The 72,089-nt window shown below is 45.1% G+C and overlaps 1 protein-coding gene and 1 long non-coding RNA gene across 7 annotated transcripts; both read right to left on the reverse strand.

Annotated features, from left to right (window-relative positions):
- Positions 1-5,505: 5,505 nt before the first annotated feature.
- On the reverse strand, positions 5,506-51,452 carry si:dkey-230p4.1 (trichohyalin). Of its 6 annotated transcripts, none has more exons than XM_060074653.1 (29): positions 51,218-51,452; positions 49,512-49,608; positions 48,706-48,849; positions 47,241-47,372; positions 47,028-47,105; positions 46,359-46,429; positions 46,038-46,203; positions 43,546-43,652; positions 43,039-43,236; positions 32,468-32,630; positions 31,860-31,967; positions 31,633-31,781; positions 31,381-31,530; positions 29,851-29,929; positions 26,540-26,617; positions 26,227-26,373; positions 26,022-26,131; positions 25,258-25,399; positions 24,022-24,227; positions 21,022-21,149; positions 16,244-18,396; positions 16,047-16,145; positions 15,203-15,613; positions 15,045-15,119; positions 11,998-12,117; positions 10,778-10,936; positions 9,850-9,909; positions 8,294-8,359; positions 5,506-6,311 (listed from the first exon to the last, which is right to left on the reverse strand). In XM_060074653.1, exons 3-29 carry the CDS (start codon positions 48,844-48,846, stop codon positions 6,084-6,086), a joined length of 5,724 nt encoding a protein of 1,907 aa, XP_059930636.1. In that variant the 5' UTR covers positions 48,847-48,849; positions 49,512-49,608; positions 51,218-51,452; the 3' UTR covers positions 5,506-6,083. The 6 variants fall into 6 exon arrangements, 5 of the variants coding, with proteins under 5 accessions (XP_059930636.1, XP_059930637.1, XP_059930635.1 ...); XM_060074654.1 differs by lacking the exon at positions 51,218-51,452 and adding an exon at positions 50,546-50,656; XM_060074652.1 differs by lacking the exon at positions 49,512-49,608.
- On the reverse strand, positions 12,226-14,273 carry LOC132474163 (uncharacterized). Its single transcript, XR_009529601.1, has 2 exons — positions 13,396-14,273; positions 12,226-13,336 (listed from the first exon to the last, which is right to left on the reverse strand). It is a non-coding gene; the product is annotated as an uncharacterized LOC132474163 (long non-coding RNA).
- Positions 51,453-72,089: the final 20,637 nt, after the last annotated feature.

Below are 72,089 nucleotides of genomic sequence, written 5' to 3' on the forward strand. Positions count from 1 at the left end.
ATAAACAAGAATTACTGTTATTAATTGAAATTCACGGGGAAGATAGTGGGGACGAAATGACACAGACAAGATTTCGTAGTGTCGTGAGCAGTGCATCTCACGAACTGTGAAGTTCGTTGCCCATCTGTCATTTACAACCATGCAAAGACCACCTCCGACTGATTTCCCCGTTACTTCTTTGTCCCGGTCAAAGCGTATGAATGTAAAGCCATCCAAGCACACTGTAATGTCCTCAGTTAACCACGTTTCAGTGAAACAGAATAAACTTGTACTCCGATAATCTGAATCAAGCTTAACAAGTGCCGCAAGTTCATCCATCTTATTACGTAGCGATCGCACATTTGCCAGAGTGAAAGCAGGTAGTGGTAGTTTACTTCCCCGTGTCCTGATCCTGTTCCTGATCCCTCCTCTCGATCCTCTTTTCCTCCTTCTCTTCTTTATAAGCCGGTGTGTTGGTATGAGATCCAGCTGTTCTGGTGACAAATCAACTGTTTTGCAAGCATATCGCAGCTCCAGAAGGTCCGCTCTGGTGTAGGTGCGTCTCGATGCCATTTGATGCGTGGTGACCCCAGCAGAGAAACTATCTTCATATTCCGTCGTGGATTGATGTTTTAAATCAAACGATGCAGAACTCTCACTATCCATACTTCACAAACGTATTGCACCAGTCTAACTGGACAAAACTTGAAAAAAAATTCGCTATATAATGTTTAAAAAAGCCTTCAATCACGAGTCGCTCAACAGAGGAGCGCCCCGCGTCGTTGCCACAACAACATGGCACTGTGTCTTTCTCATAGATCGCACCATCTTTCCTGGTCTTTTTTAAATGCGCCTGCATAACCTTCTCTCACATGTTTAGCAGCTCATGGATTTCACTGTCTCTCCAAAGAGAACTACTCATGTTGATATTGCTGCATTGTCTCTGTTGTAGAGACAACGCAGCAACACCTTTACTCAAGATCCGCCCCTGGAACCGTGGAGCCGTCTAATCGCATTTACATCAGAATGAAACCGCCAATGTGTGTAGGGTCCGGGAGGGTAAATTTGGGTGCTAGCTCAAGCCAGCAATTTACTCCGGGCATTGTGAACGCGCGGAACATGCCGGGAAAAAGGAGTGCATAAGCCGGGCATATTTGGCAGTGTAAAAATGTTTACAGTCTGCACAGAGAAGGACAAGGTCACAGAGCTGCACATTACTATTACAACTGCACAGACAATAGGATTCCTCTGTCCAACAGACTGAAGCCAGCGTGTGATGGAGGCCCTGTACATAGACTGTAGATACATACTGTATATTCAAACAGAACATACTGTGTACCGTTAAACACATACACACAACATTTCTTGCAGTGTATAAATAGTTCTCACTTATTTTTAACTATTTTTTACAGGATAAGCACAATTTATCATTGTATTTTTAAGATCATTCTACACAAATATATCTGATTGAAGAGTTAAAATGTTACCCAATTCTGTTCAGACCTTCTTGACCGACATTTTGTCATTATTTCACAGTTGCTCTGGTGATATAAACATAAGTTTCTGATGCCAATAAAGCCCTTTAAATGGAATTAATTAGAGAGCAAGATACCCACACACAAGCAGAAGAAAACAAATGGCTAATATTAATATTTAGATATGATATATTTCTAGTTAATAGATAGTTATATATTTGGCAACTGTTTTATCAGTTTATATGTTTATATATCAGTTTATATTCCTCTTGACAAGAACTTAACTCTCAGACCGAAATCAAACTCCATGACTGCTGGATTCAAACATTAAACAAACAGAACAAATGTACCACAGAGGTCAGACTGCAGCCATGTTAGAGGAAACATGTTAAGATGCTGAGGTTAGACTGCTGCCACGTTAGAGGAAACTTGTTAAATTGCTGAGGTTAGACGGCAGCCATATTAGAGGAAACATGTTGCTGGGGCGACTGCGGCCACATAAGAGGAAACATGTTTAGATGCTGAGGTTAGGTTAGACTGCTGCCACGTTAGAAGAAACATGTTAAGATAGGAGGTTAGGTTAGACTACTGCCACGTTAGAAGAAACATGTTAAGATGCTGAGGTTAGGTTACACTACTGCCACGTTAGAGGAAACATGTTAAATTGCTGAGTTTAGATTAGACTGCTGCCACGTTAAAAGAAACATGTTAAGATGCCGAGGTTAGACTGCGGCCACGTTAGAGGAAATATGTTAAGATGCCGTAGTTAGACTGCGGCTACGTTAGAGGAAACATGTTAAGATGATGAGGTTAGACTGGGGCCACGTTAAACATGTAAAGATAGTGAGGTTAGACTGGGGCCACGTAAAACATATTAAGATGCAGAGGTTAGACACTCTGCGGCGGGAGGGAGGCTGCAGCCGGCACAGAAACACAATACTCTACATTTAAAACACACACACACACACACACACACACACACACACACACGCACACACGCACACACACACACACACGCGTAGCTTTTGGGGCCTGCTGGTACTTGCCTTTATCAAATGTAGAAGATCCGCAACATTACTGTCGAGATTTATCCAGACCTACTCCTCCTTTCTCCTCGTCTCCTCCTTTCTACGGCAGCCCAACTCCGCCTCGGTCCTAGACTCTCGATGTTGTGCAGACTCGAGAATCAACACCAGGTTCTCCTAAGCAGTGAAACGCAACGATATGTGAGGCGGAGAACCGAGAAGCAGCGCTGAGACCAAGTGTTGCCAGATTGTGATATATTTCCCGCCCATTCTGGCAACCCTGGCTCCAGCGCGCCCAAGACAGGGTTGCCAGATAGGTTGGAAAATCTGTTCCAATCTGGCAACACTGCCGAGGAGAAGCGCTGCGTCCGGGGCGGTTCCGTTGGAGCCTCGCCTCTCACCGCGTCACACCCATGGGGCGTTCAGGAACCTCGGGATCTTTTCGATGTTTGTTAAATAAAGTGATGTATTAATAAATTATGCTAAGATTTTAATATTCATTGATTATTATTAGGGGTCCAAGCCAACAGGTTGGATCCCTATTGTTTTTGTAAGGATTGTTATTTTACTTACCCCCCTAAAAGTGGTACCACAGCCCAAACCGTAAATGGTGCACACACGCCAATTGCATGACTAGATCCAGGTCCGCGCGGACTACGCAGACGACAAAATCCAGACATGCCGGTCACTAGGTGGCGCTATACATAGGAAAACTTGTTTGGGGCTATAACTCCCACACCGAACCTCCCACAGTCAAAAACGTTATACCAACAGATGCACTGGAGTCTGCTGCATCTTTTGGCATAGGCCAGGCGTCGATGAAATTTTTTCGCAAAATCGCGAAAACCGCAAAACTGCCTTTTCCCTACTCCTCCCACATTTTTTGACCAATCGCCACCAAACTTTGCACACGACATCTTCAGAAACACACGAAAATAAGTCGTTAAAAACTATTTTGACTCGACCGTCGATGACGAAACGGTAGCGTTTTGAATATTTGTTAATTAGCTACGTTAAACATGGAAAATCATTAAGTCCCAAAAATCCAAAATTACACATCGGATCGAGTTCAAATTTTACACACATGTCGGCGTTACCCTAAATGGCGTTCACTAAAAAAATTCTGAATATTTCGCCGCTAGGAATTCTCTTTGGAAAATTACGCCATTCGGGGGCGCAATAAACGAGGAAATTGTATATCTCCTAATCGGCCAAAGGAATGTTCTGAAAACGCGTTTGGGGATATATCTCCCACACCGAACCTCCCACAGTCAAAACCTTTATATCCACAGGTTCACGGTAGCATTTTGAACACTTGCTTCGCGTTATATCCACAGGTTCACGGTAGGTTCACGGTAGCGTTTTGAACACTTGCTTCGCGTTGTGCCGGCGAAATGCACATTTCTTGGACCCCTGCATAACTGCTTGCAGTTCTAGTTCTAATTGGAATGTTATTTTCTTCAGCACCTTAAGCATGGAAATATTAATTTTAGGGCTGGGCAACGATTAAAAGCTTTAAGCGTGATTAATCGCATAGTATTGGTGAGTTAACTTGCGATTAATCACACTTTTAAAATTATATTTTAAATCCACTCCAATTGAAGTTAAATGAGATTCTCCAATGGAATGAGACATTATCATTCATTCCAAATGTAGTTAATAAGCAAAACAAAGTGATCTTGAGAGTTTTATTGACTCACTCAGTGTGGGTTGAATATGAAATTTATGGAACAACACAGATTTGGGAATTGTAAACGGGCAATTAGTTAGTACAATTGTAAACCAACAGTTACTGCAAGTATAGTTAAATTCAAATTCAAAAGTAGGCTCACAGATTTGGGAATTGTAAACAGGCTGTCACTTACTGCAATTGTAATCAGGCAGTCACTTCCTGCAAGTGTAATTTAATGTAAAGTAAGTGAACAACAAAAATGATTTCTGATATGAATGTTGACATTCTGTGGGTAAAACCGTTCAAAAAGTAAAAACAAAAAAAGAAAACATGCGACAATTTGTATTAATTGCGTTAAGGTGTAATTAACGTAACTGTAAAAAACACGCAGTAGTATATTGAACTAATACATCTCAATACAATGTATACATCCATTATACATATATTAAATGTGATCTAGATCCTAATGGAGCAAGGGGGTGGAGGTCTCACCGGCCGGCCGGGGGGCCAGCAGCAGGGCGGCCAGCAGCAGCGCCAGGCCGGCGGGGATCATGGGGCTGTCGGGTCTTCGCTCTGTTCGGAGCTCCGTCGGATCTAGAGCCGCTGGGCCTCGACTCACAGTCTCCCGCAGCCCGAGGCGGGGACTGGTAGGTAGTGATCCGGTCTGGAACTAAAGACGAAACATCATCCCAATGTCCGCCTGAATCCTCAGTCCCGCTGTACAGACGGACCGCACTGAACCCCGGCCCTCGACGCTAGGCGGTCTGGTCTGGGGGGGGGGGGGGGTGGAAGAGAGAGGAGGTCCGGAAGGGCGTGGAACGGTTCCCCCCCGGCTGCTCTGATCACTATCAGTCCGACTGGTTCCGCTGCCCCTGGGCCTTTGCACGGAGATCCGCTTCTTTACCTCGAGATATAGTGTCCCTAATAAAGCATAATCTATATCTACCTATCTGTCAATATAATATGTGCGACCTTCTAAATTGAAAACCTGAAACACAGTGACATCAACGCATCACCTTCCACCTGCAGCTCCAGGAGTGAAGAGTGTCAGCCAATCAGAGGGCGGCTCCCTAGGAGGCTCACATGGATCCTCTAAGGACCAGGCTGGCATCTCCACTAGGAGGGTACACCAGGAAATACACACTCACATAGTAGAGGAAATAAGCTAACTGGAGACAGAGACAGAGGCATGCAAGGACTTCAAAGACACTCCAGATGCTCACAAACTGCCATACCTGTTGGGAGAAATACAACATAGTGCGAAAGCAGCAGCAAGATTCGTCATCTGTTGTGATGAGAAGGACCTCACCCCCCCCCCCCCCCCCCCCCCCACCCCCCCACCCTATAGACTCATCCCCCTGGAATCACTCTGCACACAATAATTGCACTAATCCTCCGCAATGTATTGTGTATTTAGAGTTTATCTTTAACTTATGTTTATACGAGATAATGTAATTTATATAATATCGCACATTTTACTTTTTAAAGTAACAATTGATATGTATAGATATTTTGTATTTAAAGGTTCATACTTATTATATTATATACCTTTTTATTTTATAACGCAGTTTATTTTATTGTTCACCTGCTTTGGCAATGCAAATGTATGTTTCTCATTCCAATAAAGCTTTTTGAATTGAATTGAATTGACATAGACAGAGAGAGGAAGTGTCGATGGTATCTTGGGTCCTCTTATGCATTGGCGCTTGTGGATGCTCAATGACATTTTATTGAAGTAAGCATATTTTACAGTGATCCGTTCAAACATAAAACGAGGCAAGAAACACAACCTTGTGGTGAAGCTTCTAGACACTGACCCACCCTGATAAAACATATACACACACACACACACACACACACACATATATATATATATCATATAACTATCAGTACCACACACTCTTCAACCTGGACCAACCAGGGCTGTATGAGTCATAAGTGGCTTAGAGACATTCTAAACTCCTCCTCCCTGAGGCTACGGTCCAATCGCTGGGTTTCAGTCTGCAGAACCGATTGGAGGGGCTTCCTGGAGACGGCATCCAGGGACAGGCTGAGGTCCCGCCGCAGGGAGAGAACCGATTGGTTGTTCTTAGAGGAGCTTTCGATGAAGTCCCACATCTCCTGACTGTCAAGAGAAAGAGTAAGACGCAAACGGTGGACCTAAAGGAGGAGCAGGGAGAGAGGAGAAGAGGAGGAGGAGGGGAGGAGAGTAGGGAGGAGGAGAGGAGAGAGGCAGAGGGGAGGAGAGAGGAGAGGAGAGGAATCATGCATGTTAAACAACCACTTCACCCCATAGTGTGGTGCCGACTACAGTAACAACTTCCCCATCGGTGCAGGCAGTACTGTAGGACCAGAACTAAATGAGGATCTATTGCACCTGTGTATGGGTTATTCTCGGTTACTGAGGAGACATGAACAGACTAGGGGTTTTGGATGAGATGCTCCCCAGTCTGACATGCTAATGCCTGTCAATCAGGAAGCTGATGATCCACTGACAGGTGGTGACAGGCACTGCAAACTGGGTGAGCTTCTGATGAAGGATTTCAGGGATGATGGTGTTGAACGCCGAGCTGAAGTCCACAAATGTCAATAGATTATTTGCCGATACATAATTGATGGCAGGGGCGTTTCTAGGTTTTTGAAATATCCGGGGCTTAGCCCAGAGGGAAAGGGAAAATCCAATTTTCTTTGTATGTTTTATTGCGCATGCAACATTTTTCGTAATGCTTTACATAAATACACAATACGCAGTTTATTATTGCTTTAAATAGCTTCCTGACTGCTGTGCTGCTTATCCCCAGACATCTTAAGTTCCATTCAAGTTATTTCAGAGTAAAATTGATACAAATGAGACAGACCTTACATATATATATATATATATACTAGTGGTGGGCCGTTATCGGCGTTAACAGCTGCGTTAACGCAAAACTTTTATCGCGCGATAAAAAAAATATCGCCGTTAATCTATTTTCAAACACTTCCTTGTTCGGACCCATCACGTGACTGAACTAACCAATCAGAAGCTAGAATTTAGACTGAGGTAAACGTGAGGGAATCAGTGAGGCAGATTCAACAGAATATTCTGACTGTGTTAAATATGTAAACATGTAAATATGTAATAATTGTGTAACATAAATATGTAAATGATTAACTGACAAAAAAATTTAAGTACATTTCTAGCAAATTAACTTCCACCAACCTCCAACCTCCATCCTGTAGACAGTACTGACCTCCACCCTGGGTGTAGACAGTACTGACCTCCACCCTGTAGACAGTATTGACCTCCACCTAGACAGTACTGACCTCCACCCTGTAGACAGTACTGACCTCCACCCTGGGTGGAGACAGTACTGACCTCCACCCTGTAGACAGTATTGACCTCCACCTAGACAGTACTGACCTCCACCCTGTAGACAGTACTGACCTCCACCCTGGGTGTAGACAGTACTGACCTCCACCCTGGGTGTAGACAGTACTAACCTCCACCCTGTAGACAGTACTGACCTCCACCCTGTACAGTACTGACCTCCACCCTGGGTGTAGACAGTACTGACCTCCACCCTGGGTGTAGACAGTACTGACCTCCACCCTGTAGACAGTACTGACCTCCACCCTGTACAGTACTGACCTCCACCCTGGGTGTAGACAGTACTGACCTCCACCCTGGGTGTAGACAGTACTGACCTCCACCCTGTAGACAGTACTGACCTCCACCCTGGGTGTAGACAGTACTGACCTCCACCCTGTAGACAGTACTGACCTCCACCCTGGGTGTAGACAGTACCAACCTCCACCCTGTAGACAGTACTGACCTCCACCCTGTAGACAGTACTGACCTCCACCCTGTAGACAGTACTGACCTCCACCCTGGGTGTACAGTACTGACCTCCATCCTGTACAGTACTGACCTCCACCCTGGGTGTAGACTGTACTGACCTCCACCCTGGGTGTAGACAGTACTGACCTCCACCCTGTAGACAGTACTGACCTCAATCCTGTACAGTACTGACCTCCACCCTGGGTGTAGACTGTACTGACCTCCACCCTGTAGACAGTACTGACCTCCACCCTGGGTGTAGACTGTACTGACCTCCACCCTGGGTGTAGACAGTACTGACCTCCACCCTGTAGAAAGTGCTCACCTGTTCTTCCAGTTCTCTGATTCTGTTCTTCAGTCGTGGCGTTTCTCCGTCAGTTTCTATGATCTGCTAGAAAAACCCACATTATATAATAGTTTAGTATGATCTTATACCATATCATATTTTATCCTAGGATCTAATGTACTTTCACCAAATCTAACCTAGAATTTGGTGGAACCAAATACAATCTACTACAACCAAATATATAATATTATAATGTACTTTAGACATGCATAATAATATAATATATTATACAACGGGGGGCCTGAATCCAGCGATCTGATTGGTTCCTAACTGTTGTATAATGAGCGTATACATAACTGCTATGACGCCCAATCATTTTGTGAAAGTATCACTCCGCGCCTTGAAGTGGAAAGTGTCAAAGAATACAACCGTATTTTTACTAGTGTGTGTGTGTGTGAAGTCATTTTGCCATAATTTTAACAGTTGTATAAAAGCAATAGCACAGTTCACTGAAGTCTAAAATCAGCGAGTGAACTGCTCCATAGGATAAATTGCCGGCGAACCGCTCTATCGGAGCCTTCTCTCGGAGGGACGCTAAAGTGTGTTGCATAGCGACCATCGATGCATAGCGGCAGCCAGGAGGGACTACTTTTTGGTAGTCTTTAATAAAACGGCTACTTTGACTTTCTTGGTTTCTTTTTAAATGTAGTGTGTCTATGACTTTCGTTTCGCCATAACAGTAACCGTTGTATAAAAGCAATAGATCACTTCAGTCAGTGGCATGTGCTCATTATACCACTGTGAAGGGGGTCGCCGGCCCTCCGCTGCGCGTCGGGGCCGGACAACGCCCCTTAACAGTGGTATAATGAGCACATACCTATATACCTAGCCTGGCGTGATCTATTGCTTAAATATACTATTCTAATCTACTATAACAGTGGTTCTCAAACTGTGGTACGCGATTCATGTTTTATCCGCCCCCAACAAAACAATATAAGGTAGCTTGCCTTGCAACCTATTAAAAATAATGTAAATAAAAATAAAAGCTCTGACTTCTTTCACATTAAACTCCTTTGGCAGGGCTTCAGAAAACATCTTAAATCTTGTAGAGGCGCAACCAATACATAAAAAGTAAAAAAGTGGATGCACAAAGGCCCTGGCACATGAACTGAACTTTAATATACAAAACATGAACTAAATAGTGCTTACGTAAATGCAAAATATAAACATTGTAAAATCATATATTATGCTACATAAAATAATGTGTTTAAAACTGAAAGATCTGTGAGTGACTATCAAATCAGACTCCTTTGGAAGGGAAGGCAACAATCTCAACTGTTTGTAGAGGCTTATTTCTGCTGTGTGATTTGCTATTAGGTAAATCCATATCAGAACTTTTTCTTTTATTTTTTATATTGATTATTTATGTCTAATGCTTATCGTCGTAATCAACGTGAGTTTCATCGCGATTAATAATCATAATCAAATTATTTCCCAGCCCTACTATAACCGAATGCATTCTTTAATCTACTATGACATTAACTGCTATAACCTAGTCATTGCATCACAAACTGTACACAGAACCAGAAACAGACCTGAGATCTGCTGTCTGACTGGGTGAGCGGAGCCGAGAGGATTCCTCTTTCCTCTTCTACCTGCAACAGACAACATCAGACACTACAACTCCGCGATAAACTATAGACAATAAGGTGCAGTGAACAAAGTACAGACAATGAAAGTCTATACTTTCATTGTGCATTGTATATGATCTACAACAAAATACAGATGTTATAGCATTTAGAAATAGGTAGCATAGTGTCACAGTGTGTAGCAGTAGGTAGCATTGTGTCACAGTGTGTAGCAGTAGTTAGCAGTGTGCCATAGCGTGTAGCCATAGGTAGCAGTGTGTTATAGCGTGTAGCCATTGGTAGTAGTGTGTTCTAGCGTGTAATGGTAGGTAGAATTGTGTCATACCGTGTAGCAGTAGCTAAAAGTGTGTCGTTGCGTGTAGCAGTAGTTAGCAGTGTGTTGTAGCGTGTAGCAGTAGCTAGCGGTGTGTCGTAGCAATTAGCTGTAGCTAGCTGTGTCGAAGCGTGTAGCAGTAGCTAGCAGTGTCTCGTAGCGTGTAGCCACAGCTAGCATTGTCTGATAGCATGTAGCAGTAGCTAGCAGTGTGTTGTAGTGTGTAGCCGTAGGTAGCAGTGTTTTATAGCGTGTAGCAGTAGCTAGTGGTGTGTCGTAGCATGTAGCAGTAGCTAGCCGTGTGTAGAAGCATGTAGCAGTAGCTAGCAGTGTGTTGTAGCGTGTAGCAGTAGCTAGCAGTGTGTCGTAGAGTGTAGCAGTAGCTAGCAGTGTGTCGTAGCGTTTAGCCAAAGCTAGCATTGTGTCGTAGCGTGTAGCCGTAGGCACCAGTGTGTCATAGCATGTAGCAGTACCTAGCAGTGTGTCAGAAGCGTGTAGCAGTAGCTAGCAATGTTTCGTAGAGTGTAGCAGTAGCTAGCAGTGTGTCATAGTGTGTAGTACCATTCTCAGCCTGCGGCGGAGCACCTTCCGGTGGCTCCTGAGTCGATGGTTCTGATGTTTCAGCTGAGAGCTTCTTGTTGTCAGACGTCGCTGGTCCACTTCCAGCTCTGCTACAGTTCTCTGGAGCAAGGCAACCCTTGGTACGAGGTCAATATCCTGCTTGCATAAATATAGATATTAGGGCTGTCAAGGCATTGCTTTATCAGATCAAACACCTGATATGCTGTGATTAATCAATGATTAATCGAAATATAAAAGTTTGCCGGTAAGAGCCCCCAAATGAAGATAGTTCAATCAAAGTCAGTGATTGTGCAGATGAGTGTGTTGAGTATTGCGTCCCGTGGTAGAATATGCTGAAATACCCCTCTCCCTCCCTGCTGAGGCCAAGGGTCTCAGCCTTTCTACTGCTCTAGTTACCAGTAGTTGCGAGCATTGTGTTTTAGCGTGTAGCAGTAGCTAGCAGTGTGCCGTAGTGTGTAGCAGAAGCTAGCAGTTTGAAACATGATATAACCGTAGAAGTAGAGCTGTGTTGAACATTTTTCCGATTTTTAATCGATTCGCATATTAATGACCGATTATCGATTCGTACGTCCAAAGATCTATATTTTTTTCATTACATTTTTTTTTTTTTTTTTTTTTTTTTAAGTTTCAGTACTTCTCCGTTTATTAAGTGTGAGCAGTTTTAAAATAAAAATGCTTTTGGTAGCAACCGCTTTTGGGTGAATTCTTAATTATTTTCAAGCATAATAATAATGCACTGGTTAGTGTCCCAGTAGGAATCCACTGTTGCAGATATAGTCACCTCAATGATGTCCTCCATTTATTGTCCTGAATTATCTTTCTTGAAGGTAGATTGACCCTTAACCTTTTCATCAGTCTTCCAGCCATCAGTAACTACCAATACTTGTAAGATTTGCTGTTTAATATTGATATAATACTAGTTTTAATATGTTGCTTCTCTACACAGTCATGAAGTGAAGGAAACGGTTCAAATACATTTTTCATTTTCAATAACATTAAACCCCGGATCGAATCAGAAATCAGATCAAAATCGGATCGAATCGGATGGAATCTGAGAAAATCGAAAAAAAACGATTCTGAAACTTAAAAATCGGAATCGAATCGATTCTTGAAATTTGAATCGAAACCCAGCTCTACGTAGAAGGGGTAGATATGTGTTCTTTCTTAGTTGCAGAATCCTATGTGTGATAAGGTCTCACCTCATTGGAAAGGCCCCTCTCCTTGTAGCTAATCAGAGCAGCCTCCGTCTGCTCCAGAGCCGATAAGATTCTGTCTCTGTCCTCAGCCAGCTCCCCTGTCCTCTTGGTCAGCAGGTACACCTGGTCACCATGACAACAGCAAATCACTACTGTACACCTGGTCACCATGACAACAGCACATCACGGCTGTGTACCTGGTCACCATGACAACAGCACATCACTACTTAGCACCTGGTCACCATGACAAACAGCACATCACTACTTTGCACCTGATCACCTTGACAACAGCACATCACCACTGTGCACCTGGTCACCATGACAACAGCAAATCCCTACTATACACCTGGTCACCACGACAACACCACATCACTACTATACAGCTGGTATAGTAGTGATGTGGCAAAGAATACATCACTACTTTATACCTCATCACTATGACAACAGCACATAACTACTGTACACCTGGTCACGATGATAACAACCACCCATAACAAAGAATACATCACTACTTTATACATCACTACTTCATCACTACTTTATACCTCATCACTATGACTACAGCACATAACTACTGTACACCTGGTCACCATGACGAAAACATATACTGTATACCTGGTCACGATGATAACAACCACCCATAACTACTGTACACCTGGTCACCACGACAGCACATAACTACTGTACACCTGGTCACCATGACAACAGCAAATAACTACTGTACACCTGGTTACAATGACAACAGATATCTCCTGTGAACCTAGTCCCAATCATATGATAACAAAATATATCCAACAATACATCAACATCAATATTAAAATACTACATTTAATAAGTATAATTAGTATTTTTATAGAAATGTTGATATGTCGCCACACATGTTTTTTGGGACATACCAAGCGATACAGTATCAATGTGACATGAGTGGATACGAATATCTAACAAGTGAGAATCAGGTTTGGATATTTGGTTTCTCATCATTTGACGTGCAGCGCTGTCCTTCATCAGTCTCCCTCCAGCTTGGGTTCAGAAGAGCTGATGCATCACCAGCTTCCAACGTTGGTGCAAGCACCCTGTCTCCACCACTGAAAGCCCCAGAGACAGCTACAGGGGACAGCTTCCGGACAGCTTCAGGGGACAGCTTCAGAGAACAGCTTCAGGACAGCTTCAAGGGACAGCTTCAGGACAGCTTCAGGAAAACTTCAGGGGAAAACTTCAGCACATATTCAGGACAGCCTCAGGGGAAAGCTTCAGGACAGCTTTGGGGGACAACTTCAGCACAGCTTCAGGGGAAAGCTTCAGGACAGCTTCAGGGGACAGCTTCAGCACAGCTTCAGGACAGCTTCAGAGCACAGCTTCAGGGGACAGCTTCAGCACAGCTTCAGGACAGCTTCAGGGGACAGCTTCAGGGCACAGCTTAAGCATAGCTTCAGAACAGCTTCAGAACAGCTTCAGAACAGCTTCAGGGGACAGCTTCAGGGGACAGCTTCAGGGCAGCTTTTGGTGACAACTTCAGGGCAGCTTTTGGGGACAACTTCAGGGGACAGCTCCAGGTGACAGCTTCAGGACAACTTCAGGGGACAACTTCAGGGCAGCTTCAGGCTGCTGTTCATTGCAGCGATGTGGACAGCCCAGTTACACAACCATATTTTGGGATTATTATGCAAGCAGTCGCCCATTGAAGCGTTCTTGTGGCACATCTTGATGATGTGAATGATCTTAAGGCTACGTTTACACGATGACGGTCTGAACAGAAGACGCAAAAGTGGCGTCGCGTCTTCACTTTTTATTCCGCGTTTAGACAAGCGTTTTCGGGAAGAAATCTGCGTGCACACGCTAAAGTGTGTGGAATTCAATTGGGTATGCATGCCAGGCGGCTAGGTGGTGCTGTGATACACTATCACAACACCGTCATGTCTCAGCGCATGCGTAGAATCTTCCTTCTTCTCTTATCCTTGCCGCAAAAAACAAAAAGATCCTTCTCTGTTCAGTAACACTATCTGTACATATCCTGTACATTTCGTGGAAAGACTCCTGTATGCTTGTTAGAGCTGCCAGAGCAGCTTGAAGGTCCGACGCATGGAAATAATCTGACATGTTTGATTATTTCCTTGTACTGGCACATGTATGTGACGTAAACGCGCACGCGACGTGAGCAGATCTGAGCAGAGTTTTGCGTCTTGGCAGTGTAGACGGAAACGCTACGGCGGAGCGTATTCAGCTTTTACACTCTGGAGGGTGGTTTCAGATTTATGCGTTTTCATGCCCCAAAAACGCCGTCACCGTCTAAACCAGGGGTCGGCGACCCTAGGCACGCGTGCCCCCACTGGCACGGGGCAGCATAATCATTGGCACACTTAAAAAAATAAATAATCTATGTATATGTATAAACACTTTTTTTTTTTTATCATTATTATAAAAATTCACAGCACAAATGGCAGCATAATCATTACTACTGATTTATTTATTTTTGCACTTTATTATACTGTTTTGGGTATTTTCTCCCAGTGCAAATATGTTTAAATTAGTAACAGAAACCAGTGTTCTGAAATGGGATCAATTAATAGTTTTTAAACCAATGTGGTGAGTAATATAGAAGAAAATATTTAAAATATTGTTGCATTTCTCACAGTGCATGTTTTTGAATGAGTTTCTGAAAACTGAGTTTTAAGATGGGACATATGCAATTATAATTTGTAAGCCCATGTTGCAAATATAACAACCAAAAAAACATTTAAAATGTTGATGCATGATTGTGGACTATATGGAAATAGTACCATTCCAGGTCTTCTGGAAATGTTTTTGGTCGCTGTATCATAATTCAGCTTAATTTTTAAGATATTGTAGCATAAGGCACACTCATTAACGAGAAAATGTTAAACTGGCACTGCATGCTGCAGGTTGCTGACCCCTGGTCTAAACGAAAGGCACTTCCGATAAAATATTTTGTCGTTTTTACCCGCAAGCGTCCTCGTGTAAACGGGGCCTAATTGAGCATTCATTTGTTATTTTTTGTGTTTTGTCGAGAGGTCTAGGAAGTCAAGTCTCACCTCCTCCTCTTTGTCCTCCAAGAGTATCTCCTCCGTCTCCTGGAAAAGAGAGGAAAGACCTCCACATCTGTCCTCCTGGGCAGGTAGAGAGGAGGTGTGTTACAAACATCTTAACACACCCGGCTGCTATAGGGGTGAGAAGAACAAACATTACCCACCTCCGTTCCTCCACTCATCCTGCTCCTCCTGTCCGCCATTGGCTTCTCTCCCTCCTTCGGTTGCTTAACGTTTTTTAGGTCCCTCTCTCGCTTCTCCTCTGGCATGCTCACCTCTTCACTCAGACCCTTCTTCTGCTCCTCCAGAACCTCCATCCTCGTCCTCCACTCCCTCTCCACCATCTCCCTCTCCAGTTCCTCCTTCACCTCCCCTCTTCTCTGTATCAGAGCATTTGTTCTGGCCCTCAACCCCTGTAGCTCTCCTCTCTCCTCCTCTCTTTCTTTATCCATCTCCTCCCTCTGGCGGAGGACCTCCTCCCTGGCAGCCTGGAGGGTCTCCTCCTTGACCCGCTCCACCTCCTGCTTCCCCTCCAGCAGGGCGCTGTGAAGGTGCTGTGCCTCCTCTGTTCTCTCCTGGGGAGCAGAGCATCATGAGACCTCTGCTGATATAATACACTAAGTACATACTGATAGACCAAGCTTATTCAGAAGACATTCAAGTATTGTTGAACGCTATGGTTTCTAGATTATACCCAACAGTTAATATGGTAACAGCCCTAATATACATATACTGCATGTACAGTATATCTATATAAATATATCTACATCTACATATATATGTACAGAACTATTGATATGGATCGGTTGCCAATAGCCATACAGTTTACATCACTTTTACATTAAATATTAAACAAATCCTCATGATATGGGTTACAATCCATATAATTATGGATTGTTAAATGGATTACAATACTTAATCAGATTACATATATACATATTATATTGTACATTTATGATCAAATATCATCAGAAATATATGACATCAAATAAAGATCTAATATCCTACTGATAGAAGGTGCTTGAGGGAGTCCACCTCCTCCAGGGAAGTCTTTATCCCCCTCCTCATCCTCTCCTCCTCCACCTTCCACACTTCCAGACCTGACACCTTAACACATAAACAAACACACACACAAAATTACACACAGTAAGAACCCCAGCTCCACAAGGCATGTGCAATGGAGGCGCATGTGGGTTTGTGTCTACCATGTTGTGTCTTGCTCCTCTCAGCTCTTCCCTGGTCCTCTTCAGCTCCTCCTCCAGCTCTTCCTGCAGCAGTCGCTGCCTACTCTCGACCTCCTCCAGCCTCCTCCCCAGGCCCTCCCGCTCCCCTTTCAGCTTCCTCACTTTCTCCTGCAGCCTCCTGTTCTCCTCCTCAGCTTGCCTCATCTCCTCCTTGATTCTCTCTCTCTCCTCTCTCTCCCTCTCTCCCCTCTCCCTCCCCCGGGACTGCTTGTCCTCCAGCTCCGCCAGCCTGCTCCTCAGCTCTGCGTCTCTCTCTTCTCGCTTTCTCTGTTGCTCCTCCCTCTCTCTCCTCTCCTCCCCCACCTCCTCCTGCAGGAGCTGGGCTTGCTCCTGCAGGGTATTCACCTCCTTCTCTTTCACCCTCAATATACTCCTCTGGTGCTCCAGATTGCGGTCTTTCTCCTCCAACTGTTTCTTCATTTCATCCCTCTCTTCCTCCACCACACTCATCCTCACCTTATTCAGCTCGTACTCCCTCCCTCTCTCCTCCTCTCTCCTCCTCAGGAGGTCTGTCTCACTCTTCTTCTCCTCCTCTCTGCTCCTCAGGAGGTTAATCTCTTTCTCCCTCTCCTCCTCTCTGTTCCTCAGGAGGTCTATTTCCCTCCCTCTCTCTTCCTCTCCGCTCCTCAGGAGGTCTATCTCTCTCTCCCTCTCCCCCTCTCTCCTCTTCAGGTCTATCTCTCTCTCCTCCTCGCTCCTCTTCAGGAGGTCTATCTCTCTCTCCCTCTCCTCCCCTCTCCTCCTCAGGAGGTCTATCTCTCTCTCCCTTTCCTCCTCTCTCCTCTTCAGGAGGTCTATTTCCCTCCCTCTCTCTTCCTCTCTGCTCCTCAGGAGGTCTATCTCTCTCTCCCTCTCCCCCTCTCTCCTCTTCAGGAGGTCTATCTCACTCTCCCTGTCCTCCACTCTGCTCCTCAGGAGGTCTATCTCTCTCTCCTTCTCCTCCTCTCTCCTCCTCAGGAGGTCTATCTCTCTCTCCCTCTCTCTGCTCCTCAGGAGGTCTATCTCTCTCTCCCTCTCCTCCTCTCTCCTCCTCAGGAGCTCTCCCTCTACACGCACTTGCTCTCCTTGCAGACCAAGCACCCGTTGGTTCATCCTCTCCATCTCTTCTCCTCTGGTCCTCATCTGGGATTCAGCCCTCCTCAGCCTCTCCTCCGCCTCCTCACGCACTCTCCTTTCCGCTTTCAACTCTTCCTCATGACTCAGCTCTCTTTCCAAAAGCCTCCGTTTCGCCTCCTCTCTCTCCTTCTCTGCCTCCTCAGCTCTTTTTCTCCATCCCTCCCTCCTCTTTTCCTCAGATATCATTCTGGACTGCTGCACCTCATTCTCTGCTCCCAATTTCTCCAATTTCTCGATTTGGTCACACAAAGCCTCCATCTCTCTCTGCCTCTCTCTCTCCACCAGTCTCTCCCTCTCTCTCGCTCGTGTCATCTCCTCAGCTCTCTTCCTCTCTCTCTCCTCCGTCAGTCTCACCCTCTCTTTCTCCTCCTCCAGTCTCTCTCTCTCCTCCTCCAGTCTCTCTTTCTCCCTCTCTCTCTCTGTTAGGTTGAGCCGTTTGTTTTCTTCGCTTAGCTGTTGGAGGCTGAGGTTGAGTCTCTCTCTCTCTTCCCCTCTGCTGCTCCTCATCACCTCCACTTGTCTCTTCACCTCCTTCTCACCTTTCTTCATCCTCTCCTCCGCCTGGGCGAGCAACACCGTCAGTCTCTGCCTCTGTCTCTCCTCCTCCTGTGCTCTCTCTCTCCACAGGCTGACCGTCCCTCTCTCCTCCTCCACCTGTTTGTCATGGTGCCGTTGAGTATGCTGTAGCCTCTCCACCTCCCTCTCTGTCTCCCTCAACAGGGTGGAAACCTCCTCCAACCTAGTAGAGCTCACCAACTGCTCCGCTTCCCTCCTCCCCAGCTCTTTGCTCAGACACTCCCTCTCTCTCTGCCACACCTCTCTCTCCCTATCCCTCCCCGCCTCTCCTTCTTTCCTCATCTTGGACAGCTCCTCCACCTCCTCCACAAGTGTCTCCACCTGCCGCCTCCTGCTTCTTCCTTCCTCCTGCCTTCTCTCTCTCTGCTCCTCCTCCTGGCTCCTCCCCAACTCCACCTCCTCCTTCAAGAACACCATCTCTCCTGCAGAAACAATCCTGGGGCCTCATTACAGAAAAAATCATGGCGGGAATTGGTACAGAGAACAAGAAGAGGTAGTAATGAAGTAGTAAAGTATTTCTTCCACCAAATTCATAATTAAATGTCTTCGCAGGGGATAAAATGAAATTAAAATACAAATGTAACTAATCATTATGCGTCTCGGTAGCCTTTTAGCCATCACATTTCTGTTGCAATGTTCCTCGTCTTCATTGTCATACAGACCTACTAGCAGTGCTGCTACCATTTTCTTCTGTTATTAACAGTTATTTTGAATTTAGGACAGGGTGTATGGCCACCTAACTTAGTGATCCTAACTTAAGAAATTCCTAATTTAGGATAGTTTTGTAATGGCTAAATTCCTATCTTAAAGGGACACTGTGTAATATTTTCAGTCATTTATTACCTAAAATCAACGTATTCATTCATAAATAAGTCCTCATTGGTGTAAAATTATCTCTGCTAAAAATTTCACTTATCCTCCTGAGCGAAGAATAATGAATATGTAGTTACATAGGACGGGTAAGCTTCATGGAGGCTTCCATGTTCTTCCGGTCTATGAACTGCCGAGAGGGACAAAAAGCACTACGTGGTACAGGAAATGCAAACGCGTTTTCACTCTGAGCCAGCGTGAATGATGACTGAAATACTTCCACTAATGATTCAATGCAGTTTGAAATTTGTTTGAAATAACGAACCTCATCATCACTCGAATGACTCGATGAGATAGTATTGGATGTCATGACACCGCTTCTTGGCACATACTGCCCACTGTAGTTTTTGAACAAGGGAGCACTATTAGTTTGAATGCAATATACAATTGTACCACTAGATGGGAGTCATTTTTACACAGTGTCCCTTTAAGATAAGATAGGATTTCGTTAGTTAAGTTAGGAAATCTCCTTCTGTAATATCAAAACCCCTAAATGCCTTCCTATCTCAAGATAGGATAGGGTTTCAGAGTTAGGAAGTTTCGTTAATGAGGCCCCTGGTTCACATTTAGGCCAGAGTTTAGACTTTGTTTAGAGCTTCCATTGAGAGCCAGTCATGGACCTATTAAAGAAAGGACAGCGGATTAAAAAATGGCGCCCATTCATTCTTATGAAAACTGGTCAATGGCGCAGGGCAACATCAAGGAGAGATTTGCTTCGGCTTCATGGGAGCCTAGCCACGCCCTAGTGCATGACGTGCCGGATGCAGAAATATTCTCGTTTTCTAGCATCTCCAACACGTGGCGCCAGGCTTCCACTGAGGCTTAGGAACTACAGAAACTCGTTGACACCAGGGCTGGTTTAGAGAATATTGACAACTCTGATGTACAGACAACAGACAGACAGACCATCAGACAGATGGGTCAACAGACATACGGGTCAACAGACAGACAGTGCAGCAGACAGACAGGGCAGCAGACAAACAATTCAGCAGACAGACAGGTCAACAGACAGACAGACAGACAGGTCAACAGAAAGTAAGGCTGGGGGTAAACGATTATTTATCAAACGATTAATCGGGCGATTATTTTATCGATTAGTCGACTAATCTAATGACCAATTGGACGTTTTTTTTTTTTTTTTTTCGGTTTCTCGATTAATAAAATGTATCTCAAATAAATACCAAAAAATTCTTAATAATATACTTTATTTAATACGGAACCCGTAAAGGGACATGAAAAAAATGTGTGCGCATACTCTCTTGCGCTCCGCCTCCAACTACGAGATGGTTAGTTACATCTTTCCTGCTGTCGGCTCCCAGACCGAGGAGCACAGGTGATACGTTCCCTCCAGGTCCGATGCGCTCTCGGGGGCATGACCCTTCACTTTGACCGACAGTGAGTCTGCTTATAGGTCGGAATATGATGGAATGAAGGGGCCACCGATTCTTGACAGGCTGGGTATTTTATTCTTACACACAACCGGACTCGTTCATGACTTCACTAGACTGACACGCACGCTATCGCTCGCTCTCCTCGCTCGTCCACCTACTCGCTGACGACACACACACACACACACACACACACACACACACACACACACACACACACACACACACACACACACACACACACACACACACACACACACACACACACACACACACACACACACACTGCCAGTGATATGCGCACGATGTTTCCCCATGCTCATGAGATACTTTCTCGTGCGCACGAGATACTTTCTCATGCGCACGAGATACTTTCTCGTTTGAGATGCTCCAACATTGCTGTCGTGCTCTTGTGATATGCCAACTCCATTTGGCAAAGAGTGCAAATCACTACACCTTTCCATTTAGGACTTAACTTGAAGTATTTCCATACCTTTGATGATTTCGTGCGCGGACATTTTCCTTTATTGTGACTTTCGTCCATTTCTCCGTCGAAAATCGTCGACGGAGAAATTTGACGTCGACGAATTTTTGACGTCGACGCGTCGACATCATCGACGCATCGCTACAGCTCTAACAGAAAGACAGGTCAACAGACAGATAGGTCATCAGACAGACAGGGCAGCAGACGGACAATTCAGCAGACAGACAGGTCAACAGCCAGACAGGTCATCAGACAGACAGGGCAGCAGACAGACAGGGCAGAAGACAGACAGGCAGCAGACAAACCTTGCAGGGTGTCTTTAGTCTGCTGCAGGGTGAGTGTCTGAGTGAGGAGCTGCTGTCTGTCCATCTCCAACACAGACACCTGCTGCTGATGGTCCCTCAGCTGCTGGTGGAGAGACACCAACGTACACCTGCACAATGAGAGGGAGAGAGAGAGAAAGGGAGAGACGGGGGAGAGAGAGGGGGGGGGAGAGAGCGAGTGAGAGAGAGAGAGCGAGAGCGAGAGTGTATATTATACTGTATTGTCTACTATTGTAGGCTATTCAAACCTGCTTGAACCACAATTGCAAAAAACTGCCCAAAACTACTTGAAGGTCCCATGGCATGAAAATCTAATTTGTGGAGGTTTCCTAACATTAATATGAGTTCCCCTAGCCTGCCTATCGTCCCCCAGTGGCTAAAACATGCGTTCGGTGTAAAACGAGCACTAGGTATCATGCCCGCCTTTGAAAAAATGGAAGCTCAGGCGCGCTGATTTGGAATGTGGCCCCATATGTCGTCATAAGGGGCTAAGTTACCTCCCCTTTCTCTGCCTTGCCAGTAGGGATGGGCAAAATGATTATTTTCCGGGAACTAGTTCTTTCAGTTCAGTACACTATAACGATTCGTTTTTTTGATTCGTTCGTTTTGATTCGTTCGTCAGATTACGTCATTTGGTGTCTGCCCCCCCCGCGAGACGGCCGTGAGCATAATTTAAACCACTTCTCGGCTCTAACCCCAGTGAAAATCGAGAAGATATACTATATAGTATAACTGAACGTCCCACCAATATTTATACCACTTGCTTACTCTCTATATTTCATTCATGGTTTTACATTTATAATTTTATTTTACTTTTTAATTCTTCATTGTTCAGGCATTACAGAACTTTCATGGTCATAAATAAAAAATACGAACTGCAGTTTAATTTCTTTGTTGGTTCTTAAATTGACGTAGAATGGAGCAAAGACTCAGGTCAAGTCTATTTTCGAAAAAATTTAGGGGGATATACGAGTGGCCCCACGTCGAATGGTATGACCCAAGATACGTCAGACAGAGAAAGCGCGCATATTCGACGGTACCGCCTTGCCATTTGTTTACCCAGGTGCCATGCAACACCATTGCTACCTCTCATTGGCTGAATCTTTGAGAACGTTGTAGACTCAATCAATATAAGTCGCGGGGAGACGAAGCTCTGTTCGTTTGTATATTTTATTTACGTGACCATATTTTTGGTTTATGTTAAAAAAAAAGAATAAAAGAACCAGTTCTTCTTGTTTTGGGGAACCAGTTCTTGTCGTTCACGTTCGGGATTCGTTCGTGGTAATGAATCGGTCGCGACCGACTCATCCCTACTTGCCAGCCCAATGAATTTGGCCCGCCAATGAGACAATGAGCTACGACTGTGCAAGCGCCACATGTATGTGTGTGTGTGTGATTACACACACTGTAACGCAAGTGTTGTACACTTCTTTGTTATTTGGATAACCGTTCTGCTGTTGGTGTTATGGCGCATAACACGTCGGTTCTTTGACGTCTCTGGTATTTCCACAACGAGACTGTAGTTGGGGTTATCTCAGCCATGATTGAGAAGGAATTGGGGGAAAGGAACTTTGGCTTTGACTCCCTGAAGTACATGAACTGCGACATGGAGGAGAAAGGGATTGTTGCCCGCGATCGTCTCCCGCCGGAGCCCTGCTGCCCGCTGCCGCGAACCACCACCACCACGAAGCACCTCCGCCCGGCAGCCGGCAGTGGGCGGTTCAGTTTACTTCAGATTGATGTGGAAGTGGAAGAGCCAGAGACGTCGGAGAACCTCCCGTCTGGAGGCACACACAGCTTTTGGCCGTGATAATATGCATGATATGATATTATTTAGATATAGAGCTCCAGGACTGTAACGCAAGTGTTGTACACTTCTTTGCTAATTGGATATTCGTTCTGCTGTTGGTGTTATGGCGCATAACACGTCGGACTCTCGTCTCTAGTATTTCCACAACGAGAATCATAGTGGGGGTTATCTCAGCCGTGGTTGAGAAGGAATTGGGGGAAAGGAACTTTGGCTTTGTCTCCCTGAAGTACATGAACCACGACATGGAGGAGAAAGGGATTGTTGGCCGCGATTGTCTCCCGCTTGAGCCCCGCTTCCCGCTGCCCGGTGGTGCTTAAGCGCTGCCCGCTGCTGAAGCGGTGGTCCCTCAGCAGCGAGGCTCCGGCGGGAGACATTCGCGGTCAACAATCGCAGGCAACAATCCCTTTCTCCTCCATGTCATGGTTCAGTCTACTTCAGATTGATGTGGACGTGGGAGAACCAGCGACGTCGGAGAACCCGACAAAATCGATTCATAATATCGTCTGGAGGCGCACACAGCTTTTGGACGTGATAATATATATTATATAATATAGATATCTATGTACAATATGATATTATTTAGATAAAGAGCTCCAGGACACCCGCCGGAGCACCCGGAGTGTTCCTGAATATTTACAGAACACGGCTGTGAGCGCCTCGCCATCGCGATACATCCACTGTAAACAGAGCGCATACAGTGGCTGCAAGCTGCTCAGGGCCCACACCCCCACCCTCCTCCGTGACCCGCCTCTCCGCCTCATTTGCATTAAAGCTACAGACACCGAAACGGCGCGTTTGGGGAAAGCTCAATGTGCGACTGGCTTGTAGTGGCTGTAATTCTGCACCACGGCTGAATTTCGGGAACGTCTTCAAATACTGTGTTAGCGGCCCACTAATATCTATATTGAAGCAGCCATAAAGTAGCATGCCATGGGACCTTTAATTTTTATACAAGTATATACATGGCACATCGAAGTAACTTTTTATAGAATTGCATATTTGACCGGCGTATTTGACACATTTTCTCTTTATCATATTTGATTAGGCAGACAAATTTTATGTTGGTGTTACTGCTTTGGATATTGACATGTTGTAAAGACAGATTACAGACGTCTTTAATTCAATTCAATTCAAATGACAGACGGTCAGAGCCAGGGTGAGGGTGTTTATACCTGAGCTGCTCTCGATCGTCCACTTGCAGCTCTCTCTCTCTCTCCAGAGAGGACAGCTTGTCTCGTCTCTCCCTCTCCAGCTCCTCCCTCCTTCTCTGCAGCTCCTCCCTCCCTCTATCTGCTCTCCTCTTCTCCTCCGTAACCCGTGACAACTCACTACACGCCTCCTGGAGCTCAGACCGCACCAAGGCATGCTGGGTACACAGCTACACAAAGACACACAGATACACACACACACACACACACACACACACACACACACACACACACACACACACACACACACACACACACACACACACACACACACACACACACACACACACAATGAATTTTAAAGATGATAAGTAGCCATTAAACATCATACACTTCCTAAAGTACTCATTATCTATAGCGAGAGACAGCAGAAAACAATATCAGAGCAAGGTGAAACAATATCAGAGGAGGAGAAACAATATCAAAGAGAGCAGAACCAATATCAGAGACAGCAGAAACAATATCAGAGGAGAAGAAACAATATCAGAGAGAGCAGACACAATATCAGAGAGGGCAGAAACAATATCAGAGAGAGCAGAACCAATATCAGAGAGAGCAGAACCAATATCAGAGAGAGCAGAACCAATATCAGAGAGAGCAGAACCAATATCAGAGACAGCAGAAACAATATCAGAGGAGAAGAAACAATATCAGAGGCAGCAGAAACAATATCAGAGGAGAAGAAACAATATCAGAGAGAGCAGAAACAATATCAGAGAGAGCAGAAACAATATCAGAGAGAGCAGAACCAATATCAGAGACAGCAGAAACAATATCAGAGACAGCAGAACCAATATCAGAGAGAGCAGAAACAATATCAGAGAGAGCAGAAACAATATCAGAGAGAGCAGAAACAATATCAGAGAGAGCAGAAACAATATCAGAGGAGGAAATAACAATAACAGAGAAGGCAGAAAAAATATCAGAGAGAGCAGAAACAATATCAGAGCGAGCAGGAACACAGTCACGTGCTGCTTCACTTGATATGCGCTCGGTGATCATTTTCTCTTCCCAGGTTTATACTGTAATCGTACTTTAATACTGCGGTGAGTGCAGTAAAGGTGCTTGCATAATGATTGTTGTGCATAAATGAAAGTAATCCATGGTTCCTTGTTGTAATACTCTGTAACCAGCGTGATTGGGTTGTGGTTATACTGGGTTACCATGGTGACAGCTTTAGTGGTGACAGCTTTAGTTCACCTCTTTCAGTTCTTCTCCCTCTCGCTCTCTCTCCTCTATCAGACCAACCAGCTTTCGCTCTCTCTCCTCCCCTGCTCTCTCCATTGCTTGTTCTCGCTCCCTCAGGTGGAGAAGGACCTCCTCTTCTGTCTGAATATGGGTCCTGAGCATCACATCACAATCATATGAATCACACCACATCACAATCACATGAATCGGATCGCAATCCGATGAATTGGATCACAATCCGATGAATCGGATCACAATTAGATGAATCAGATCACCATCAGACGAATCAGATCACAATCAGACGAATCAGATCACAATCAGACGAATCAGATCACAATCAGATTATAATCAGATCACAATCAGATTATAATCAGATCACAATCAGATTAATCAGATTAATTAGGATCTGATGAAGGACAATTAGATGAAAGATATTACTGTATTGAATATTACCAGACGATCATTAGGAGCAGGTAGCGGTTAACATGCATACAGTTAAGACCGTCCAGTCATCGTACTTTAGCTGGTTGTAGTCCTGGCTCAGGGGTAAAGCTAGCTTACTTTAGCTGGTTGCATTCCTGGGTCAGTAATAAAGATAGCTTACTTTAGCTGGTTGTAGTCCTGGCTCAGGAGTTAAACTAGATTACTTTAGCTGGTTGTACTCCTGGCTCAGTTATAAAGCTAGCTTACTTTAGCTGGTTGTAGTCCTTGGTCAGTTATAAAGATAGCTTACTGTATCTGGTTGTAGTCCTGATTCAGTTATAAAGATAGCTTACTTTAGCTGGTTGTAGTCCTGGCTCAGCACTCTCAAATCCCTCTGTAATGATGTGACCTCTGACCTCAGAGCATGGAGCTTGCACTGTCCATCAGCCAACTCTGCCTCCACCTTGAACACACACACTGACTCAGACTGGTTGTACTGGGCAGCTCCCAGTGTCCACCAGACAGACAGGCAGGCAGGCAGGCAGGCAGTAGTCGTACCTGTAGTATGTGGGTGTTGAGCTCCATCTTGTCCTCGACCAGGGATTGGTTGAGAGCGGCCATCTTGTTCAGAGAGTCCCTGGTTTCAGCCAGCTGTCTCTTCATTAGGTTCTGATCACACACCAGCAACACCATACTGTCTCTGGTCTGGAGAACATCTAGTAAGTGAACAGTACACCGACTCTGGTCTGAAGAACATCTAGTGACTGACAAGCAGACTGTCTCTGCTGTGTAGAACATCTAGTGACCAGCAGACTGTCTCTGGTCTGTAGAATATCTAGTGAGGAACATGTACAGTGCACGTGGGGGGCACCTTCTGTAAAGCTTCTCCAGCCTCCACAGCCTCCTCATTTGCTCTCTGTCTGTCCAGCTTCTCTCTCTCTACCGCCCCCTAGGGGCAGAAGGGGGGGGGAAAGAGAGAGAGAGAGCGAGAGCGAGAGAGAGAGAGAACGTCAACTAAAGCATCGTAACCACTAGGGCTGTAACAATACACAAACTCACGATTCGGTTTGTATCACGATTTTTGACCCACGGTTCAATACATCCCACGATTTTTTTTAATTTAAAAGCATTTTATTCAAACAACACTTATATACCAATTAACTTAATGTAACATTTAATAACAAATAATTTGGAATACTGAACAGATTTGAACAGGGAGAACAGAAAGAATACTATTAAAGTATAGCTAAATTAATAAAGAAATAACCAAAGATTGCAGTTGGAGGATACTTTTTGCTGGTAGGCAAAAACCCTGAACTGGTTGGTTGGTTTAGTCAAATATCCTTATTAGCGCTTCTTATTAGGCTATGTAGCTTAAATAATGACATAATCAGGCCGTATAGAATGCAACATGTTTAATAGCCTAACTTTCAATAGATGGGGAAAAACATGAACGTCTAACATGAACGTAGCAATAACGGGGCATAGTGTTACGAGCACCATATGTGTGTGCGCGAGAATGGCAGTGTGCGTATGCGTGTGTGAATGACGTAAGCGAGTGAGTGGACGAGCGAGGAGAGCGAGCGGTAGCGCGTGTGTCTAGTGAAGAAGCGAACGAGTCCGGTAGAATAAAGTACCCATCCGGTCAATAATCGGTGGCCGCTTCATTCCGACCTATAAGCAGACAAACTGCCAGTCAAATCACACAAAACAATAGAGACAGGATCACACAGGCAATTTTTTTCGCGCTTGGCCCACTCTGGATAAATGTCGTTCATATCGCATATGAGGACGACGGCTGTGGAGAGATGCAATCCTCCGTAGCCACGGAGAGCTGTCATCACAGGGGACTCTCTAAATCGACGCCACTTCGACCTGGGCGGGACTTTACGTCCTACGTCACTCGCTATGGGTGTGCATGTGTGCGCGTAGCCGTTTGTCTCAGGGATCTGTGCACGAACTCCCTTGCACTACACTGGATTACGAGCGTCAGTGTCGTACGCGATGGAGGGTGGGTGACATTCCTACAGTCTGTGATGATAGGCTATATTTCAACAAATGACATGACGAAACAACACGAACTAAGCTAACATTAGAGTAGCCATACCAGATAACGCCATACCAGCTAACCCTAACTATTTCTATTAAACTCTGAACCACTTTGCAACAGGCAACTGTGTGTTGGTGTGTCTTATTGCTTCCCACGTCTGCGTCTGCATCTTTCCCACTCCTGGCTAATAGTTTCAGCTTTTGTACTGTATATCAGAAATGATCACCCTGTACCACACTGCTGACTTGTTGATGTTTTGTGAGCACTCAGGCATTTCTCTAGGTATCTTAAGTTTCCTACTGGAGTCATCAAAACTTTGAACTTTGTTATTGTAAGAAATATTGTGTTGCAAAAACACTTTGTGTCTTACCCTTACCCTAACCTTAACCCCAGTAACATTTCTTCATCATAAACTACAAGTTACGCAAAATGGCATACAAACATCCAGTCCAATATGAAAGAAAAAAGCTAGCTTCATTAAAGGCACACAGTGCAACTTTATGTAAACATTCAATGAAAAATAAACATTCAATTTCTAGTCTTTTTTACACGTAGTAAGTTTCAATAACTCCATACCATTACATATCGACTTTCAAGGAGCAAAGATGAGACGTCGTTGTGTGGTGAGAACTGATAGAAAATCGTAAACAACAACAATCGCCGGTGGGGAGAAGCCATTTTTCCATTGACTGGAAGCCTGCTTTATTTATTGTAGGTTACAAAAAATAAAGAAAATGGCGGCATTGTTGTTGTTATCGATTTTGTATCAGTTCTCACCACACAACGACGTCTCATCTTTGCTGCTTAAATGTCGGTATGTAATGGTATGGAGTTATTGAAACTTACTACGTGTAAAAAAGACTAGAAATTGAATGTTTATTTTTAAGCCTCGAAAGTTGCACTGGGTGCCTTTAAGGAATCTAACCCCTTCTCCCCGCATCAATGAGTTGTTCTCTGACCACTAACCCATCAGGTCTTAGTTCAAGAGTTAACCACTTGACAATCTTCAAACTTCGGTTGCCTAGAAATTGTAAAGACAGTGATGTGTGTACATTGTGCGAGTATCCTTCACTCGCGATGTGTGTGCAGTCCAAAATGAAAGAAAAAACCTTGCATCACTAGGGAATCGAACCCCCAATCATCAGTCTTTAAACGTTGGTCGTTGGTAACTGTAAACAAAGAGATCGCATTTTGTTTAACTGCTAACTAACAAACGGGTTTACGCGTTCACTGAACAAAGATTATGGAAATAAAAGACCACTTTTCCATCAGAAAAATCATCAGAACCGTTATTACCAACCCATAGACACTAAAAGCCAAAACCTTTCTCACATGCACACCCATCGCGAGTGACTGCTACGCGCACACATGCACACCCATAGCGAGTGACGTAGGACGTAAAGTCCCGCCCAGGTCGAAGTGGCGTCGATTTACGCCCCGTGCCCACTACCTCCGTCAGTTGACCGTTGCCCATTGACTTTGAATGGGGACGGAAGCGCAATGCATTGTGGATCCGTCCGTTCAGTTGGAGCGTTCGCCACCGTCAGAAAGTTGAAAAATGTTCAACTTTTTCGGCAGCGACGGTTCCGTCATCCAATCAGATCGCGTATGCAAATGTAAGCACTGTGACGCGACTCGGGCTCTGACGATACTGGAAAGCGGGAAAGCGGGTCATCTTGCCTCGCAACAAGCAGGAAGAAGCGGGAAGAACCCGGCGAAGCGATTTGATTGGCTGACGGATGCCTCTGCAAAGACTACTCCCCCATCCGTCAGCCACGCCTTCCCACGTCCGTTGACTGACGGTGCAGTGGGCACGAGGCGTTAGAGAGTCCCGTCATCACAGAGAGGGCATCTCGTCGCATACTTACGTCATCGATAGGAGGGGGCGCTGTCAGCAGACTATTATTTAGACAAATTATTAGCAAATTTCAATCGGACAATTTGACCGGAGAGTTAGAAAGGGCATATTGCGCTTCTGCCTTCTCACACCGCGAGACAGGTTTGTGGCTTTGAGTGTCGCAATTTCGGTTTCGATACGCGTATCGTTACAGCCCTGTAATATTATTCAGTGTCCACCCTGACTGGGCTGCTCCGGACTGAAGGAGTACTCAGGCCCAGTCAAGTGTCGGTACCTTCAGGCTGTAGATCTCCATGTGACCTCTCAGCTCTCTCTCCTTCAGCTGGGCGATCTCCATCAGGCCCTCCTCCACCCTAAACAGAGTCAGTACACAGTTAACTACACCCACAACACATTAAACACACTTGACTACACTCACAACACGAACACACTGTTAACTTCCCCCTGGAAATGTTAAACACACTTAACTACACCTCTAACACACTTGACTACACCCGTACACATTAAGCACACTTAACAGCCTAACAAATTAACCCCGAAATGATGTTTAGAGCATTACATTACCCAATATAAAGATAGATCTCCCATATGCTATAGTATATACATATATTAATAATAAATAATTATTGCAATAGTGCTAGTGCAGTTGAAATGTCAACAGTCCAGTTATAGCTACAATGTGTGAGAGGAAAGAGAATGAGAATGCAGCAATGCAAGTCCAGTCAAGTTATTGTTGGGGATGGGTAAAAATACCGATTCATCAATGCACTGCAATTTATTTGTTCTCGTTTCAATTTCGATTCAACATTTTTTTGAAATCGATTATTTCCATAAAAAAAAAAAAAAAAAAAAAAAAAAAAAGAAGCATACTCAGTCATTGTAATCTAGAAGCGAGTATGCCTAAATTTACATTCCCTTTTACATTTGTCCATGTTATGATTATTACTTTTATGCTGCAAGTTTAGCTCAGGAACAATACTATACAATGGTGTATTCCCTTTTTGCTAGTTAAAGCACAATGAAATGGTTAAAATATTATGAAATGGTTAATTCTAAATAATATTTAGGTATTTTTGTCATCTACATTAATTATTGAATCGATATCTAAGCAATTGGATCAATTTCGAATCGAAATCGAATCTAATGAAGACCTAAAGAATCTAATTTAATTGTGAGGTACCTGGCAATACCCAGCCCTAGTTAATGTGATGTGTGAGTGTATCGGATGAGTGGTAAGGATGGGGGAGGGGGCTGCAGTCCTGTAATAGATAGAAAATAGTTTACAGTGCAGCAATGCAGTCCAGTTCACAGTTATTGAGTGGGAATTATAGTGGGAGTTATGTGACCGAGGGGTTGGGGGTGGGTTGGGGGGTGCGGGGCACAGGTTGTTCGTTCAGCAGTCTGACAGCCTGTGGATAGAGGCTGTTGGTCAGTCTGTTGGTCCTGGAGCGGATGGAACGGTGTCTTCGTCGGTACACACATTTAACTACACCCATAACAAATGAAACACACTTAACTACAGCCTAACACATTAAAAACACCCCGAACACATTAAACACACTTATCTACCCCCTGAAACCGTAAACACACTTAATTACACCCCTAACACAGTACATTGTCAAGTTAGATTTTATGTTCCAGAGCAAAATAACGTTAAACAGTTTATATTATTTAAATATATATAAAATGTCAAAATCATATTACAAGATATTATGCTATTCCATACCATATTTAGACATATGTATAATCTTATGTTTGTAAATATTCCGTATTATGGTATATATTTGAATGGCGAGCAAGATACCTTTTCTGTCCGTCTCTCTTCACGTGTCTCCTCTCCTCCTCCTCCCGCTCCATCTCTCTCCTCATCCTCTTGCTCTCTCTTTTCTCCTCCTCCTCCCTCTTTCCAACCAGCTCCACCTCCGCCTGTAGACCCATCACTGTCTCCCTCTCCCTGACACACACACACACACATTTATGAGAGCTACCTTTTATTGGTGTGTGTCTGGTGTGTGTCTGTGGTGTGCTTGTGCGCGTGTGCGCGTGCGGTACAGACCTGGCCAGTTTCTGCTGGGTGTCTACCAGCTGCAGGTGTGTGGTTTGCAGGAGTGTGTTTGTCTCTGAGTGGTCGGCCTCCAGCTGGTAGAGTCTGTCCTGTAGAGACTCCTTCTGCTCCTCCAACCTCCTCCTGACCACCTCCGCCTCCTGCAAACACACAGTCAGCATGTGACTGTTTTTGAAGCATGTTGTATTATAGTAATATCATATTGATAGTGCTCTGACCTGTAGTTTCTGGTGTCTCATCTGGAGGGCGCTGTCTGCCTGGGACAACACCGCCAGCAGAGAGGAGAGATGATCTACCTTGGTGGGGGAGGAGCCCAGGACTCTGGACTAACACACACACACACACACACACACACACACACACACACACACACACACACACACACACACACACACACACACACACACACACACACACACACACACACACACACACACACACACACACACACACACACACACACATGATCTACAACCTCGTTGGATGGTTTGACACATTTTAATCCATAATAGTAGTTATCTATTTTGATATTTAAAAAAGTATGAAGACAGTAGCAGAATGATAAGTTGAGGACACTGCTCCTCGTTCAAACCTTTAACTATTTCTACATCTGTGCTGGTGGATGAAGCACGTCCAAGCAGATTAGATTGGTCTGATGCTCTCAGACCAATGGAAGGTAAACAGTGAGTACACATTCCAATCACGGTACAGGAAATAGGAAGTCTAAATAAAAAGGTCAGTGCAACTGGACCAACACCCAACCTAACGTCCTTTAATTTGCTGAAAGCTGATCATGGGTTCATATACGGTCTGGAGTGAAGCTCACCAGGGTTAGGATAGCCTGGCTCAGAGACTGGTAGCTCCTCTCCACCTCACTCCTCTCCTTCTCCTCCTCCACTCTCCTCTCCTTCTCCTCCATTATCTTCTCCCCCAACCATCGCTCCCGCTCTCTCTCCAAAGACTGCACTAAGAGAGAGAGCTCTGTCACCCTGAGTGACAGAAAGACAAACAGACAGAGAGTAAGAGCGAGAGAGAGGAAGAAAAACTATAATCATTAAGAGAATGTTTTCCAGGTAAACATTTGATGGGTTAATTGAACCGTGGTTGTGTTGAGCCAAAACCACGGTAAGTGCTGGTTGGTGCTGGTTAGTGTTGTCTCTTAAGTGCTCGTTAGGGCTTGTGTAAGCAGCCTTCTTACTGTGGTGAGGTCCCATGGGTCTCACCTGCACTTATCTGGCGGCAGTTTGACCCAACCGCAGTAACAAAACCTGAAGCTAGTCAATGAAGGGCTGCCCTTCAGTCCCCAGGTCCCTGTGTGTACCAGCGGGCCATTCCAGTGGTAGAACAGGGGATAAATGAGTGATACCATAGCATCGCTTTACCTAAAAGTTATTCTATGTTTTTTAGTGGGGTAGGCAGTTTGTCCTTTCTGTTCAATTTTCTGTTATGTTTTGCTTTAATAAATGTCCTTATTGTTTCAAATGCTGAGTTTCCACCGGCGGGTGCGCTTCGGCCCAGCACGCCTCAGCCCAGTAGTGAAAGTGCGGTTTGGCCCATCTCAGTTACGGCTCGCATTTCCACCCCGGGAGGGCAGGGTTTAAGCCGGATGGCGATAGCCGCGGCAGCTACGTAAGCATCCTGGCTTCATAGCAGCCCGACACAGTGTAGACTGCTAATAAATCCGATGAATAAGAAAAACGCAACACAATAAACAAAGAGCAACAATTTAGGACTTCCAACAAGTTCGTCAAACTTTTGCGGGACATTTTCTTCAATAAACAAAGCTTTTGCCATTGTCCAGAAATACCTGGCGGGTACTGTGTTTGTTTCTTATTATCCCCCTGTCACAAGGAAGTGCCGATTCTGTCGACCAATCAATGGACGCCGTGTGTAGGGCGAACTTGTTGGCACCTTTTCAGACATCTCAGTACCCCAACGGAGGAGTACTGAGCGAGATGAGTACTGCTCATCAAAGCTCAATCTGGACCCCGCCCACTTTTGGCGGTGGAAACGCAAACAGTGCCGCACCTTTGCATATTAAACCGACCCACACCCGCAGCAGAAAACACGCCATTAGATGACCCCTTTAACCACCTCAGTTGAGGTGGTTAATCTGGTAAAGGATGACCACTCGGCACCTCCCTACGGAGGTGTTCCAGACACGTCCAGCGGCCTCTGGGAAGACCCAGGACTAGGTTGAGAGATTATATCTCAACACTGGCCTGGGAACGCCTCAGGATCCCCCCGTCAGAGCTGGTCAATGTGGCCCGGGAAAGGGAAGTCTGGGGCCCCTTGTTTGAGCTGCTGCCCCCGCGACCCGACCCCGGGTTAGCGGTTGATGATGAGTGAGTGAGATTAGCCATTTGTGTAGTGGCACTGGCTCTATCCAATCACTTTATTTAGTGATTAGATGAGCCCCTTCTAACTTGTTAGTCTAGAACGATGCACCGTGGCAGGCAGAAACATGTACCATTTGCCATCATTTCAAACCAATTGGATGATCCAAGAAAATGGAGTTTGCTCTTTGGTGAAAGCTCATTGTTGTACGAGGCCGGCCCTCAGACAGCTGAGGGGAACCCTGATCAGTCAGTTGATTCTTCTCAAGGGTTTAAAACTCTCAGAAGTAAAAATAAATGAGGCATTGATGAGCTGCATATATAAATAACAAAATTTGAGAGTGTGCGACTGAATTTTACATCTGGTCGCGCATGTGCAATGACCAGTTAATTTGCCCATTTTTTTTTTTGACACGTTAAATGTGGAAGGGGCGAGTCAGAAAATCCGGAATCTGTAGCAGGCCAACGAGTGTGAGAAGGATGGGGAATGGCCACTGTTAGTGGCTAATGTGTGGAAGCGGAGGGTCCTAGAGATTATCAAGCGTGTAAATGTCTGTGAGAAGGGGAAAGATTTGACAACCTGCTACGTGCATTTGAACAATGAGTAGTGGTGCAACGGTTCACGGGGTACCCGTGATCCGTACGGATCAACCCTCACGGTTCGGGACGCAAGTGATCCGCGGATCGGCTGATAAAAAAAAAAAGTTGTGCGTTCACGTGATCAGCGCATGTTTAGAGGACAATTCCGGTATTAACAACATCATCAAGTATCGTAGCAAAATACAGTTTCTGTTGTGTCTTATTTGGCGTTCCGTAAATCCCATTGGAACCGAAACCGAAACCGGAACCGGACATGTTTATGTTTGGTTGTAGTCTTTTCGCTCGGTTCTCCGTATCAACAGTAGGGCTAGAACCGAGCGAAAAGACTACAACCAATCCCCCTTGCAATGAGCAATGAGTCTTCCAACCGAAATCAATGGATTTACAAAATGCCAAATAAAACACGACAGAAACTGTATTTCGGTACCATACTTGATGACAAAAAAAAGAAGATGAGGATGTCTGCGTTGCCTTGGGAGAGTGTAGACTCTAAACTCTCCCCAGGCAATGCAGACATCCTGAATTGTAAATCCAGGGTTAGGGATTATTTACTATCCATGTTAAAAGAAGAAGGATAATGCCTCAGATTGCAATTTTTTAAAATATTGACCATGCTTAAAGGAAGCAGGATTATTACCTAATTTTTCACTTTATTTTGTTTTTACACATTTGAAGATTTTATTTAAATTCACATTTGTCTTGTAATCTTTATTGTTGTTGTTGATCCGAAAATGATCCGACCCGTGACTCAAAAAACCGTGACACGATCCGAACCGTGAGTTTTGTGATCCGCACCCCTAACAATGAGCAAGCAAACTTTAGACTCGTAATTCCGACCTTCGGCTAGTGTGCCAGTGCTATTCAGAGTCCTGCACTGGTCTTATTTTGCAAACCCGCACCCGCCCATACCCGCAATACTTAAAACCGCATCCGACCCGCGTTCCGACAGTCGCGCAAACTAGAAAATGCATTTCCTGCAGAAAATGCGGTGAGTGCTGTAGTGCAAAGTGAGGTTGAAAATATGTTTTAATAAAGAAACATAGTTTAAGACGTATTTTTTTTTTAAATGGCTTAAATCAAGTGAAGGGATTTGAACAAAAGTTCGAAAGTCTTAATGGAGTAAACAATGTAAACATTCACACCATTCAAGAAAATGTAAATGATTGGAAACAAATTAAGTGACAGCTGAATGAAAAGCGCAAAGCATTGCTTAAAATGCTAAATGAATTGAATTTAAGAATCTGAAAGGTCAAATGTATGGCCCTGCACTGCTGAATAATCTGAAAGTTCAAATGTATTGCAGTGCACTGCTGAAAAACCTGGAAGCTGAAATCGAAAACTTACTGACGCTGAATTACATTACCTGAAGAAGCAAGTGCTGAAATAATAATAGTAATGGTAGTAGTAGCTGAAGTAGTAGTAGTCGTCGGTGAAGTAGTAGTAGCTGTAGGGTTAGTAATAGTGGTACTAGCTGCACAAACAATAAACCTTATGAAAGGTATGGTATTGATTAATGTTTGTAGAAAGAATTATAATAATTCCGCCAGTATTTTTTTAAACCAGCCGAAATCGTATGTACTCGCCTAATGCTCATTTGTTCAGCCTAACGTGATTAAAAGTAGTCCAATTGGGTGGGAAAATCGCCCAATCTGGCAACGCTGCCTGAACGTCGTAAAAAGTAGTCAAATTGAGCCGGCAAAAAATCCCAATCTGGCAACACTGCCTGCACATCCTCGCGTTCTTACCTAGGCGTAAATCAAAGGGACCAACTGAAAACAAAGCCGATATGGAATATGATATGGGATTTGAAAAAAGTATAAAGGTAATCACAATTCAGTGTACAGATTATTGAAGATACAAGTGTGTTGAACCTTTGAACGAAGTCTGAATTAGTAATGGTGTGTTCCTGAATCCTCGGACGCCAGCCTTCCATGTCGGAAGTCGGGAAATCACCCAGCTTTCTTGCGGCATTTCTCGGTGGCACGCCTCCTTTTTGACTTCATCTCTCGGAATCCTGAGAGTAGACCGAAAGCAGTGATGACGCTCTCAACAAAATGGCTGCGCCCGTGAAGAGATGTATTTCCTTTGTATTTGTACCACGTTGCTCATTTTAATATCGATTTTAATTGCTCTTACACACTTGATTACATTGCTACTTTATTCCGGTCACCAATGTATACATTGCACGGTCTTGCTGTACGTGCGATACAATGTAAAGTTGTGTTGTTTGTTTTCAAGCTGGTTTGCTAAAGAGGCCAATGTAGCTAACAATAAACAACGACGAGCCAATTTCATGACCCAATCACCAAGTGGAACAGGAACGCTATGAAGGCTCCGAGACCGGGAATGATGTCAAAAGTGCAACTCGGAAGTTGGTGAAAACAAACAACACAACTTTACATTGTATTGCACATACAGCAAGACCGTGCAATGTATCAATTGGTGACCGGAATAAAGTAGCAATGTAATCAAGTGTGTAAGAGCAATTAAAATCGATATTAAAATGAGCAACGTGGTACAAATACAAAGGAAATACATCTCTTCACGGGCGCAGCCATTTTGTTGAGAGGGTCATCACTGCTTTCGGTCTACTCTCAGCATTCCGAGAGATGAAGTCAAAAAGGAGGCGTGCCTCAGAGAAATGCCGCAAGAAAGCTGGGTGATTTCCCGACTATCGACATGGAAGGCTGGCGTCCGAGGATTCAGGAACACACCATAAGTGTCAGAGAATCATAGAACTCGTAAGTCCATCCCTTCCGGTAGACCCCCATGGGACCTTTGAGATCGTAAAATATGAATAGGTTTCAATGGAGAGAAAGTAATTATTTTCTGGTCCCAGTCTTTATATGCCCTGGATTACACAAATGTTGTTTGTGGATTTCAATTCAAAATTTTCATGCAAAGAAAACAAAATAAAATTTGTGAGGACATTTGATAATGTTAGGTTTTGTGTGAGGCGGCTTTGTGAACTACAGCCCCTCGCTGCTCTCGACGCGAATGATATACGGTGTGGGTGTCAGATGGACTCGGCTGCCAGATAAACTTGGGGTCCTGCGCTTACAGATGACGTATCGACACTTGACGTATCGACACAAGCCAACGGACAAACCCGGAAGGGTTGTTTATAAAAGGGGCTCAATCATGGACATAAAAAGAAGGCTCAATCCGTTTTAGTTTTGATTTCATTGAACGCAGCCCGTTCTTACGCACAACAAAGCCAATGGAAACACGTCTAAAAGCACTGATGAATGCATATGTAACCCAGTTCCTGTTAGGGACTCTTATTCTGAAGGAGGAGAACGGAAGTGTCTGCGTGTGGGTCGCTGTTTTGACTCTGCGTTGGGAGCGCTGGAAATAAAGTGGATCGCCCCGTTCAGTGAATGGAGCAAGCCGATTCTTCTTTTATATATAACCCAAGTATATTCATCAATAATTTGTACCGTATTTTCCGCACTATAAGGCGCACTTAAAAGCCTTTAATTTTCTCCAAAAAAAAAGAAAAAAACTCCCCCAGCTGGTGGGGGGCTAATGCCATAATCGTTTGCGTTTCAGGCATCCACAAGAATCCTAACATGCAACCGCATAGGTCCGGATAGATTTGAAACCACCTCCGAGGTTGTTTTCAGAAATGTGCGGTTTGGGGCACCGGATTCGCCGGCTCCGTCTGGACGGTCGGCTGAAACGCACAAGACTTATGCGGTTTCACCCAAAAATCGGCTTTGTGGGGACGGGGCCTTATAAGGCGAACACAACACATGTTCACCAAGTCTGGAAGACAGCGCAGGGCGACTTACACCACTATTTGACAATGGATCGTGGATGCCTGGGCTCATATAACAGTCTCAACTGTGGTCCGAGCTTTCACGAAGGCAGGAATAATCACTGAACTGCCAGGCAACAGCAGCGACACTGACTCGGATAATGACGAGAGGGATCCGGGCATGTTGGATGCCGTACTCGCCCAATTGTTCAATTCGGACACTGAAGAAGAATTCGAGGGATTCGTGGACGGGGAATGAACTGAAAAAGTGAGCTTTACGTGTTATACGTAACTGAACAATGTTGAGTTATGCAACGTTTGAATTAGCGGTATCAGACTGTGTTTCTTTCACATGTTTACAACTGAACAAGGCTGGGAGATATTGTTAATATGCACATTAACGTTTGAACATCGTTACCATGGGAGTGAACGGAGTTGTCAGAACACTTAATAAAGTTTGACTTTATCTGACTGTTTTGTTGACATTCCCTTTAGCACAGCACGGTCTAGTCGATGCATAACGCAACCCCAGTCAAACGTTTGACTGCAGTATCTTCTATTCTATGCGCCTTATAATCCAGTGCGCCCTATATATGAAAAAAGTTCTAAAATAGGCCATTCATTGAAGGTGCGCCTTATTCCGGTGCGCATTATAGTGCGGAAAATACGGTACATTAGATTATTATTCATAGATTAGAAAACAAAAGGAGATCGTTAATACTTGGGAATAACATGGGAATGAATAAAAACGCGCATGCGCATTTAAAAGACAGCGTTTACAGGAAGTGCGTCATTATTGCGCATCTAGGACCCCGAGTCGATCTGGCAGCCGAGTCAATCTGACACCCTCAACGGCACCACGACATGGCGATCTCTCTGCTCCACTTCACCGCTTTTTTCTAATGGGAGGATAACAGAATTGAAAGAGGTGAAAACCATTATAAATCGGGGCATGTGCAGATTTTCAGTTATGCCGATGGGGAGATTTTCGGTCTTGTCCACGCCAGTCGCAGGGAGCATGACGTCACATACGAAACATGTAGCCTTTCTCATTGTGTTTTCTCTACAGCCTTTAACTGAACAATTTCACATTAAACGGTTAAACTCTTGACATGAAAAATTATAATTTAAATCAACAAACAACGTATGCGTAATACAGACTGGGACCAGAAAATAATTACTTTCTCTCCATTGAAACCCATTCATATTTTACGATCTCATAGGTCCTATGGGGGTCCGCTCTGCTTCAGGAAGGGGCAGACGAGCTCTATTGACTTCCATTGTAAAAAATAGTATTTTAAAAAGTAGAATATCTTAAAAAGTATAAAATATTAAAAAAATCGGACTCCTCCGCTACTGAGTAACATACCAGCACCGGAGAAGTCTCCCTCGCGATCGCAAAACCCGCGACCAACCCGTGCTGTTCAGGGGTCCGACCCGACCCGCACCCGTGTCCGACACAGTACATTATTCTTCACCCGTTTCATCCAAATTGTGTGGGTACCCGACCCCGTGCAGGACTCTGCTTCACATGGGAGGCGTTTGTCGCGCCTACTATTGCATTCTCAATGGAGAGGCGAGCGGGCAGAGAGGAGGCGCAGAGCCCTGTCAAGCGGCACAATGACAAGCGGGCGAATAAGTGAAAATGTTCCGTGCTCGTTGAACGCATGCACGCGCACGTGGAAACCGTTGGGATAGATGGGAATCACTAGGGATGTCCCGATCCGATATTTGGATCGGATCGGCCGCCGATATTAGCAAAAAAATGCATATCAATATCGGATCGGCCTGCACGGGAAAATCCCGATCCGGACTACCGATCCAGTTTGTTTTCAAAACTCCGGTCCGTGTTTTCGAGCGCACCAATGTAGGTAATCCATTCCAGTTTTTTTTCAGCTTTTCCCCCCAAATCCGGTCCGCGTTGCCAATTCAGTGTGTGTGTGGTAATTTGACTATTTTCTACTCAGGTTTTGTGTGTGTTGCTTTTATATATAATGTTATATTGTTTACAATATTGTTTGCACTGTTGGCTTTTTAAGCCTTGGTTGACACTCTTGTTGTTCAAGAGCAGAGCACTGATGCCAATTCAGTGTGTGTGTGGTAATTTGACTATTTTCTACTCAGGTTTTGTGTGTGTTGCTTTTATATATAATGTTATATTGTTTACAATATTGTTTACACTCTTGTTGTTCAAGAGCAGAGCACTGATGCCAATTCAGTGTGTGTGTGGTAATTTGACTATTTTCTACTCAGGTTTTGTGTGTGTTGCTTTTATATATAATGTTATATTGTTTACAATATTGTTTACACTCTTGTTGTTCAAGAACAGAGCACTGATGCCAATTCAGTGTGTGTGTGGTAATTTGACTATTTATTATTTTGTCTATTTTGTGTTTATTTAACCCTGAATAAACAGGTCAGCTTCTCATTACCAACTATTGTGGATTATTCAAACTAACCTAATTAAGTTGGCTAGTTGTTCTTAAGAGTAAAACCCTTTTCAACATGAGTAGTACAACAAAATAAGTAAATATCTTTAATCTTTAATACATGCTTGGATCGGCCGGTATCGGTATCGGCCGATGCTAAAAGCTACAATATCGGTATCGGATCGGAAGTGCAAAAAGCTGGATCGGGACATCCCTAATCACAATATTTCTGGATTCAGTTGGGGGCCACAGTGCTCCTACTGAAAAATGTTAGTCTGGAGCCCTGCTCTAGAAACCCATCTATCTACCTCTGTGTGTGATTTCACAGATGTCCACTAGAGGACAGAAAAGGACAGCTGAGTCCTCCTTCAGCTCATAGACACAGAAGACTTGGACCCTGATGTCCTACTGCGGAGATACTTAAGACAGGGTTTGTAGAGCAGAGGAGTCTCACCGCTGCCCGGTAAATGATGTCCCATCACTGGTTTATTCTGCTTATACCAGTCAGCAGCAATGAGTCAATATCATGGGCCACCATCTATGACCTCATTGGTGTGTTATCGACCAAATCGGCTGAAACTAGTATATTCTCTGATTTTTGATATTCTTTGAGCATGTTGGTTCTGCGTTATTAAGGATACACTACTGGTGAATATTTGTGTTTGACCATTGTTTTTATATGTTGGATTTGTAGCACATGGATGTTGGACTGTTAAAAGGCAGAGGTGTTCGTTATTGAACAGAATACATCCCTAGGAACGTTATACCACCTATTAAGATATGAATACATCAGTCATACAAACTAGAACAACGGTTTCTCTAAATCAACCTTTCAGTCACCGTTTGGGACTACAAACTAGACCAGTCACCCTTCTGGACTACAAACTAGACCAGTCACCCTTCTGGACTACAAACTGGACCAGTCGAACTTCTGGGCTACAAACTAGACCAGTCACCCTTCTCGAATACAAACTAGACCAGTCACCATTCTGGACTACAAACTAGACCAGTCACCCTTCTGTAGGGATGGGCATGATTAATCAACGATCGACTAATTGATCATTAAGAATTTCGTTGATTACGTACATTTTTCATTGATTAAACTAATGCAGTGTGCAATTAAACATTTTACCACACGGGGGCAATATTAAAATTTGCGGCTCCTCCCCCGCAATAAACATTCCGCTTTGAACGGTGAACTCTTTACACCAGCACACATCTATAAAAAGCTATAAAAACTATAAAAACTACAAAATGACTATTAATGCAGGCTATGTGGAAAATGCGCCGACTTTGGCTCAGCCTGGCTCCACCCTCTTCCACTACGTAGCTAAGATGGCTGCCGTTGAGTACGAAAAGTGTACATCGCCACACACTTCGCGATTTGACCGTTTTCAGTACACTTATTTTCGCCCGATCTGAATCGGAACGCCCTACGTACTCAAACTTAGACTAGTAAGTACGGATAGTATGGATATTGGAACACGGCGATGTAATCATGAAGCGGACGAGGCCACGGCGAAGTCTTGTGGGACCATTATGATTTAAAAAATGACTTATTGGGGAGCACTATAGGCCTACCACTCAAGGCGAGGTTAGCATCGAAGCAGAAATAAAGAACTTTCTGAGCCCCTGGATTGTGGAAAGTTGTTCCCCCGCCTTGCCAAGTTAGCACGGAGGTATTTGTGCATCACGGCAACGTCGGTCCCCTCAGAGCGGGTGTTTTCGGCGGCTGGACTGATGGTCACCAGTCTGTGGTCGCGTCTGACCCCAGAGCATGTCAACATGCTCATCTTTCTGAACAAAAATCTGTAGACTGGTTGGTTAAGTTATATCATGATTGTTTTTTTGATATTATTATTATTATTTTGGGAAGAAACTAGGGTTGTGTTTATTGTTAGTTATGTTTATGAGCACCGGCTTCGAGCTGCATGCTCTGTTGCTTAGAGCAGAGTAGCGCATTACTATTGAACGGATCTGGTTTAACTGAGTTGTTCATCTAATAATAAAGATCCCAATGAGGAAAACACGCTGCATTTGTACTTTCATTTCAGTTTGAATATAATATTTTTTTTTAATTTTAATGTAAAATATTAACGATTAATCGACTAATTGATCGTTAATTCTCCCAACGATCGACTAAGACAACTTAATCTAATGCCCATCCCTACCCTTCTGGACTACAAACTAGACCAGTCACCCTTCTGGACTACAAACTACACCACTCACCCTTCGGGACTGCAAAGTAAAGCAGCATCAAGGTCTATCTCACCTTCCTTTCAGTTCTGTCAAATCTCTCTCCTTCTCCTCTTTCTCCTCCTCTCCCCCCAGCAGCTCCTCCAATTGGCAGGGCCCCAGGGTGGAATGAAGAGGGGGTGCAAGAGGAAGGGAGACAGAGGTGAAGGAGTCACAGCAGGTGAGGAGTGAGGAGGAGAGGGAGGAGAACCCAGACCGCAGCTCACAAAGGTCCCTGAGGAGAGAACACAGCAATAATGTCATTCAAAAAGATCTGTAACAAGGCACTGTTAACAATCTAGACCAACTCAACACATATCAACATCCAACACAGTTACATTTCTGAATCAGCATCCTTTAATATACAAGACAGGTAGACAGACAGGCACGCAATCACACGCAGACACATAGGCAGGCAGAGAGACAGAGATACAGACAGCTGGCAGAAAGAAATACAGACACACAAACAGGCAGAGAGACAGAGATACAAACAAACTGGTAGACAGAAAGACAGACCGAAAAAACATGCAGAGAGACAGACTACCTGTCTGTGGCGGTCTTTAAGGACAGACAGTCTCTTCTCAGTGTGATGACGGATCTCCATAAACACATCAGACGTCCCTGTTCCTTAGTCACATGACCTAATAGACCCTACAATAAGCAACCACACACACATACACACAATTAGTACTAGGCCTTCACAGAATGAGATGGATGTAAAAGCTATGCAATTTAGTTTTTATGCATTTATATTACAAGTCACTGAAATGGCATTCCAAATGGTCCATCACGGAATTCAAGACTACGGAGTAGTCATTCAAGACTACGGAGTAGTCTTTCACTTTCAAAACTACCGAGTAGTCTTCCACTTTCAAGACTTCAGAGTAGCCATCCAAGACTACCCAGTAGTCATTCAAGACGACCGAGTATTCTTTCACTTTCAAAACTACTGAGTAGCCTTTCAAGGCTACCGAGTAGTCTTTCACTTTCAAGACTAAGGAGTAGTCTTTCAAGGCTACCGAGTAGTCTTTCAATTTAAAGGATAATTTTTCATGCAAAGAGTTCGACCGTTTATTGTGCAATTGTTCAGATAAAGGCTGTAGAGAAAACCAAACGAGAAAGACTACACGGCTCGTATGTGACGTCACGCTCCCTGCGACTGGCGTGGAGAAGACCGACAATCTTCCCATCGGCCTAACTGAAACTCTGCACGTGCCCCGATTTATAATGGTTTTCACCTCTTTCTATGGTTTTATCCTCGCCTTGAAAAAAAGTGGTGAAGTGGAGCAGAGAGATCGCCATCTCTGTACCGAGTTCCAAGTGCGGGTGTGGTGACGACGTATATCATATGCGTCGAGAGCAGCGAAGAGCTGTAGTTCACAAAGCGGCCTCACATGAAACCTAAAATTACCAAACTTCTTCACGAACATTTTTAGTTTTCTTTGCATGAAAAATTATCATTTAAATCCACAAACAACATATGTGTAATCCAGGGCATATAAAGACTGGGACCAGAAAATAAATATTTTCTCTCCATTGACACCCATTCATATTTTTCGATCTCATAGGTCCCATGAGCTCTATCGGAAGGGGCGTGACTTCGCCACTCTATTGCGTTAATCGCGCGATAATTTTTTTAACGCCGTTAAATTTGGTTTGCGTTAACGCCGTTAATAACGCGTTTAACTGACAGCTCTAGTTGTGACGTATGTCATGCGCCGGGAATCACGCGCAGGTTGTACACAAACCAAACACCTTGCGCGTCTGCACGAAAATGTCCGTCAACGACAGCTGCAGGTTTTGTTCGTCGAATTTAATTTATCAGGGAAAAATTGCACATTGTAAATCAACTACCGACCTACAACAACAACTCAAACTGGCGTACGACTTTATCGCCATTGTTCTCAGACACGCCCTCTGTTCACTGATTGGCGGCCGCTGTGGCGGCACCAGAAAACCAAATTACATACAGCAGGTCCAGACCTAGTACTGAAGGGAAATTCAAATTGAGCGGAAGTACTTAGGCGGGCGGAGCCAGGCTACAACAGTAGTATGACACTAAGATAATAAACCACTATGTTCAGAGTTGACTTGTTGAGTTTAAGTGTCTCACTCAAGGAATGGAGGAAGCTATGGTTGCTAAAAAGATACATGAAGCATGCTTGAGAGCTTTATGATGATGTTAATCTATGATGCAGGATATCAAAACCACTATTCAGTAGGGCTGTAACGATACGCGTATCAAACCGAAAATCGCGATACTCAAAGCCACAAACCTGTCTCGCGGTGTGAGAAGGCAGAAGCGCGATATGCCCTTTCTAACTCTTCGGTCAAATTGTCAGATTGAAATTTGCTAATAATTTGTCTAAATAATAGTCTGCTGACAGCGCCCCCTCCTATCGATGCCGTAAATATGTGACGAGATGCCCTCTCTGTGATCACAGCTCTCCGTGGCTACGGAGGATTGCATTTCTCCACAGCCGTCGAAGTCCTCATATGCGATATGAACGACATTTATCCAGAGTGGGCCAAGCGCGAAAAAAATTGCCTGTGTGATCCTGTCTCTATTGTTTTGTGTGATTTGACTGGCAGTTTGTCTGCTTATAGGTCGGAATGAAGCGGCCACCGATTATTGACAGGATGGGTACTTTATTCTACCGGACTCGTTCGCTTCTTCACCAGACACACGCGCTACCGCTCGCTCTCCTCGCTCGTCCACTCACTCGCTGACGTCACTCACACACGCATACGCGCACTGCCATTCTCCCGCACACACATATGCTACTCGTAACAAATCTGATCAGTGTTCCAAATTATTTGTTATTAAATGTTACATTAAGATAATTGGTATTTAAGTGATAGTAGGGCTCCTTACAGCCCTACTATTCAGGGTCACCTCCTGCATTCTGTCATTCATTATCTTGTCATGGTCCATCTTGTGTTCATGTTTTTTGAGCAAGGTGGGAGGGTCTTTAGGTGCTTGGCCTCAAACACATTCAAAAGGAGTATACGGTGCCCTTAACACTTCAGACTTACCTCTTTCTCTTTCTGCCAATTTACTTCTTTGAGCTCCGCTTCCTCGACAGCTCTGGACCAATCAGCAGTCAACTTATGGAGATCCTCCCTCAAGGCAAGGTTAGTCTGCTCTGATTGACTGAGCTGCTGTCTGAGAAATGAATTTCCCTCAGCCAGTCCAATAGATCTACAAACACACACACACACAAATAGGAATACAACTACACAAAATAACCAGAAACTACGTTAAAGGAGTAGTAATGAAAGCAGAACACCACAGTGGGTTGAGGTACACCCCAGTATACGTATCTATTAAGGTATTAATCATGTATGAAGTGCTACCTCTGCTGCTGCTCCTCTAGCCTGAAGAGGGTGCTCTCCAGGGAATCGCTGTGAGCGTCCAGCAGCCTCCGCTAACATGGACCACAATACAGGAACACATTACTAATCACATGCCACAAATTAACACACATCTGGGATCCAGCAGTCCTGCCAGGCTGCGGCAGAACCTTTGGGGGGAGGGGCCCGGAGCCTGGGCCAGAAACCAGGGGGCGGGCTTACACCTCATTTCCTGTTTAAGTCCAAGATATTCAACCGAGGTAAAGCCATTCACACGAAGAATGACAATTTCAGGAGGGGATTGTTCCACAGTGGCCGGTCTACACAGGATGTGATACAGACACACTTTATTCCAGTTCAGTAGTTCTGGCCGATTTGTGTTTGGCGTGTAAGGTGCATACAGATTCTCCAGCTACTAGGCGGTCAAGGCCAATAGGAAGAGAGCAGTGACATGCCCCGTGCTCGTCTGCAATCAGACCTTATGTTGAATCTAAAATCTGATTTCTGAGACTACATTGACATAATACATACTCCAAATTAATGCATTAATAATACTACCAACAATCTCGAATAGATAACACACATGAAAGCATACTACCAACATAATACTACATAGCAAATACAGTGGTTTATAATACAGATTACTGTAATCTATATAGGGTGACCTCTGACCTCTTGGTTGGCCAGCTCCCTCTCCTCTCCCTTGAGACGCTGTTTCACTTCCTGGTATCGCTCTCTGAACTCCACCACCTACAAACACAACTGAAGTAACACACTACACACAGAAGCACTGCCGCCACATGACAAACAAGCACGTTGCCATGGTAACTACATCCTGGAGGCTAGGCCACATGCTAGGCTAACCCGTTGCCATGGCAAAAAAACCTTGTTCTGAAGCTTGTGGATGAGTAGGGCCTGTCGTGCCTCCCTCTCCCTCCCCTCTCGCACTCTTCTCCTCCAATCCTTCTCCTCACCTGACCCACGCAGAGAGAGAGACGGGTCGAGGCAGCTCACCAACTGGAAGAGAGACACAGAGAGAGAGATGCGAGATGTATCAGCATGAGCCCTATGGTATAGTGTGTTAATGTGTGTACCAGGGTATTAATGTGTGTTAATGTGTGTACCAGGGGGTTAATGTGTCTAACAGTGTGTGGGTAAGACGTGCTCCCCAGTTGTACATTGTGCAAATGTGTGTATCTGGGTGATATTTTGTGTATCAGTGTGTAAATGTGTGTATCAGTGTGTCAATGTGTGCATTAGGGTTTTAATGTGTGTACAGGTTCATGTCTCCTTCTCCCGACTTCCCTTCGGCGGCAGCTCCGGAGGGGTGAGCTCGAGGCCAGAGAAAGGGATTGTACTCCCGGAGCTTAGCTGCAGGGCTAGCGCCGAGTTCCCCCCGCCGGAGATGCTCGTCCGCTGGTCCACAAAATCTTAGAGATGCTCTGATTGGAGGGGAGTGGGGAAGTGGGATGTAGTATTCAAATGTGCCCCCTTCCTACGTAGGAGGGGGCGCCGAAACTGACTCACTCGTTTGGTAGCTGGAGGCGGGCTGCTTCCAGAAATGCGTGTCTCAAAAAAATCATGTACGGACTTATTTCAAAGTTTGTATGCGTGTTGGACCACCATCTACCCACAACAACACCCCAAATCCCAGGAAAAGTGCTGTTTTCATAATATGTCCCCTTTAATGTTTGTATCAGTGTGTTAATGTGTGTATCAATGTGTTAATGTGTATCAGTGTGTTAAAGTGTGTATCAGGGAGTTAATGTGTGTATTGGGAGTTATTTATTTATTTTACATTAGACTCATTTTTGACTGTAAATGTATTCTAAAACACTCAAAGGTTCTGCATTCAATTCACATATTCGTCAAAAGTGTTTAAAGTATATTTAAGGTATCAAAAACTACGTTTTATATGTTTGTTTTGTTTTTTTGTTGTTTTTTTAAATCGGCCGATTAAATCGTAATCGTCATTTTTCTCTGAAAATAATCGGCATCGGCACTCAAAAATCAATATCGGTCGGGCCCTAGTGTGTATCAGTGTGTTAATGTGTGTACCAGGATGTTAATGTGTCTAACAGTGTGTGGGTAAGATGTGATTCCCAGTGGAACAGTGTGTTAACGTGTGTTAAAGTGAGTTAAGTTATCAGGGTGTAAATGTGTGTACCAGGTTGCCAATGTGTGTTTCAGGCTGTTAATATGTGTATCAGGGTGTTAATGTGTGTACCAGAGTGAATAATGTATGTATCAGGGTGTTAATGTGTGTACCAGGGTGGCAGTGTGTGTACCAGGGTGGCAATGTATGTACCAGGGTGGTAATGTGTGTATCAGTGGTGGGAAAGTGCGTTACCCGGTGGTCCAGTGCGTGTGAGCGTGAAGTCAGCTCCTCTCTCTCTGCGTGGCTCTCAGCCAGCTCATCCTGCAAACGAGACACGTCTCGTCTAAGCCGCACCCTCTCCTCTTGCCAGCCAATCAGCACGTTTGTGTCCATCTCCTGGTAGAAGAAGGCCATGTTTCAATATTCTACTGCTGACTCTTTAGTCCTCCAGCTTTCATCCAAAGAGGCTGTGAACTCAGATCCATGTCATTAAGGTGCAGGGTGGGCTTGGGCCTCCTACTCAGGGAGGCCTCCAGGTAGACTGGGGATCTTAGGGAGGGCCTTGTACGCAGAAACTAACAGAATGTGAACACTGGGGGCTGGTCTGACCAGGCTAGAACCTCTCAGCTGGGGAACACACACCTAATCCCCTGTTATCAGTACGTTAGTACTGATAACATCATGTTTATTGCTGCTGTCATTAAAATGCCAACACGAGCCACTACCAGTTAATTACTGGTAACTGATTGGCTGTGAACATGACGTGAGCCTCTGAATGGCTGTAAAGATAAAGTAAACTTTCTTTAAAGCTAAACCAGATGAAAGACAGTCCGTCTCTGTTGCACATTCTGTATAAATGATATCATACCGTAATGTATTGTAGTATAGTTTAATGTATAGTATGTATAAATCCTACCATACCGTAGTGTGCTGTAGCTTAAAGGAGACATATTATGGGGTTTTCCCAACGAGTAAACATAGTATTTGAGTTCCAGAAAACATGTTTTTGTAGCTGTTTTGCTGGAATTAGCTTTCAGGGAAAAAAAAATCTCGCCTACCGCTATTCTCCTGTTTCAGTCCCTTCAGAATGCTGTTTCTGGTGTCTGCAGCTTTAATGCACATGAGCTCCTGCCCATTGACCAATGACCTATCAGACTGAAACACAGCATCGAGGAGTGATTGTTTCTGTTTGTGGACTCCTGTAGCTCTATATCTATATCATGTATAATATATTATTATATATTGGTATTTATATAACATTATATCTCATATCACGTCCAAAAGCTATGTGCGCCTCGGATGATATTATGAATCATAAAGAATGCGTCTGACGGCTCTGGTACTTCCACAACTAATAAAGACTCGTAGTGGGGGATATCTTGGCCATGGTTGAGAAGAATTGGGGGAAGGAACTTTGGCCTTGACTCTGAAGTCCATGAACGGCGACATGGAGGAGTAAAGGCCCATTCACACCCTACGGTAAATACGGATACGGGCCGTTTCGTCCGGTCCCGGAGGTGTCTCGTCCGTAAATGGGTCCGTCGCCTCTGAGTTTACGAATCCGGAGTGCTCCGGGAGAACCGGAGCAATACCACCGGAAATCGAGGCGGCAGTATAGAGTCAAAAGTCTGACCATTCGCGAAAACAGATAGAGTAGTATAATATCTGATATGTATATATTGTATTTAACGTTTTATGAGTTGTAACTGGTCATTTAACAACATTTTGAGGAGATAATCTGCGGGTTGGTGAGGGGTGTCACATGCCACCACACACTTTTTTTTGCCGATTACGGATGACGCAAAGCAAAATCATCTCTACAGATGTCATGTTTGCGATTGTCGATGCCGTTAATTTGTGAAACGACAGTCACTGCCCTCTAGAGGATTTGTTGCGTAACATCCATAACAACGCTGAAACCAGACGGAGGTATGAAGGGTAGTTCCGGGGGCAACGTCTGGGGCGACGGACGATTTTCGTCCGGATCCGGAGGTATGGATCGGCCTTAAGGGATTGTACTCCGGGAGCTGAGCTGCCGGACTTTCCGCCGAGCTCCCCGCACCGGAGCTTTCAGACTGCCACCGAGACCTACCTCCATCGGACCTGCCAGCTTCGGTGACGGATCAGCTCCAGGAGTACACCGCCGGAGCTGCCGCCCGGCAGAGAAAGGGATTGTACTCCCGGAGCTGAGCTGCAGGGATGCCGCCGAGTTCCCCCCGCCGGTGCTGCTCGTCCGCTGGTCCACAAAATCTTAGCTATGCTCTGATTGGAGGGGGTGGGGAATTGTTAATATTCAACTGTGCCGAGACTGACTCGCTCGTTTGGTAACTGTTGGCGGGGTACTTTCAGAAATGCATATCTCAAATAATGTACGGACTCTTTTCAGTTTGTATGCGTGTGGGAGCACCAGAGACTCAAAACAACACCCAAAATCCCAGGAAAAGTGTCGTTTTCATAATATGTCCCCTTTAATGTCTTTACAATGTTCTTTAAGATCCCAACAAGGTAAAGAGTCTGCTGAATAACTAACATGTTGAGAAGTGCAGTGACTTTCAGCCCATATTAACTATAATCATATGACAGTTACTGAAAGGACAGGACTAGAAGAGATTCAAACACATTATGTACCTAACGGGACCGGGGTGTTAACGCACTTTAACACTTCAAGTTCATAAAACCAGTGGTCGCTAAGCTGCGAGCTAAACATGCTAACACAACATGTTGCTACTCTCACTGCCGCCTTAGAAACCAGCAGGTTACCAACCTGTTAACCACACGGTCCGTCCAATAGTAAGGAAGGTTAAGACCCCTGGATTTGAAGAAGAGGATTCAAAATACAGAACACAACAGCCTGTACCCCGACAAAGGAATCAAGAGGAGGTTCTAGCGGCCCGTCCTCCGCAGCGCCCCCTGTAGCATGGATGACCTTTGGTTCTTTTGTAATACTTATTAGGGGTCCGAGCGCTTGTGTAACGGTGGTCAATCGGTGAAGAACTGATGGACAAGATTGATATTTATATATTACATTTTGGAGCATAACTGGAAACAAGACAACAGACAAAATGTCTTCATAAAGCGTGGTGTTGATCTTTACAGGCTCTGCATGTATGAAAACAAAATGAAATGCATTTACCTTCCAATGCAGTAACATTACTCTGATAGTGTAACAGATTAAAGAATGACAAATATTTTTGCATCTTTTCAGTTGATATGTTGTGGTTAGGTGAGTTTTATTTCACCAAAATCTTGTATTGTTCATGATAGTTTTTAGGTATTGGGAGATTTATTTGTTGTGTAACTGCGCCCTCTATTGGATAGTGGTGGCGATATGCTGGATTTTTGCGTTCCTTTCTCAGTTTGCGTTCCACTGGATTGAGAGAGGTACGTGTCGACAGCAGTGCAGTGTTAATTTTGTCAGCTATTTTAGATTTAGTCTTAGTCTTTTGACGAAAATGCTTAATATATTTAGTCACATTTTAGTCATTGTTTTCCTTTGTAGTTTTAGTCTAGTTTTAGTCGACGAAAAGTCCTTACATTTTAGTCAACTTTTAGTCATTACCTTTGGTCAAAATGTTTTCTCTTTTTAACCTAGTTCAATTAGGCTAACCCTATTTATATGGACACCTGCTAAGTTGTTCCACTCAAATAGAGTGGCGAAGTCACGCCCCTTCCGGTAGGGCTCATGGGACCTATGAGATCGAAAAATATGAATGGGTGTCAATGGAGAGAAAATAATTATTTTCTGGTCCCAGTCTTTATATGCCCTGGATTACACATATGTTGTTTGTGGATTTAAATGATAATTTTTCATGCAAAGAAAACTAAAAATGTTCGTGAAGAAGTTTGATAATTTTAGGTTTTATGTGAGGCCGCTTTGTGAACTACAGCTCTTCGCTGCTCTCGACGCATATGATATACGTCACCACACCCGCCCTTGGAACTCGGCACAGAGATGGCGATCTCTCTGCCCCACTTTACCGCTTTTTCCAAGGGGAGGATAAAAGCATCGAAAGAGGTGAAAACCATTATAAGTCTGGGCACGTGCAGAGTTTCAGTTATGCCGATGAGAAGATTGTCGGTCTTCTCCACGCCAGTCGCAGGGAGCGTGACGTCACATACGAGCCGTGTAGTCTTTCTCGTGTTTTCTCTACAGCCTTTATCTGAACAATTGCACAATAAACGGTCGAACTCTTTGCATGAAAAATTATCCTTTAAATCCACAAACAACATATGTGTAATCCAGGGCATATAAAGACCGGGACCAGAAAATAAATATTTTCTCTCCATTGACACCCATTCATATTTTTCGATCTCATAGGTCCCATGAGCCCTACCGGAAGGGGCGTGACTTCGCCACTCTATAGAGTACTAAAGTGAAAACGTTACGTTGTCCTGGCAACCGGATTTTCAGTTCTAAACAACCGAACGAGAGATGGCGTTCTCCATTGCTTCCATGTGTTGTTTCTTTCAAAATTAAAATAAATCAATTTCAAGAGGTGAAAATCATTACCAATCGAAAAATGTCGAGGCGTTCATGTATTCCCCTGGGGTATTAAAAGGAAAAGTTTGTAAACGTTAGTTTAGTTTAGTTTTTTTTTTAATATGAAGACAATCTATTCTCAATATTACTTAGGCTACATCATTGGTAAAGCAAACTCACAAATCAATTCGCAAAAAAAAGATTGTTCCTGTTCTATAAAAGTGTGGTATAGGATTTCCCCTTGTTAATTTGGTTTGTGTAGAACCGAAAATCTGTTACTCTCGAACCGTGACGTCACACTTTAGTACTCTTGTCTGTTCAGCCTTCAAAATGATAGCTGGTAAATTGTGAAAAATGCATTAAACTGTAATCAGAAAACGCGGTTATATGCTACAAACCCTATAGTATCTTGGGTATAAAGGCTGGGACGAATTTCAAAGTCCAGCTTATGTTGAAGTATAGACCATGGCGATTCCCATTGAAACGAATGGCGCGGTGATTTTCTTCAAAACGAGAGCAGGTAAATTGTGAAAAATTAATTAAACTGTAATCAGACAACGCGGTTATATGCTATAGACCCTAGTATCTGTGGAATAAAAGCTGGGAAGAATTTCGAATCATGTACAATGCATAACGTTAGCTCATAGCTGAGTGGACCATACCTCCCGTTGCCAAGTCGTAGCTAAGGTCCGTCCTATTTACTGGAGGAGTGAGTTGCATAAGAACCTTACGGGAGTGTACTTATTGGAAAATATCGTGCATTTTGAATGTCCAAATAGCACACCAATAACATTTTCGTCCTGTCTCGTCTCGTCAACGAAAACAAAATGACATTTTGTCATCGTTTTTATTATCACAGATCTATTTTTAGCTTGTCAACGTCTCGTCTTAGTCACGGAAAAAAGGTTGTTGACGAACATTTTTCGTCATATTTTTCGTTAACGAAATTAACACTGGTACCCAGGAACCGCCGGGAAATGATTTTCCAGGCGGCGCATTACAACCCAATGGCGGGCCATTTGGGGTACGAGAAGACACTAAACCGGATAATGGCTCGATTCTATTGGCCGGGGATTCGGGGGGAAGTGCGTAGGTGGTGCGCCTCCTGCCCCGAGTGCCAGTTGGTGAATCCCCCCGCCATCCCCAGGGCTCCCTTGCGGACCCTTCCCTTGGTGGAGGCCCCATTCGATCGCGTGGGCATGGACATTATCGGGCCATTAGAACGTTCCGCACAGGGGTATCGATTTGTGTTGGTCCAGATCGACTACGCAACCCGATACCCGGAAGCAATTCCGTTGCGCAATATCTCTTCGAAGAGTGTTGTGCAGGCGTTGTTTCATGTCACATCGCGGGTGGGAATCCCAAAAGAGTTTCTCACTGACCAGGGCACCAATTTCATGTCACGCACGATGAAGGAACTTTACGGGTTGTTGAAGGTTAAGGCCATCCGCACGAGCGTCTATCACCCAGCCACTGACGGCTTGTGTGAGAGGTTTAACCGGACGTTAAAGTCCTTGATCCGGAAGTTTGTACTGGAGGATGCTCGAAATTGGCATCAATGGCTAGACCCTCTGTTGTTTGCGGCGCGGGAAGTTCCACAGGGTTCCACAGGGTTTTCCCCGTTCGAGTTGCTCTATGGGCGCAGGCCCATGGGCGTCCTGGACCTCATTAAAGAAAACTGGGAGGAGGGGTCCAGCGACAGTAAAAACGAAATCCAGTACGTTATGGACTTGCGTGCAAAGCTCCACTCACTCGGGGTAATGTCACGTGAGCATTTGCACCAAGCCCAGGAGAATCAGAAACGCCTGTACGACAGAGGGACTAGATTAAGCGATCTTACACCGGGGGATAAGGTCCTCGTTCTGCTGCCCACCTCTAGCACCAAATTACTCGCAAAGTGGCAAGGTCCCTTTGTGGTCACACGGCGAGTCGGGGACGTGGATTACGAGGTAGTGCGACAGATCTACCACATCAATCTGCTCAAAAGGTGGATTGATGTGGTCCCGGTCGCATTCGCCACGACACTACCGGAGGGAGAGGAGTTCGGACCGGAAGCCCTACTCCGCGGCCTGCCCTCCGGTCGCCGACGTCTTTTCGCCCCTGCCTGGTCGCACCCCGTTAATAACTCACAACATCGAGACGCAACCCGGGTTAACGGTGCGGACACGTCCCTACAGGCTGCCCGTCCACAAGCAAGACGTGGTACGGCGCGAATTGGCAGCAATGTTAGAGTTGGGCGTCCTCGAGGAGTCCCGTCGTGCTGGTGGAGAAGCCGGACGGGTCTGTCCGGTTCTGTGTCGACTACCGTAGGGTGAATGCGGTGTCAAAGTTCGATGCCTACCCGATGCCTCGGATCGACGAGCTAGTGGACCGGCTTGGCATGGCCACGTATTATACGACCCTGGACTGCACGAAGGGCTACTGGCAGATTCCGTTGTCTCCAGCAGCCCGAGAAAAAACTGCGTTCTCCACTCCGCTCGGTCTTTACCAGTTCAAGGTGCTTCCGTTCGGGTTGTTCGGGGCCCCGGCCACGTTTCAGCGACTGATGGACCGTGTGTTACGGCCTCATGCTGCATATGCTGCTGCCTACATTGCCTGACATCGTCATCTATGGTGACGAGTGGGGGCAGCATGTGCAGCTGGTGGCGGCCGTCCTTCAGTCGCTGAGACGGGCGGGGCTCACGGCCAACCCGAAAAAGTGTGTGATCGGGCGGAGGGAGATTCAGTATCTGGGGTTCCACCTGGGGCGGGGGAAGGTCCGGCCGCAGGTCGGTAAGACCGCGGCGGTCGCCGCCTCCCCTCGACCCAGGACCAAGAAGGAGGTAAGGCGGTTCCTGGGGCTGGCAGGTTACTATCGGCAGTTCATGCCGAACTTCTCCGACCTGGCCAGCCCCTTGACCGACCTCACCCGGAAGAGGGCCCCAGATACAGTCCAGTGGTCGGAGCCATGCCAGGTGTCGTTTGAGGCTATTAAAACAGCCCTCTGTGGGGAAGCAGTCCTGTGTGCTCCTAATTTTGCTCTCCCTTTCTCTATCCAGGCAGACGGGTCGGATAGGGGGTTGGGCGCGGTCCTGACCCAGCAGGTGGAGGGGACCGATCGTCCGGTGCTGTACCTGAGCCGCAAGCTGTCGGACCGCGAGGGTCGGTACAGCACGGTAGAGAAGGAGTGTCTCGCCATCCGGTGGGCGGTCGGTGCCCTTCGCTACTACCTGCTGGGTCGCCAGTTCACCCTCTACTCCGACCACGCCCCCCTCCAGTGGCTCCACCGGATGAAGGATGCCAACGCGAGGATCACCCGGTGGTACCTCGCGTTGCAACCTTTCAATTTCCGGGTGGCCCACAGGCCGGGGGCGCAGATGGTCGTGGCAGACTTCCTCTCCCGTCCCGGGGGGGGGGAGTAGGTTTACGGCTGGGTCCCCGGCCTGTGTCGGGCGGTGGGGGTATGTGGAGGTGGGGCGGCGTCTGGCCTGCAGGGGGAGTATGGAGCACCGGGTCTGCTGGGGTGATGGGGTCTGATTGCGGACAGGTGTCTGCAATCTGATCCAATCAGGATGTGTGTATTTATGTGCCTGCTTGTCTTTCAGTCAGGGGTTGAGAGAGAGAGAGAGGGAAGACGCTCTCTGCGAGCCAGAGAGAGCGTCATAAGAGCTGGAGACGGATGGAATGCATATGGAACCTTGTCCTTTTGTTCCATGACTTTGTGTTTGTTAACCCGAACGGAAAATAAACGGGAGTTCGCTCCTTTGCTTCAAAGAACTGTGTCCTGACTCCGGTGAACCCGTTACAGTCACAAAATAACTAAAGTTTGGGAACCTACCATATTCAAGTTGATATTGTGTGGCTCTTCGGTTCTATCTAGGATTCAGTCAGGTAGCTTGGCTGCAAGTTTCTGATTCTCAAATCCATCATTAAGAACATGAAGACTCTCATTGTTAGAAGTAGCACTTTGACAGCTACGTAAAAAGTCAACGAATTTCCTCAAATCAGCACTTTCTCGTGAAGCTACTTTTGGCCATGCATGTAGTTTGTCTCGGAAAGCCTTGGCAATGACAAAGGGTTGGCCATATCTTTCATTGAGTAGGTCCCATGCTGCATGTTCTGAATCTTCTGAACCAATCAGAAAATGACCTTCTAAGGCTTCTCTTGCAGCTCCTCAGACATACCTTTGAAACACTTTCTCTGTGGTTGGAATGTTCTTTTTCTCAATAAGTGTCTGAAAGGATGATTTCCAATGATTGAACTTCAGTGGATCTCCACTAAATGTTGTTGGCTCTGGAATTGGGAGCCAGTTTGCTGATATAGCCTCAGCTAAAACTTTCACCTGGTCTCCCAAATCGTTTGGGAGCACACTTCTTGGAGTCGCATCTCTGAATGGTGGTGGATGCTGGTCAGCAGTATTCACCTGATCGATTGCATGCACACCTGTAGGTGGCTCAGCCTCAGTATTCTGTGGAACAAAGTCTTGGGCTGGATAGAGCTCATTGTCATGACTTGACTCAGGGACAAGGACTCAGAAGCAAAACTCAAAAGACGGCAGTATGTTTAAACCAAAAACGCTTTACTAGAAAAAGGTAACAAAAAACGCTCTCATGGAGGATACAAAACTATAACCAAAAGATGCTCGCTTAGGAGGATACAAAACACAATTAAATACCGTAGTATCTGCAAGTTTCAAAAACAACAAATCCTGAGGCTTGACAATACCCTGGGGACGCAAGACGAACTGACATTAGACAAAGGAAAACAAGGGCTATTTATACATGAGGGAGGGGAACACAGGTGAGACGAATCAGAGACCGGGGAGGCAATCACAGTTGAGAAAGTCTAGTGCCTGAAACAAGAGGGAAAAGGGAACTACAAAATAAAACAGAAAGTGAACGACAACCACTGAGTGATTTTAACTTGGCTCAACAGAATTAACAAACTTTGCGTGACATGACACTCATTTTTATCATACACTTCAAGCTTTGCTTTGGCTACGTTTAGCCTCTTTAGCTCTTCCAAATGAGCAAGCTCTCTTTTCAGATTTTCAACTGACTTTCTTCTTGCAGCGTTTTCTTCATACCGTCTCTTTTAAAGAGCAGCTTCTAGTTTTTCTTTTTCTATCTTACGCTCAATTTCTTCCTTTTCACTTTGAAGTCGGCGAATTGCTGCAGTTGCCTCTTGGTCTGCAACCATACATTTACCCTCACTGTTCCTTTTATTTGAGACAGTGCATTATGTATGACGATCTTGGTGACTGATGCACATCTGTCCAACCTAAGTCTCATGCCATGAGCTGGGCTGTCAATCTTTCTGTATTCATCATAAACACTGTTCAGCTCAGATTCTTCTCTTTGAATACCTTCAATGTGTTCTTGTAGGATATTACTTGGGTCTTGTTTGATTACAGACTTCTTAGCTACTTTAGTCAGAACTTTCCAGCGCTCATAAATGCTGTCGAAACGAAGTGACAATCCTTTCACTTTTTCTTGGTGGAATTCCCTACCCTTTCCTGTTAATGTTCTAGCTCTCTGACTTTGACGAGGCTCTTCAGGCTGTACTGCTTGTCGTACAACGTTAGACTCTTCGGTCTGCTTTACCTCTTCTACCTGTGTTTTTTCACTTGTTTCTGACATCTTTGATTATTTATTAATGCCTATATGCAATTGACATTAGCAGTGTAGGTAACACAAAATAACAAAATAAGTTAGTCAAAATAAATTAGGTTAACATCCTTCAGATTAACCTTTCAAAGAGAACCGTTGTAAAAGCCTGGTAATATCACATAGCAATTATTAATTATTATAATTTCAAAAGAATGCTTCTTGTCACATTTAAATGACTTCAAAAATAATACCAACTTCAAAATGTTGTCACTTATTTTTCTTCAATTGACAAACTCAATAAATGCCTCTTTATACACTTTAAACCACAGTTATTACTATGAAGGCTTCACCCAGTTCCTTGTCGGTTTTCAACTTATTGTCACCTTTCAGAATACAAACTTCAGACTTATGGACGTCTTAATGAAAAAACCGGATGAACGTGAGTGTCCTTAATGCAAACGTGGGCTTATCTGAGCTTCTCGTCTTGATGAGTTGTCGGGCACGAGCGGGCGAGAGCAGGTCTGGGCACACGCGCAGGTTCTGGAACGTTCTGAGTTCGACTATCACTCCCTCCAGGAAATAAACGACACTGTGGTTCTCGTTACTGATGGATTTTTTGCTGCTCCTTGCCATCTCTCCGTCCACAATCATCCATTGCAATATCCACCGTCAAACTCGCTGGCTGCACATAACCATGAGGGAATGAGGTTTCTTCCGCAAAAATGCTTATTTCAAAATATCCCAAAGTAAAAACATCTTAACGATTCTGCTTAACTTAATAACTTGTTACTTACTGGTATCTTAGTAACCTAGTAACGGGGACGCTGGCGAGTCAAGTCTTTTATTAGTAAACCTCGGGTTAATGGGAGGGGGGGTGGCCTCGCTCTCCTTCACCATGATAACACACATTCTGGATTTAATCTGCTGCACTGACATCACTCCCACTAACCTTGATGTCATTGATTTCCCCATCTCCGACCACAAAGCTGTACTTTTTGACATTCATATCCAACTACACAAAACCAAGGAACAACGGACCATCTCCTTCAGAAACATCAAACATAAACACCAAAGACCTCTCCACCCTGATCAGCTCCTACCCCATCCCCCCCCCAGCTTCCTCCCTGACTAACCTGGTGACTCACTACAATAACTGCCTCTCCTCTTCCCTTACCACCCTGGCCCCCCTGAAAACCCGCTCAGTCTCATTCACCCACACTGCTCCCTGGTTCACTCCTCATCTGCGCCAGCTCAAAGCCACTGGTCGTCGACTGGAGCGACTCTACAATAAGACTCAACTCACTGTGCACCGCCAAATGTATTCGGACCACCTCCATCACTACAAGAATGCCCTCACCACTGCCAAAACCTCATACTACTCCAACCTCATCAACACTGGTACAGGCAACGGCAGAGTCCTCTTCTCAACAGTCAGCCACTTACTTCAGCCTCCTAAAACCCTCCCTCCAGACATTTTCACCACCCAATGCACTGCGTTCCTGGACTTCTTCAGCTCTAAAATCAACACCATTCACCAACAACTGGCCTCATCTCACACCCCCTCCGATGACCCACCCTGGATGATCACCTCTGGCCAACCTCTCATCAGCTCCCTCTCTGACTTCACCCCAGTAACAGAACAGACCGTTTCAGAACTCATCCTCAAAGCCAAAACCACCACCTGTCAGCTCAATACTCTTCCCACCTCCCTTGTCAAAGCATGTCTACCGTCCATCTCCCCCATGATCACCAACATAATTAACTCCTCCCTCACTACTGGTACCGTACCCCCCACTCTCAAGCTGGCTGCCATCACTCCCATCCTGAAAAAACCTGGTGCTGACCCAACTGACCTTAACCATTACCGGCCCATCTCCAATCTCCCTTTCATCTCCAAAACACTTGAAAGGGTGGTTGCCGTACAACTACAGTCCCACCTTGACACAAACAATCTCCACGAACCGTTCCAATCTGGCTTCCGTCCAAAACACAGCACTGAGACAGCCCTAGTCAAAATCACCAACGACCTCCTCCGTGCAGCCGACTCTGGATTACTCACCATTCTCATCCTCCTCGATCTCAGCGCAGCATTCGACACCATCTCCCACCCTCTGCTCCTGGACCGCCTGACTGGCATTGGGATCACTGGTGCTGCACTCTCCTGGTTTACATCCTACCTCACTGGCCATCAACAATTTGTTCAACTAAGCAACCACAAGTCTGGGTGTTCAGGTGTCTCACTGGGTGTCCCCCAGGGGTCAGTCTTGGGTACACTCCTGTTCACCACTTACCTCCTCCCGCTGGGCACACTCCTCCGTCAGCATGGGGTCTATTTTTACTGCTACGCTGACGACACACAGGTCTACATCTCCACCAAACCCACCGCTGCCATCCCCCCCACCTCCCTCATCACGTGCCTGGAAGAGATCCGGAGCTGGTTGAGCAGGAACTTCCTGAAACTCAATGGAAACAAGAACGAGGCCCTGCTCATCGGCTCAAAATCCACCCTCACCAAATCACAACACACCCCAGCTCCACTTATAATCATCGATGGATTCCCAGTACCCTTCTCCTCCAAAGTCAAGAGCCTCGGCGTCATCCTGGACAACACCCTCTCATTCGCACCCCATATTCACAACATCACCCGGACTGCATTCTTCCACCTCCGCAACATCGCCAGACTCCGCCCATCACTGACCCAATCCAGCACTGAAATCCTAGTTCACTCATTTGTCACATCACGCATACTACTGCAACGCCCTCCTCACCGGACTCCCTACCAAACTCATCAACAGACTGCAGATCATTCAGAACTCAGCCGCCCGGATCATCACCCGCACCAAATCATCTGACCACATCACCCCTGTCCTCATCCAACTTCACTGGCTCCCAGTACACTACCGCATCCAATACAAAACCCTACTCCTCACCTACAAAGCTCTCCACAACCTAGCCCCCAGTTACCTCTGCGACGCACCCAGGCTCTGGAACTCCCTCCCGCCACACATAAAACAGTCAGACACCATTACAACCTTCAAGTCACAACTCAAAACCCACCTGTTCAAACTCGCCCACAACGTCTAACTGATCACTGTCTTGATTGTTTGTTAGTTTTTTCTTGTTTTTGTTTTATTTATTTATTCATTTATTTTTCCACAATGTCTTGTTTTTAAACGATTTATGATGACTTTATGCTCTGTAAGGTGACCTTGGGTGCCTTGAAAGGCGCCTCTAAATTAAATGTATTATTATTATTATTATTACTTGACTTCAACACACGAGGAATCTGAGCACGTCTTCCGGTCAAAATGGCTGTTACTTCTTAATGGGCTGTAAAGTGTACATATGTCGGAAACTTTGGTTCCTATCTAATGTGGCGAACTCAATATATTAAAACAAATTGAATACATAAATATAAACAAAAAACATTAAATAATGACAAATAATATTTGGCAGTTAAAGGTTGAATTAAAATCAGAGGGAGACAGCAAGTGCAGCTCGAAAGCGACCTCCCACACAAGAGCAATCAAAAGCATTTGATTTTATTATATGCCCTGTGACGTGGCGTTTGATCGGTACATTTCGGCTGTGCATGTATTTTTGGAATTTTAAATTGCTGCAATAAATTATGTTGTTGTTGACTTTAAATCTAACAGTAGTCAATGAGTAATATATCGGCGGTAACCACTGTTTTTGGTTGCGAAATTGCGCCAGCTGGGCATTCCGTGGTATTGGATGTGTTTTCATAAAACGCATCCAATACATGGAATGTCCAGCTTGGGCCATTTCGCAATCAAAAACATTTGTTACCGCCGATATATTACTCATAGACTACTCATCTCATCTCATTTTCTTCCGCTTATCCGGGGTCGGGTCGCGGGGGGAGCAGCTCAAGCAGGGGGCCCCAGACTTCCCTTTCCCGGGCCACATTGACCAACTCTGACGGGGGGATCCCGAGGCGTTCCCAGGCCAGTGTTGAGATATAATCTCTCCACCTAGTCCTGGGTCTTCCCCGAGGTCTCCTCCCCACTGGACGTGCCTGAAACACCTCCCAAGGAAGGCGCCCAGTGGGCATCCTTACCAGATGCCCGAACCACCTCAGCTGACTCCTTTCTAAGTAAAGGAGCAGCGGCTCTAATCCGAGTTCCTCACGGATGGCTGAGCTTCTCACCCTATCCCTAAGGGAGACGCCAACCACCCTTCTGAGAAAACTCATCTCGGCCGCTTGTACCCGCGATCTCGTCCTTTCGGTCATCACCCAGCCCTCATGACCATAGGTGAGGATAGGAACGAAGATCGACCGGTAGATCGAGAGCTTTGCCTTGCGGCTCAGCTCTCTTTTCGTCACAACGGTGCGGTAAAGCGAACGCAATACCGCCCCCGCTGCTCCGATTCTCCGGCCAATCTCACGTTCCATAGTACCCTCACTCGCGAACAAGACCCCGAGGTACTTGAACTCCTTAACTTGGGCTAAGGACTCATTTCCTACCCGGAGTAAGCAATCCATCGGTTTCCTGCTAAGAGTCATGGCCTCAGATTTAGCGGTGCTGATCCTCATCCCAGCCGCTTCACACTCGGCCGCCAGCCGATCCAGTGAGTGCTGAAGGTCACAGGCCGATGATCCCATGAAGACCACATCATCTGCAAAAAGCAGTGACGAGATCCTCAGACCACCGAACTGCAACCCCTCCCCACCACGACTACGCCTCGATATCCTGTCCATGTATATCACAAACAGGATTGGTGACAAGGCGCAGCCCTGGCGGAGCCCAGCACCCACCGAGAACGAAACTGACTGGCTGCCGAGGACGCGAACACAGCACTCGCTTTGGGAGTACAGGGATTGGATGGCCCTGAGGATAGACCCCCTTACCCCATACTCCCGCAGCACCTCCCACAGTTTCTCCCGGGGGACCCGGTCATACGCCTTCTCCAGATCCACAAAACACATGTAGACCGGATGGGCATACTCCCAGGCCCCCTCCAGGATCCTTGCGAGAGTGAAGAGCTGGTCCGTAGTTCCACGTCCGGGGCGAAAACCGCATTGTTCCTCTTCAATCTGAGGTTCGACGATCGGCCGAACCCTCCTTTCCAGTACCTTGGAGTAGACTTTACCAGGGAGGCTGAGAAGTGTGATACCCCGGTAATTGGCACACACTCTCTGGTCCCCCTTTTTGAACAGGGGAACCACCACCCCGGTTTGCCACTCCTTTGGCACTGTACCCGACTCCCACGCGATGTTGAATAGGCGTGTCAACCATGACAGCCCCTCAACACCCAGAGCCTTTAGCATTTCTGGCTGGATCTCATCAATCCCTGGGGCTTTGCCACTGCGGAGATGTTTGACTACCTCAGTGACCTCCACCAGGGAAATTGACGACGAAACACCATCAACCTCGAGCTCTGCCTCCAACATAGAGGGCATGTTATTCGGGTTCAGGAGTTCCTCAAAGTGTTCCTTCCAACGTCCGACGACCTCCTCAGTTGAGGTCAACAGAGTCCCCTCCTTACTGTACACAGCTTGGACGGTTCCCCGTTTCCCCCTCCTGAGGTGCCGGATAGTCTTCCAGAAACACTTTGGTGCCGACCGAAAGTCCTTCTCCATGGCCTCTCCGAACTTCTCCCACACCCGCTGCTTAGCCTCCGACACGGCAGCAGCTGCAGCCCTTCGGGCCTGTCGGTACCCTGCAACCGAGTCAGGAGTCCTCCAGGATATCATATCCCGGAAGGCCTCCTTCTTCAATCGGACGGCTTCCCTGACCACCGGTGTCCACCACGGTGTCCGAGGGTTACCGCCCCTTGAGGAGCCTAAGACCCTGAGGCCACAGCTAGCCACCGCAGCTTCAGCAATGGAGGCTTTGAACACAGCCCACTCCGGCTCAATGTCCCCAACCTCCACAGGAATGCTAGAAAAACTCCGCCGGAGGTGTGAGTTGAAGATACCTAGGACGGGGGCCTCCTCCAGACGTTCCCAGTTCACCCGCACTACGCGTTTGGGCTTACCAGGTCTATCCGGAAATTTCCCCCATTCCCTGATCCAACTCACAACCAGATGGTGGTCGGTTGACAGTTCCGCCCCTCTCTTTACCCGAGTGTCCAAAACATGCGGCCTCAGATCAGATGACACGATCACAAAATCGATCATTGATCTTCGGCCTAGGGTACTCTGGTACCAGGTACACTTATGAGCACCCTTATGTTCAAACATGGTGTTTGTTATGGATAATCCATGACTAGCACAGAAGTCCAATAACAAACGACCGCTCGGGTTTAGATCAGGGAGGCCGTTCCTCCCCACCACGCCTCTCCAGGTGTCTCCATCGTTGCCCACGTGGGCGTTGAAGTCACCCAGCAAAACTACGGAGTCCCCTACTGGAGCCCCATACAGGACTCCATTCAGGGTCTCCAAGAAGGCAGAGTACTCTGAACTGCTGTTTGGTGCATACGCACAAACAACAGTCAGAGTTTTCCCCCCTACAACCCTTAGGCGCAGGGAGGCGACCCTCTCGTCTACCGGGGTAAACTCCAACACCGCGGCGCTCAGCCGGGGATTTATGAGTATCCCCACACCCGCCCGGCGCCTCACGCCCTTGGCAACTCCGGAGAAGAATAGAGTCCAACCCTTATCCAGGAGTATGGTACCAGAGCTGAGACTGTGCGTGGAGGTAAGCCCCACCAGATCTAACTGATAGCGCTCCACCTCCCTCACAAGCTCCGGTTCCTTTCCCCACAGCGAGGTGACGTTCCACGTCCCCAGAGCTAGCTTCTGCCGCCCGGGTCTGGTCCGTCGAGACCCCTGACCTTCGCTGCCACCCATGTGGCTGCGCACCCGACCCCAACGGGTCTTCCCACAGGTGGTGGGCCCATGAGATGAAGAGAGGGGGGGTGCCACGTAGTTTGTTCGGGCTGTGCCCGACCGGGCTCCGTGGCAAACCCGGCCACCAGGCGCTCGCCATCGAGCCCTCCGTCTGGGCCTAGCTCCAGACGGGGGCCCCGGGCTTCCTCCGGGCCGGGTCACATCTCCTCTTTTTTCGATATTCATTGAGGATTTTTGAACCATTCTTAGTCTGGCCCCTCGCCTGAGACCACTCTGCCATGAGAGACCCTACCAGGAGCACAAGGCTCCAGACAACACAGCCCTCAGGTTCACAGGGACACGCAAACCTCTCCACCACGATAAGGTGACGGTTCCATAGACTACTGTTAGATTTAAACAGCAAAGATAGAGACATGTTAGAAGTCAACAACAACATAATTTATTGCAGCAATTAAAAATTCCAAAAATACAAGCGCAGCCGAAATGTACCGATCAAACGCCACGTCACAAGGCCAGGGGCGTAGCCATCATTTCAGATGTGAGGGAGACTAATTGTTCAGAGGTCTATTGAGTGATTTATCATCCACCCGCATTCAGTTGCACCTCTTCTTAGTGGCTACATAACCACAAACGTGGTACCAGGGTACCGACTTTAGTTCTTTAAAATGATATACTATCAAAATCTAAAGTCAAGATCTATAGCTGCCAAACTCTGGTTGAGTTGACACAGAATGACCCTCGAGCATCTACAGGGTATGTAGCCAAATAATTAAGTGCCAAATGACAACACTGAACACGATAAGTTCTGTAAAACACCATTCCTGTTTCAAATTATCAGCACCAAAGTGGAATGGATGTGAACAAGGTAACAGGGTAATAAGCCACATTATTTAATTTAATGGCAAGAAGTGACAAGTGAAAGTGACAACAATAAACATATCGACATGAAGATATAGCTATTTTACATTTAGCACAGATGTGCGAATTTAATCCAGACTAAGACGAGTGGCAGCTGGTGATCAAAAATGTTGGTGATGGAGATTTGATTACCTGTATTCTGATGCATTTTGGGGATGGCCACTACCTATTTACCTACTATTCATTCAGATTCATAGCCTACATCCTGACTTGCAGGGCCTGGACAAGCTTACACTGCATATACATACCTACTTTATGGCCATTCCACCAGCCATTGCTATTTTACCCATTGTTGTTATTCTGATGTCGAGACAAATCATGATCACTGTCCTATAGTGTCCATTTTTGATGAGACTCAATGTCTACTTCAATTGCAGTTAGAAATATGGGACAGTTGCTTCATTTTGTTTATATGCTATAGGCCGAAAGACTAAATTAATATGTAACTTACTTGCTCCACTGACTAAGACAAATGGTATGACCTATACCTGATTTTTTTAAAACACAAATAATGCAGCAGTGAAATAATATCTGCAAATAAATAATAAACAAAAAGTCTCTTTGAAATTAAGTATAAACTACATATTTAAACATCCATGTCAGTATTTACCTTTTGAACTAAGGGAATCAAAGGCTACAGGCTCTCCTGATTAACTATATTACAAAATAATATTTTCGGTTCTAGATTCCTTTTAGAAATCTAGAACCTAGAAATCTAGAATCTAGAACGGTTCTAGATTTCTTTTAGAAATCTAGATTTCGGTTCTAGATTTCTTTTAGAAATCTAGAACCGAAGTAGAAACGGTTCTAGATTTCTAGAAACAATAATATAATAAAAATGAAATAATGGTTATATTAACTAAAAAGTAATAAAGTTTCGATGTTGATTATCCTCTACAGTTAAATAACTGTGATGTTATTATTTGTGGCCCTCCTTTAGACCTTGGGTGACGTCTGGCCACATGTGTTATTCATTTATTAGACTACATGTATTTTTCAAACTTAGCATGGACTGCAAGGTGCATTCCATTTTCCATGAAAGCAATACTGGGTGCCCCCAGACATGGTGTTATCACATGTCAGTCATGGTCTAGTCACAAATATGTGCAAAACAACCGTGAGCACAAGTTCTCACGGTTGTTGTGCTTACTTTGGAATAATATAAGTAAAAAAGTATTTTGCAGTAAAACAACTCCATACATTTTATCCAAAAAGTAACTCAAGGAAATGTAACAGAGTGATTGTCACTAGTTACTATTGTTACATATTTTAAGAACATAAGCTGCCCACACATAGACCCTAGAAAGCAGGACCAAACATATAAGCTGTAAATACTATACATAGCCACAAGGGGAGCAGGACCTTACTGAAGGCTGCAATAACAGCTCCATCCACAGAGGGCAGCACCACAGACAGGTGAGGAGGCCGAGGGTAATACGTCACACCGGCTCCTCCCACTACTTCCGGGCCTTGCGGATCCATACCATAACAGACGGTTGGAGCCAGAGCAAGCCAGAATCTCTTGGCAGCCCATAGGATAGGGTTAATATAGCTTTGGTCAGCTGGGAGACGCTCTGCACGTGCAAAGACACGCTTCAACCTCCTTTTGCTTCATAGTCATAGTTACCATACCGAAACATGCATACTTTACCAAATAAAGTAACTGTTAAAAGCTATCCTTTGGATTTTATCACTTTCCTTGAAGAATACTGCAATCAGGCCCGGTTCCAGAACAGAATGCCTTGGGGTGCATCTGAGATTACAGGGGGTGCACTAGTACTATACTAAAACCAGCTACCCAGCTTCAGTTCAGACTTCGCTTTTTTACACACAGGCTTTTCCTACCATAGACAAGCACTTCTGCGTAGTTCTACTGACATGTTGGGACAACAAACAATTACTGTGCTTAAAAGATGGTATCATATCATGTCTTGTGATGTGGAGAACATTTCAGCTGCAATATTAGCTTATTGATATCTTGGATAGCTTTGAATATGAGACAGGTTTTTGAGGTGTAAAAAATAACAGAATTCTACAAAAAAACAACAACATGTGACTGCAATTCAAAAATAACGTTTATTTTTTATAAATTGTGGCAGGATATTTGACATAACAAATAATTGTACATTGCCACTTAAAAATAAAACAGATTTTAGCTGAACAAGGAAAGAACACTTTCAGACTTTGAACTTTGAACAAAAAGTAATCAGTATAATACTCTTAAAGTTAACACGATTGTAAATAAATGCAATAAAAAGAAATATGGGTTCTTATGAACATAATACATTTAATACATGCATTGGATATCCAACGGATATATAACTGTTGCTGCCGAAGAAGTTCAACGTCACTACCGTGCGCACCATAGATATACTATATGGGTGCGTGCATTTTGCACACGATGCCGGCCGGCGGCCAATCACAGCAGCGCTGATATAGAGCGACAACATTGCGACCTCGAGTGTGATATTGCTATATACAACAGTTATACTAGTAAAATGTACTGTTAGTAATAATAATTGACAATAGATTTTGATTTGTTTGTTTATTTAATCATATAAACGAATGAAATTGCTTCCGGCAACAAAAATAGATCCCCACTGAGCGGACTGTTGCCAAGCAACATATAAACAAAACACCATACATAAATGCGGAGTGATTTTGTCAGTTTGGTGAACAGTCAGAGTGATGTTGGATGCTGATATCTCAACGGTATTTAATGGAAATTGTCACAGGTTTCATTACAATTTGTTTTGTGAGCAAGTATTTTATTATTTTTATCATATTTATAAAAAAAATATTATTATTATTATAATTATTTTCTTTCAATTGAGGGTGCAAACATTTTTTTCGGGGGTGTAATGCATGCTTATGCACCCCCGTAGAACCGGGCCTGACTGCAATACTATCACTTCTGCACCTAGCAAGCGATTTAACATAGGTAACAGTTAACAATTGTTAACTAGCTTAAAGGCACCCAGTGCAACTTTATGTAAACATTCAATGAAAAATAAACATTCAATTTCTAGTCTTTTTTACACGTAGTAAGTTTCAATAACTCCATACCATTACATATCGACATTCAAGGAGCAAAGATGAGACGTTGTTGTGTGGTGAGAACTGATAGAAAATCGTAAACAACAACAATCGCCGGTGGGGAGAAGCCATTTTTCCATTGACTGGAAGCCTGCTTTATTTATTGTAGGTTACAAAAAATAAAGAAAATGGCGGCATTGTTGTTGTTATCGATTTTGTATCAGTTCTCACCACACAACGACGTCTCATCTTTGCTGCTTAAATGTCGGTATGTATTGGTATGGAGTTATTGAAACTTACTACGTGTAAAAAAGACTAGAAATTTAATGTTTATTTTTAAGCCTCGAAAGTTGCACTGGGTGCCTTTAACTTGATATATTGACATCTATTAGTCAGTCATCTTTTAGGTAAACAACATGCAACAGCATTACTCAACTTACACGGTTTGTTAGGAAAAAAGAAGGTAAAAATCTTTGCCCCATGGCTGCTGGTTTGCTGAACATGCTTGAAACAGATCTGAATCAACGTCGCTGTGATTGAAATTACAATACGACGGCGGTGTTTGCCACCTGGCTCCGCCTGCTCATGGTGCGTTCAAAGGCGGCTCGGAAAAACGTGTTTTCACGTGTTAAAAATGAATTGAATGGTTGAAATGGCTGTAAAAAATGCGGGGGACAGAGGGCACAGACACGGGAAGGGCGGGGGACATGTCCCCCGTGTACCCCGCATACGCTACGCCCATGCACAAGGCATATAATAAAATCCAATGATTCCATTGCTCTTGTGTGGGAGGTCGCTTTCGAGCTGCACTTGCTGTCTCCCCCTGATTTTAATTCAACCATCGTGGTGAAAATGTCCTCATATTGATCAATGACAGAAGACATAGGCCTACTAGGCATGCATCATGCGGAGACCAGCGGGTGTCTGAGAATTTCTGCAGGCATTTTTTGCTGCTATTGTTTGCATTAAGCACTGTAGGCGCTTCGGTAAGGCTGTGATGAAGTTCACTATTTATTGGACCCTGTCTAGACAGTAACAAAAATCCCTAACCATAGTTAATCGCGTTTGTAGTCTACACTCAGACGTGAACTCATTATTGCATGCGGGTGTCTTCATTCATTAAAAAATTAAAACATTCGGGAGTATGCAATACAAATTATTCTTAAGAGGCCAGAGACTCCGTCCGTTCCCCAGTGAACCAAGAAAGCCCGCGCCATGACGAACGGGGGATTTGACCCCCTCGGTTTTACACAGGAACCTTGAGATAAGAAGGTGAAATCGCCGGGCGTGCCAAGCTGCGACCAAACCGGCTCAGCAGTGTAAAAAAGACTTCTAGGCAGGGTTCGAGTTAGGTGGGAGCCAGTGGGAGATGAGCTCCCATAGAGAGAGGTCTGGCTCCCATGAAAGCAGCAAACTCAAATATCTGCGGGGGTCTCTGAAAATACAGCAGCACATTATTGTAATTACAAATAAAGCTATTTTCCCTTCCACATGCAGAGTAATATTGACGTTAAGTGGGATAATAGAACGCCGGTCATTATCGGGAAAATTAGCCCAGACTTTAAAGACTAACCTCTTGCCAAAAGTTAGAATGGACCCAAAGTATGTAATTGATACAGTCTGGTTTAGCTTTCGCTTGCTATCTGTCTGTCTGTCTGTCTGTCTGTCTGTCTGTCTGTGTCTATCAACGCATGTGTCTAGTTTTAATGTTATGTATTTTGTGTATGTCCAGTCTGACTTGTTGTCTCCCTTGTTCTGTGTGGTCTTGTAGGCTATACTGTGTGAGCCGAATCACCTAAATGAATTCCCGACGATTTGTGTTGTTTGGTATTATTAAAGACTTGACTAGGCTATCTATCTATCTAGGCTATTAATCAACAATTATTCACCGAAGGCGAAGTGAATAGTGGGGAATAGCCCCCGAGACCAAAGGTTTATTTGTTGTTATTAGCAGACATTTTGCGATGAAAACAATATCGAGTTTGAGATGTCTATCAAGGGATATTGCCCAATATCCCGAAATAGCGAACCAATCAAATTGCGCCATCTTAGGAGGTTCACGTGTAGCATATACTAACTATATATAATATCTATGTATTTATCTATGTATCTGTATGATCTGCTGAACACTCTCTTACTAGTCTCTCCCTACTCTCAAGTAGCCTGTTTCTACCAGACTCTCGTACTTCACTTCATTTCATTTCATTTGTACAGAAGGGAAATTCAAATTGAGCGGAAGTACTTAGGCGGGCGGAGCCAGGCAAACTCTCAAGGGTCTCAATGCGGCTTTGGTCCGTGTCTCCCCAACCTGACGTCATGCAGTGCATTCTTGGGGAAATGAGAATCAATAGCAAACTATAGCTAAAATAGTACCTACTTTTTCGTATTACATTCCGTTTTGTGATACCTAACAACATTAAATACAATAAATAACATTTTAAATCTTTATTACCAACAAGAAAATAAACCCTGCAACACTTTTTTTAAGTGACTGTAGATAAGTCGTTTATTCATCCCTTTTTAGGGGGGAAATTCTTTCGCTGCTTTTGACCCATCCGGGTAGCCGGTGAACACATACACACACGGAGGTCCACACACGTGGGGTACACAAATACAGGTGCACACACAGGTACACACATGCAGTTACACACATGGGGGCACACCGGCACTACCGGAGCAGTGGGCTGCCGCGGAGCAGCGCCCGGGGAGCAAGTGGGGGTTTCAGGTCACCTCATCAAGGGCACCTCATCCGTGGAGGTTCGGGATTCGAACTGGCCACCCTCTGGTTACCAGTCCA

Source organism: Gadus macrocephalus, chromosome 16 (genome assembly GCF_031168955.1).
Source record: "Gadus macrocephalus chromosome 16, ASM3116895v1".
NCBI classification, from domain to species: domain Eukaryota; kingdom Metazoa; phylum Chordata; class Actinopteri; order Gadiformes; family Gadidae; genus Gadus; species Gadus macrocephalus.

Excerpts from the sequence above, each read along its gene's own strand:
- si:dkey-230p4.1 (XM_060074650.1), bottom strand. Across the intron at positions 47,106-47,240 it reads TCCACAAGCTTCAGAACAAG|GTGGTGGAGTTCAGAGAGCG; the intron begins GTTTTTTTGCCA and ends TTGTGTTTGTAG. Across the intron at positions 12,118-15,044 it reads TGGAGGACAAAGAGGAGGAG|GTGTACCTGCTGACCAAGAG; the intron begins GTGAGACTTGAC and ends CATGGTGACCAG.